General features: G+C 44.5%; 1 protein-coding gene across 1 annotated transcript; it reads left to right on the top strand.

Moving 5' to 3' along the window:
- Positions 1-31,526: 31,526 nt before the first annotated feature.
- LOC141101767 (thioredoxin-like) lies at positions 31,527-55,272 on the top strand. Its single transcript, XM_073591075.1, has 5 exons — positions 31,527-31,678; positions 44,739-44,843; positions 48,510-48,569; positions 48,650-48,715; positions 55,073-55,272. Exons 1-5 carry the CDS (start codon positions 31,541-31,543, stop codon positions 55,136-55,138), a joined length of 435 nt encoding a protein of 144 aa, XP_073447176.1. The 5' UTR covers positions 31,527-31,540; the 3' UTR covers positions 55,139-55,272.
- The last annotated feature ends 16,817 nt before the right edge of the window (positions 55,273-72,089 follow it).

The raw sequence follows: 72,089 nt of genomic DNA, 5'->3' as shown, positions 1-72,089 counted from the left end.
CAGGCAGCGATCAATAGCGTTAGTACTACTATTGTGTGTCTGCAGTAACATTGTTCACTAGTTGTGCCAGAGGGGCAGAGACTGTTCTTGGGGTTGAGATGCAGAACAAAAAAAAACAATTCTACTCACTTCGGAGGCGGTGCTACAAAATGTTCACCACAGTAAGTTAATCTTCACATGGGTCCAGAGGTGCAGCAAAAAGAAACATTTAAGTAAAGCATAACAGGCAGTGATCAATAGCGTTAGTAACGTAGATTACAATGAGCTAAAGTTTTACTCTGCTTTCTTTTTCTCTTTTTTAGAATATTGTCATAGAACAAAGTATTTCCACATCCTAAAGTTTCAAGTTAAAGAGGAAGTAAACTCTGCTTTCTTTTTCTCTTCTTTAGAATATTGTCATAGAACAAAGTATTTTCATTCATTGCACATTTTAAGGTTAGTAAAAAACATTTCGCAATTACCTTTTACATTTTGGGGCTTTCATTTCAGGGTTTTAAGGAAATAGGCTAAACTACAAGTCATCCCTGCATCCTGCCTGAGCACATAGGTCACATTTGAGCCATTTAAGTTGGTTGAATTGTGCTATACGGTTTTATATCAGTTTTCTATTTTAACTGTTCGATTATATTATTACTGTTTGCTTGATCATAAAAAGTCTTTCAGTAAAAATACTTTTTGGTTTACTATGGTTTGTGTCTATCTACTATTGTGTGTCTGCAGTAACATTGTTCACTAGTTGTGCCAGAGGGGCAGAGACTGTTCTTGGGGTTGAGATGCAGAACAAAAAAAAAAACAAATCTACTCAAACGGCTCCTTCGGAGGCGGTGCTACAAAATGTTCACCACAGTAAGTTAATCTTCACATGGGTCCAGAGGTGCAGCAAAAAGAAACATTTTAGTTGCGTTCTCCTTCACCAACTGTAAGCATAATAGGTAGTTATAACAATCTCACATGGGTCCAGAGGTGCAGCAAAAAGAAACATTTTAGTTGCGTTCTCCTTCACCAACTGTAAGCATAATAGGTAGTTATAACAATGGCAGGCAGATGGCACAGTACACATAAGTCTATTAGTGTCACTTTACATTGTGTTGCATCAAGTATTTTAGGGCATGTTGTGTTCTCTAGGCTTTGTCACAAGCTGCCACCTCCTACAATAATTTGAAACACGGCAAAAACTCATGTTTGTGTGTGCGTTTTAAAGCATTCATAGTTCACTTGCTCCTGTGAGAAAATCTTAAAACCAGATATGATATTTGGGCAGTGTTTATTTACACAATGTAAAATGTGAGAAATACAGGCCAAATTAACCCATGTTTGCTATCTTGCTGTATCTCTAGGCTTATATGAAAAAGGCCCAGTTAGCAAAGGCTTCCTAGTCACAACATACATACATACATACAGGTACTCCTCACTTAACGACCAGGTCGTTAAACGAATTGATCGTTAAACGAAGAGCCACAAGTAATCAACATTTTAATCATTCTTAACTACTGAACAGTACTGTATTGTGAAAAAAAGGTCTAAACACAAAACTCCAGCTTAATAATATTGTTTTCAATTGCATAAGTACAGAACACAAATGAAAATACTGTACTGTACTGTACAATACAATGATGTATAGCGTGTCGTTTAGGTGGGAAGAGCTGGTCGTAAGTCCGAGTGGTCGTTAAACGAGGAGTATCTGTACAGTGTAAACAGGGCTGTAGCAAGAAATCACAAGGCCTGTACATCCTACTTGACAGGGCTCTCCCAAAAATATCAATTTATATTGTGCGCTAGTGCAGGGTTAAAGCATGTGGTGAGGAGGCAATATGCCTACTTACCACCTGTCAAATGCTCATTGAAGAGTTTTCAGAATGCTGACTGCTCTTCAGAGAGCAAAGCACATTTAAACAAGTCCTTTTTTTATTATTTTTATAGAATTTAATTTTTTTTTACAATTTTATTTATTTTGTAATTTTTTTTTAACTGCCCTGTTGAGGGGCCTTTGAAATATCAAGGGTCTAAATAGACCCCTGATGTCTCACATTTGAGACAGTGAAAGGGTCAGAGGAAATAGATTCATCAGTTTCTTTCTCTGCAGCCTCAGCTGCACTGGACAGTGAATGAAAAGCTCTAAGGCTTCCTGTTCATTCACAAACCGAAGCATAGTAACCACAGTTTACTATGGTTCAGTGATGAATGGACACAGGAACAATTGGCACTGATTGCTCACTGTGTTCATTCAGAAAAGCAAGGGGCCGGTAAATACAGTATGACATATCCAAGAACCGATCCCCATGCAGCTCAGCCAGAGAGAGAAGGAGGATAAGAATCCAGCACTGCTACAGCAGTTCCACAAGAGTCACACATGTAAGCAGATAGGCCGGAAAGTCACCCCCCCCTTTTGAACTGATGGGGCCTGGGCCCTGTTTAAAGGAGGGCAGGCTGTACTGCCGTATCAGCAGCCCTGAGTGTAAATAAAGGATCTGTCATTCCTACCTCCTGTCTGTAGGACAGATTGACGACCTCCCTCCCACCCCGCATCATGGATCCTAGGAGGCTTCATGGCTGTGTAGACCATAAAGAGGTGCTAACTGATAAGACCTGGAGGAGGCATCCTGCCTCTTGATGACATCGCAAAGATGGTGGTGCAGGATTTAAGAGTGTGGCAGCTTTCAACGGATCACAGCAGGACAGTGTTGGATTGAAGTATACTAATCTCAACCCACCATATCAAGTAAGAAGGTGTTAATATTATAATTAACCCTGGGGAGGGGGGTACTGCAGCACATATCTTTTTTAGTGGGAGGATATAGTTTGACTTCATTAAAAGCAGCTAGAGGGGTCAGTGAGGACTTATTTAAAGCTCTTTTACTGCTTGAGAACATGTAAATAGCTTAATGCTCACAGTCTTGAGCACAGGGCACTTTTACTTTCACAGTTATAAGAAAAATGCTGTATTCTCTGAAAGTGAGGTCTCTGGGGTAATCTGGTAACAAAATATTTGACCCAAAAAAGTATGTTGATTACTGTTTGTATCATTTATAATGTATCATTTATAATGTATGCATGTATTACTCAGCACTCACCAGCATATTGATGCATTTATTATTCATTCTGTTTAAGTTATTCTAACATACAGGTATGTTGGCAGTCCAGTTTAGACAGATTAACGAGTATCATAAACTATGTAAATATTGTGTACCTCTAAAAGGCGTGAATTTATTAGCTGTAAAGTGCAACCTGGAAGCAAGAAAAACATCATTGTCACCATTCTTACAATTTTTTTTATTTTTAGAAAGTTCTTAGAAACAGCATTTGGAAAAAACAACATAATTCAGTAGAGCAAGATGTGCACTGATGATAAGCAAATTGATTAGTCAAAGCTGCTGGAAAATCTGGCGTTGCATAAAAGTTTGCGGATGATGAGTCAAAGTGAAACTTCATCCAATAAACTGACTTTCTTCCTCTTGGCTCCTCTCCCATCCCTCTCCCACAACTGGATAAAAATTGCACATCTTTTAAAACCCCTTTAAACTTTTTGGTGCTGCACCATAGCACTTCCCTGTTTCTAACCTAGATAGGCTGAGATTTATGGGGCTGCCATTATCCTGGATGGCAGCTCAAAAGGTGACACTTTGAGGACATGAATTTCTATGTGGTGGCAGAATCCCCTCTGATGACCAATATGCCTCTGATACCTGAAAGGCGTTTTTAAATTGTAGGGACCAGGCCCAGCTCATGGCAGCTCCTGAACCACATGATTGCTGACTACATTGAAATCGAGAAGGAGTGGGTGCTGATTGTGAGGAGGTAGAGGAAATGGGGCAGGCTTCATATTATTATTTTTTTATTTTGTTATGGTTAGAGCACTGGAGCCACATGGGAGACTGCCCAATGATCTTGTTCAAGGGGTGAGAGGCCAATTCTTGCCTTTTTAGAGAGCTTAGAGCTGGATTCTGGTTAAGAGCTGTTTGCAGGAAGGCACAATGGAGGCGCAGAGTAGTCTATGGGACTGAATCAGCTGCGCTCACAACGGCCAAAATAATATTTCCAGGGTTAATAGTAGATCTTCCTGGAAGTGGCCTTTCTTGCCTTGAACAAGGTAGGAATCACAGACTAAAAGATTACTATATTGTTTAACATATGGGTTTAAACAACCATGTTGTTAAATGTTGTTTACAGGAGAAGTCCTACCTGAGCTTCTCCTAAGAGTCACAGGAGTGCAATTCGTTTTGCACTCCTGTGACCCGTTTTCAACGGAGGGCGGTCTGAAGTCCGCTCTCTGCTGACGTCACTGCCATCAGTCAAGGCAGTACGTCATCCCGACTTCCCAAGTCTGGATCTGTCAGCTGCTTGATTAATGGCAGTCTTAGCGGCTCAGCGAGCCGTTGAGATGCTGAGACGGCCTCTCCCCACCCCACCACAGCTAATAGCTCCAATGAGCATGGAGAAGCAGACCAGGAGCGATGCTGACTGACAGTCAGCATTGCTGTCCTCAAGGAGGAGTGAGAACTGAGCCATCGGCGGTGTTTAGTGGCTCGGTTCTCAGTGCAGAGACACCAGTGGACAGCTGCAGCATCTGTCTGATACTCCATCCATGGAGGTAAGTATGATTAGCAAAAAAAAAACCTAGAGGTCCTTGAGACAGAAGATCTGATCTGTTGGGAAGAGGCCAAGGATCATCTGCTATAAGTTTGAGTAGGTCTGTGAATGAATGAATGAATGAATGAATGCGTGACTTGTATAGCGCTAACTATGCAAACTCAATCGCCTCAGGGCACTTTTTACCGTCTGTGTCATCTGTGGTATAGCGCGTTCCTTTACTCCGTAGGGTCGCAACTGGTTCTTCTGGACCAGTTTGGAACCAGTAGAATAACTATTATCTTTTCTTGCTCTGTTTTGTGGAGCAAATGAGGCAGAATTTGCAGTAGAGAGAAGACATAAATTAGCCTTAAATGAGACCAGGGAATATTCAGAGCATCCATGAACAGAACTAATAGATCCATGGGTCTGGCAAAAAAATAGTTGTTGTGTCTGGAGGTCAGGATGTCCACATCTAAAGTCCCTTTGGTCCAAACGGTGGCTGGGAATTGAGTATCTGTCCTTGAGAGAATCTGAGTTGCGTATTTTAAGGTGACCAGGCTTCTTGTGCCTCCTTGATGATTGATATATGCCACTTTGGTGGCATTGTCTGACTGCACCTGAATTGGGTATCCCTTTAGGAGGGGGTCCAGTGCAGGGGGGACTGCTTTGAGCTCCAAAATGTTGATGGGGAGTTTGCTTTCCTCTCTCGACCATGTTCCCTGAACTGTCAAGTATTGGAAGACCCCTCCCCAGCCCGACAGACTTGCGTCTGTTTAAGAATCTTCCAATTGTAGGGAAGGAAGTATTTTTCCTCTGTTGAAGTTGGAGAGGTGATTCACCAGGATAAGAAAGTTCTTGCTTGGGTAGATAAGAGCATGGGTAAGTCCAGGTAAGGGGCTTGCTTTTTTCATGCTGAAAGAATGTTTTGTTGGAGAGGTCTTAAGTGGAGTTGGGCGAAAGGTACAGCCTTGAAGGATGTACGCATGAGACCCAGAACTCCCATAGCAAGTCACAGAGATTGATTTCTCTTTGATCTCTGCTGTGGAGTATGAGCTCTCTTGTCTGTAAGAAAGCCTTTTGCTTGGTATCTATCCAGGAGAAGATCCAAGTAATCTAGGCAGAGGGAGAGCTGAAGAACAGGGCTGGTGCTACCGCTAGGCAAACTAGGCAGCCGCCTAGGGCGCCCTGCTGCCTAGGGCGCCCGGCCACTGGTTTTCCTACTCTCTTTTCTCTGCAGCAAGCAACTAAGTCTCAGCATCAGCAGGCAGCCACTGACCTGTTCGCACATAGTGTCAGAGGCACAGAGGCCGGCGGATGACTGTGTCTGTGTCCCGACTCCCGAATGAATGGAAGAAAGCAGACATTCATTGATGGGCATTGGTAGGCTGCATTGTTTGGCGCTGGTAGACTGCATTTGATGGGTGCTGGTGAGGCTACATTTGACAGGCGCTGGTGAGGCTGCATTGATGGGTGCTGGTGAGGCTGCATTTGATGGGCGCTGGTGAGGCTGCATTTGATGGGCGCTGGTGAGGCTGCATTGATGGGCGCTCATAGGCTGCATTGATATGTGCTGGTAGGCTGCATTTGATGGGTGCTGGTGAGACTGCATTGATGGGTGCTGGTAGGCTGCATTGATGAGCGCTGGTGAGGCTGCATTGATGGGCGCTGGTGAGGCTGCATTTGATGGGTGCTGGTGAAGCTGCATTTGATGGTTGCTGGTGAGCTGCATTTGATGGGTGCTTCATTAAAAAGGTGGGGATAACATGGGCAGGGAAAAGGGGATGGAGTCAGGGGCTGAGCCAAGGGGGGCAGCAAAATGAGGTTTCACCTAGGGTGTCAAAAATCCTTGCACCAGCCCTGCTGAAGAACAGTGTGTTGTTTTTTTTACTCAGTCAAAGGTCTGGATAAACACAATTGTCTTTTGTACATTTGCTGAGAGTTATGTGGGGGGAATCCTTTAGGAGAAGGTCATCCAGATAGCCTGATTGAACCCAGAGGTCTGGGATGTCTGTGATCCAGAGAGGCAAACTGTAACAGAAATCCCCCCTCACTCTTAGGAGCAACAATGCCCCTTCATTGCAAAAGAGAGCTTTGGGAAGGGCTTGGTGGTCTTTGTGGGCCAAGCCTTGTGCCAAAAGGAAGGGCTGAACTTTGGTTTTGAAATTGAAGCCTGGTTAAAGCATGTAGGTGCTCTGCATTTTAAAGAGCTAACTTCTTTCCCACCTGTTACATCCTTGATAAATTGGTAAATGGCTTAAACAGGCATCCTACTTGGAAAGACAGCTTCCACTGTCCAAACCTTTAGACATAGGATTATATGCATATGAATGGAGATTGGAGCCCTTCTGGAGATTTGTATCATGACGTGTTCCAGGGCATCCACACAGATCAGAAAAATAGAATGCAATTTATGTAATTGCTCTGTAACAGCACAATCCAGAAATACAGGGTTGTGTTGGTTATTCATAGTTCCAATTTGCTGGGGTTTGGCATACAGAAATAAATAGCAGGCAGGTTAAAGGGCGTTTTTTAAGAGCATCTCAGATTTTCTATCTGCAGAATCCATGAAGGAAGGAACATCTTCAACAATAACAGCAAGATTTTTGTTTAGGACAGAGTTTAAAAGATCAACCACATAAATAGCCCACTTTTTTGCAAACTCTTTTATCACTTAATATTGTTCAGAAAACATTTTTGGGAGAATAACAATCCTTTCAGGAGTGACCGAGTCGTCATAGACTGCACATGAATAGTGAATCTTTTGCATGTTTTTGTAGGTCTCTTTGTACCCATGGGGGATGAAGAGACAGAAGAGAGTCAGGTAGCATCATGAAGACTGTAATAATGCCATAGCCTGTCTAAGAAATTGCTACATAGATGCAGAGAATTCTGCTTTTCTAAGGTAGGCCACTTGTTGCATGCCTGAAATAGAGCTAAAATAAGATGCTGAGATCAGAGTTAAAACTTGGTCCTGATCCAGTGCAAGGGACGCATCTTCATTCTGAGATTTTGTTTCAGGTGGGCCTTCAGCTGAGTGTTTGTCTGTTTAGAATTTGTTCCCCCTACCTGGTCTCCACTATAGCTACAAGTGAAAGTATTCCAGTGTAGGGCACTCACGGAGTAGATTGGGAGGTAGGGTAAGTGTGTCCAGAAGGTGTGGACCATCCAGCAATGAATCCTCGGGATGGACCATTGCCCTGGAACTGTATAGCTCCCTGAGGCTAAGACAATGCATTGTGCCAAGGTGAGTGTCTCACACAGGATCTTGTGCCGGAAACAACATTACAGGCCATGCCCACAGCATGGAGCCCTGTTACAGTTCCCAAGGTTTTATCGAAGTTCTGGATATACTGCTTATGTACGCATTAGAAGACATTAAGGTTGGATTGCAGAGTTCTAAGAAAATAATAAAGGCAAAATAATAAACTAGTGAAGCTGATTTCCCTGTAAAGGAGCAGAGGTCCATTACCATCAGACACTAGCACAAAATTGAGGACTCACAAAGTGGGGAAGGGTTACATAACCCATGGTGTATGACTACGTTGCTGGTGTCCTGAACTATAAGATTAAGATAACTTGCTGAGGATTGAAGAGCTAGCTATCAATTTTTGCAGAGCATTATTAAAAAGATTTTTTTTGTTTTACAGATCTGTGCACATAATAAAATATACCCTAGCAATCAGAACTCAAGCATAGTTTTTTTTTTTAAGCAAATGTAAACCCAACCACTAAAATATCATATTAGCCTTAATAGGATAATATCATTTTGAAAGTCTATTTTATTTTAATCACCAGCTTTCATTAAATTAATAGCTGGTGGTAGTGTTATAGAGATCCTTGCTTGTGCACTTTGTGTTATGGGGTGACAACACTCTCTCCCTGCCTTCCACAATCTCCTGCTTGTAAACTACCCTCTCAAATGCTCTTTTGTGCTGGCATAGGCATATTCGACTGTTGTCACTATAAAAAAAAAAAAAAAAAAAAGGTGAATAAAGCAATTGCAGCCAGAAACAATAAGAAGATAGGCACTGTTAAACACATACAGACTGTAGTGCATATAGACAGGGAGAAGCTGCAAAGAGGTTGAAGGACATCAGCTGCATTGAGATGTAAAAATCTTTCTATACCCCACCCCCAAATTCTCTGAGATACACAGAATTTTCCTACTTAAGGGTTTACATCTATTTTAAAGAGACTAACCAGTGCCTGCAAGCCCTACATAATCTGCCCCTATTAACTTTATCAGCAGCACTTCCAATGTTTTTCCTATCGCAGCTAAAATACATTGTCAATATGGCTACTGGGAATCCACCATTTTTTTAGTTTTGGGGTTAGCTAAACCTTATTATTGACCCTTGGTAAGCCCGTTGACCTAAGTTTATAGGCCAGGAAGGGCATTATGGTTGTGTAGCACACAGACTGAATTGGTTCAGCGGTTCGATCCAGGTTCCAATCCCTTAGTGGACCAAGCAGTCAAGCACAGGGTTTTTTCAACCAGCTGCATGAAAGCTCACTCAGTCCTTCTACAGTAATTAGGCAGATAGTATCTTTTTTTGTTGTTTTATTTGTTTTGTAGAACTGGGATAGGGATTGGGAAAAGCTTTGGGATGGCCAGAACTAAACAACTTCAATGAAGACACTATCTTAAAGCAGTTAACTGAAGTAAAACAGAGTTTACTGTACAAAAGGTAGCAGCAGCTTTTAGCACAGGGGGGATTCCTCTAAGGAGCAGCCCTGGCAGCAGGTCTGTAATGGTCCCTCTATCAAGAAAGGGGTGTACAGGCAACAGTCTCTCTCTCTCTCAGGATCTCTCTCTGCCACCTACTCTCTGTGATCCAGGTAGTCTGAAGGCTTTCTTTCAGCTTCAGTTGATATGGAAATAAAGTATCCCAAGCTTTGGGTGTTCCTGCAACTTTAATAGGGCGTACACACGGTCGGACTTTGTTCGGACATTCCGACAACAAAATCCTCAGATTTTTTCCGACGGATGTTGGCTCCAACTTGTTTTGCCTACACACGGTCGCACAAAGTTGTCGGAATTTCCGATCGACAACCACGCGGTCACGTACACCACGTACGACGAGACTAGAAAAGGCCGGTTCAGAACCAAGCGCGGCACCCTTTGGGCTCCTTTTGCTAATCTCGTGTTAGTAAAAGTTTGGTGAGAGACGATTCGCGCTTTTTCAGACTTGTGGCTTTCAGATCGTTTTCTGCCGTTCAGTTTGTGCTTGTGGGTTTGTATCTGCTCTTCAGTGCGTGCAGAAAGTTCCGCGTGACTTTAGGTAGTATTGTATTCTTGTTAGTTCGTTACTGGTTTTCAGGTCGCTCTTCACAGGCCTTGCTGTTCTTCAGTGCGTTCTGTTACTTCGTTCTGAGCAGCCGACCGTTTTCTAGCCATGTTTCGTATGCGTACTCCTCGTAGAGTTCGTGCTGTGCGGGGGCTTGGTGTTGGGGTCCTGACCTTGACACAAGTCCAGTCCATGAACAGGGTGGGGAGGAGTTCATGGACCAAGAATTGGTTGCTTCAGCGTGACCAGTTCTGTCATATGCCTTTGCTCCGTGAGATCCGTGAGAATAATCCTGATGATTTCAGGAACCTTCTCAGGATGACGGACCCCGTGTTTCACAGTTTGTTGGCTTCGCTGATCCCCTATATCAGCAGGCATGATACCTGCATGAGGCAAGCCATCACTGCGGAGCAGAGGTTGGTCGCTACCTTGCGGTATTTGGCCACAGGGAGAAGCCTGCAGGACTTGAAGTTCTCGACAGGCATCTCCCCCCAGGCTCTTCTTTGTGGACATTTACTGCTTGTGTTTGTTTTAGCTGACCCTGACAGAAATGTGTGGAGTCCAGAAAATGTCATGATTGTGTAACCTTATACAAAGCACTGTTGGCTGTTATTTACTAAATGCAAAGACACTTTTCACTACAAGTGCACTTGCAACTGCACTGAAACAGCACTTGTAGTGCAAAGAGGATTTGCCCTTAGGAAATTACCCCCATTTTCTCATAAAACAACAATTACATCACCCCAAAAGTGTTGTAGCGTTGAGACAATAATCCACACATTCTTGATGAACAATCTTTTTAATACCAGCACAATCACATGTGCATTTACCAAAGGTTTTTCTGACAAACCAACATGTTTATTGTATAACAATTTTTGTGGTGTCATTATCCAAAATCAAAATGTGCATTTTATAGAAAACAGGCCTGTGTAAAACCCACAAGAAAGACACAAATCTTGATCTTACAAAGTTCACATTTGGTAGAACTGGAAGGCAATATCAGACATGAGTATTTAGGAACTGTGTTTGATATTGCGTTCAGATGGGGGGAAATCACCCCAGGAAAAGCCAAATTTGGAAGATGCACACAAATTTCACAATGTCAACATGTGCTATCTGCCATCACGGGGGATCAAGGGACGTGTTTTGGGGGAGAAAGCCCTTCCTCACCGCTACTTTGTTATTGAGGAAGGGGTTGCACCCCCAAAACGCCTCCATTGATCTCCCGTGATGGCAGATAGCACATGTTGGCACACGTGTGCATCCTCCAAATTTGGCTTTGGGAAAAATCACAAAAACATTTAGCACATTGTAGCACACAAAAGAAGAAAGTGATTTGGAGGGGCTTTAAACTCGCCCCAAAACATCAATGATGTTTTTATATTTTGGAATAACATCATTGATGTTTTGCTTGATGTTTTCCAATTGTAAATTACACCCCATGATCTCCCCGATCAGGATCTGGGCACTTTCGGATGTGAAAGGATCTTCATCCACAACCTCACGATCACCTAAAAAGAGAGGAACCCCAAAATAAATTAGGTTTGCAAAAAAATGCCACCATCCATCTCTTACGTGAGCCTGTGGTTGCAGACACTCACCTGTTGTGGTGACTAGTTCCACCACGTCTTCTTCCTCCTGCTCATCTTGCGTTGTTGGGATTTCCCCTTCTTCCAGGGGGGGGGGCTCTGGTCTCCTGGGATGAGGGGTGTCCTCCGAGTCTTTTCTCCCCTATGTAAAACAAAAATGGTATAATTAGCACACAGATATTTAATGTCAGAACTATAAAGATGAAACATTGCTTGGAAGTGGGGTACAATGATCTATTTTAGCAGAGTTCCAAGATGTAGCTTTTTTAGTGTCCTTTGTCAAGCTGCAATACTTTACCTGTTTGGTACAAGCTTCACAGATGGAGACCCCCCTATAGTATACACTGGAGCACCTGTGTGGCCCCCTAATAAAAATGGTGTTCTGGGGTCCCACACTAGTGCTCCAGTGTCCAGATGTGAAAACAGCTGCTGAGTGTCCTCTCCTTACACACAATCTAGTTTGCATTTCATTCTAGTAACAAACCCATCTACACAACCCAATTCTTTGAAGCCAAGTATAGGGCGTCAAAATGGTGGCTAAATGCATATGGCCTAAACAATGGTATTTTATCGTCCGAAATAAAAATGTGTGATCCGAACGAATAATGTGCCCATGAACATGAAAGTTGCCATTTTATACTGTACAACAGTTCCTAAAAGCACATGGAGCAGCACGAACGTAATAAACACAAAAAGAATAGGAACACAGCACAAATACTTACTTTTTTGCAGCACTCTCCGGATCTTTCTGTACTGCTCATGTTCTCGTAATTTCAGGTCCGACCACCGCTTCCTGAGCTGATCTTTCAATCGTCATACCCCGAATTTCCGGTGCAGACTTCTGACCACTTTCGCCATTATCTTGGCCTTTCGGACATTGGGGTTGGGGTAAGGCCCATACTTTCCATCATAGTCGGCCTTCTTCAGGATGTCCACCATTTCCAACATCTCCCCAAAGGACATATTTGAGTCCTTTAATCTCCTTCTGGATCGGGACGTTTCAGGCTCCGGCCTTTCCTCCCCCTCCTCCTCGTTGCTACAATTAGCACGATCCTGCTGTCTATCCGCCATGTGCTCTTCCCCCACTGCGCCGAACGAAAAGGGGCGGGGAATAGACTAGAAAGAACGTCAGGGGCGGGCGGAGTTATACGCATGCGCAGTGTGTATAAATCGTAACGCGCGCGTCTTACGTACGATCTGTGAGCGGAGGAAGGAGCATCGGAGACGCCGATCGTGCTAATGAAGGTAGGATCTAAACTTGGGCCTATACTGCTGGAAGCCTATATTGTAACAAGATTAGGGGAGTTTGGCCTGACATTAGGGTTTGTCTTGTGTTGTGTCTTGCAGAGAAAATGGATGGGTTCAACGACCACAATTTCCTGCCCCTGTTCATAGACAAGTACAGGGAGCTGCCCTGTCTGTGGCAGGTCAGACACCCCCACTATAATCACAAACAGAAGAGGCAGGCAGCGCTGGAGAAACTGCTGGAGTTGGTGAAGCCGGTGGTCCCCACAGCAACCATCCCTTATTTAAAAGCTAAAATTGGTGGCCTGAGGAGCACATATCTTAGGGAGCGCAAGAAGGTCACAGATTCCCAGAGGTCCGGAGCTGCAGCAGATGACATTTATGTCCCCAGGCTGTGGTACTACGAGAGACTGCGATTTCTGTCAGACCACACTGAAGTCAGGGAATCCCTCTCTACTCTTCCTTCCACACTTCCTTCCATACCAGCTGAGGCTTCTGATGTCCAACCTGGGACTTCCAGCCAGGAAGAAGTGGAGGAGCCCAGCTGGAGTCAGGTATAGCATTCTTCTACAGATTTCTGGGCAATAAATAAATGATGTTTACTAGATGTTATTATTGATCACTAATTGCTGATTAAAAAAAGTGTTTTACATATCAATAGACACTAGTGGGCACCCAAAATTGGGACAAGAATGCAAAATGCTGGGCTCAGAAGGATAGTCTGTTATATTTGTTAACATTCAATTTGCAGCAGTCAGGAGGTGAAAATTGTGTGTGATTGATGAAAACAATACTAAAACTATGTCCCTTTTTCATACACAGGAAGACCTCAGCTAGGAGGAGGTTGTCGAATGTGGCAGTCAGGAGGAGGCGGGGATTAGTGTCAGCCAGGAGGAGGCGGGGATTAGTGTCAGCCAGGAGGAGGCGGGGCTAAGTGTCAGCCAAGAGAAGCCTGGGACAAGTCGCAGCCTGACTGAGTCTCAGGTCCCTCCCCTCCGCCTGCCACATAAACGAGCCAGGAAGGCCACTCCCAGTCCTGTGCAGGATTCAGCATACAGGCTGATCCAGGAGGCTTCGGCGTCCCTCAGAGCCTTCCCCAGTCCTGCAGAGGCCTTTGCCTGCATGGCTGCCACCAAATTGCAGGGCATGCAGGAGGGCCAACGCAGGATCTCTGAGGACCTGATTTATAAAGTCCTACGTAAGGGGGAGAGTGGGGAACTGACACCCAAGACGGATGTCATTGAGATCGACGATCCTCCTCCTCCTCCTCCTGCTGCCACAACTCCACCACCACAGCCACCGCGTGGAAGGAGGCATGGAAAGAAGACCAGAGAGTGATGGCCCTGGGTTCAGTCTGGTCTGACAGAAGATGCAGTCTCTCGTATGACCACAGCCTGGGGACACAGATGTCATCTGCTGCTTTCCGGATCTCTGGGACTTCTGGACCAGACTGCCCTCCCTTAGATATGGACTCCTCAGGCCACCAATTTTGCTTTTAAATAATTGATGTCTGCCCTGGGGGTCCAAGGCTTCACCAATTTCTGCAGTTTCTCCAGCGTTGCCTCCCTCTTTGTTTTTTTATAGTTGTGACCCCTTAATAAAATTTTTTAAGGTAAATTCTACTCTCCTGTGTGTGTTTTCATCCAAAAAGGACAGTTTGTTGGTGAGGATTCAGGTACATTTCTAACATAAAATGTGAAATTGACAAGAGACAACAACACCAAACAATCTCCTACAGATTAAATAGAACAACATATCAATGGTGTTGTGGGAACTTGTCACAAAAAACACACAAACATTTTCGGGAGTACAAATCAAAATCACCAAAAAAAAAAAAAAAGAAAAGAGAAACACAAAAAAAGATTCTACATTAAAGGCAAAAAAAAAAAAAAAAGATACAAAAATATGTTGTCAGATGTGAGAAATCAAAATATATTGAGGGAATCCCGATAAACAGTAATGAAATAAGTTTGTGAGAAGTGTGTGTGAATATGAGCAGCAAAACTAAGATATTCTTGTCACATTATAAAGAAGAAGAGAGTGCGCTGTATTAAACCATTTTGAACATTGCAGCGTGACGAAAGTGCTGTATCCATTGCGAACGCTAAGTTTACCAGAACGAGCTGTCCCGTGTCGGAATTTCTTCTGAGCATGCATGGCACTTTGTGCGTCGGAACAGGCCACACACGGTCGGAATTGACGCGATCGGATTTTGTTGTCGGAAAATTTTATCTCCTGCTGTCCAACTTTGTGTGTCGGAAAATCCGATGGAAAATGTCCGATGGCGCCCACACACGGTCGGAATTTCCGACAACACGCTCCGATCGGACATTGTCCATCGGAAAATCCGACCGTGTGTACGGGGCATACACCCCCTTGGTAAGTAGGGATGAGCTTTCTGTTCAGGTCGAACATGAGTTCAACTCGAACATTGGCTGTTCACCCGTTCATCAAAAACTGAACATTATGGGCCGTTCGCGCCAAATTCGGCCAAGCACAGCTCCCTTTGGCCAATCACAGCGCCCTCAGCTAAGAGAGCCATAATTGGCCAAAGGCAGGGTGCCTTTTGCCAATCATGGCTCAGGGGGACTAAGTCCACGCCCCACACTATATAAGGCTGCCTGCACGTTGACCTTGTGTAGTGTGTCGTTGGTGTGGACGGAGAGAGAGTGTCATTTAGATTGAGCAGGCAGGCAGGCTGATTATTCAGTTAGCTGCAGTGTATTTAATATATATATATATATATATATATATATATATATACATATATACAGTAGGGACGGAAAGTATTCAGACCCCCTTAAATTTTTCACTCTTTGTTATATTGCAGCCATTTGCTAAAATCATTTAAGTTCATTTTTTTCCTCATTAAAGCGGAGCTCCACTTTAAACAAAAATATTAAAAGCCAGCAGCTACAAATACTGCAGCTGCTGACTTTTAATAAATGGACACTTACCTGTCCAGGGAGCCCGCGATGTCGGCAGCCGAAGCCGATCGATCGCTCGTCTCTCGGCTGCCCCCGCCGCCATCCTCGGTCAGGGAATCGGGAAGTGAAGCGCTGCGGCTTCACTGCCCGGTTCCCTACTGCGCATGCACGAGTCGCGTCTACACTGGTCCCCGTTGTGTTGTGGGAACTGTGTGTTTCCCACAACACAACGGGGGGGGCAGGCATTCGCGGCTAGCTGCGGCTAGCTGCGGCTAGCTATGCCCGGAAGTGGCTGCAGATACCTGTATTATACAGGTATCTGCACCCCCTTCCCCCCTGAAAGGTGCCAATTGAGGCACCGGAGGGGGGGAGGAATCCGATGAGCGGAAGTTCCACTTTAGGGTGGAACTCCGCTTTAATGTACACACAGCACCCCATATTGACAGAAAAACACAGAATTGTTGACATTTTTGCAGGTTTATTAAAAAAGAAAAACTGAAATATCACATGGTCCTAAGTATTCAGACCCTTTGCTGTGACATTCATGTATTTAACTCAGGTGTTGTCCATTTCTTCTGATCATCCTTGAGATGGTTCTACACCTTCATTTGAGTCCAGCTGTGTTTGATTATACTGATTGGACTTGATTAGGAAAGCCACACACCTGTCTATATAAGACCTTACAGCTCACAGTGCATGTCAGAGCAAATGAGAATCATGAGGTCAAAGGAACTGCCTGAAGAGCTCAGAGACAGAATTGTGGCAAGGCACAGATCTGGCCAAGGTTACAAAAAAATTCTGCTGCACTTAAGGTTCCTAAGAGCACAGTGGCCTCCATAATCCTTAAATGGAAGACGTTTGGAATGACCAGAACCCTTCCTAGAGCTGGCCGTCCAGCCAAACTGAGCTATCGGGGGAGAAGAGCCTTGGTGAGAGAGGTAAAGAAGAACCCAGAGATCACTGTGGCTGAGCTCCAGAGATGCAGTCGGGAGATGGGAGAAAGTTGTAGAAATTCAACCATCACTGCAGCCCTCCACCAGTCGGGGCTTTATGGCAGAGTGGCCCAAGGCAAGACACATGAAAGCCCGCATGGAGTTTGCTAAAAAAAACACCTGAAGGACTCCAAGATGTTGAGAAATAAGATTCTCTGGTCTAATGAGACCAAGATAGAACTTTTTGGCCTTAATTCTAAGCGGTATGTGTGGAGAAAACCAGGCACTGCTCATCACCTGTCCAATACAGTCCCAACAGTGAAGCATGGTGGTGGCAGCATCATGCTGTGGGGGAGTGTTTCAGCTGCAGGGACAGGACAACTGGTTGCAATTGAGGGAAAGATGAATGCAGCCAAGTACAGGGATATCCTGGACAAAAACCTTCTCCAGAGTGCTTAGGACCACAGACTGGGCCGAAGGTTTACCTTCCAACAAGATAATGACCCTAAGCACACAGCTAAAATAACGAAGGAGTGGCTTCACAACAACTCTGTGACTGTTCTTGAATGGCCCAACCAGAGCCCTGACTTAAACCCAATTGAGCATCTCTGGAGAGACCTAAAATGGCTGTCCACCAACGTTTACCATCCAACCTGACAGAACTGGAGAGGATCTGCAAGGAGGAATGGCAGAGGATCCCCAAATCCAGGTGTGAAAAACTTGTTGCATCTTTCCCAAAAAGACTCATGGCTGTATTAGATCAAAAGGGTGCTTCTACTAAATACTGAGCAAAGGGTCTGAATACTTAGGACCATGTGATATTTCAGTTTTTCTTTTTTAATAAATCTGCAAAAATGTCTACAATTCTGTGTTTTTCTGTCAATATGGGGTGCTGTGTGTACATTAATGAGGGAAAAAATTAACTTAAATGATTTTAGCAAATGGCTGCAATATAACAAAGAGTGAAAAATTTAAGGGGGTCTACAGTTTAGCTATATCTCACTGCAGGCCGTTCCTGGTGTACTGTTTCTTATATACTTCAGGCAGGCAGGTGATTCAGTTAGCTGCAGTGTATGTAATATATATATATATACAACTCTCGTGTGTATATATAATATATATATATATATATATATATCCACTGTATCCAGTTTAGCTATATCTGACTGTAGGCTGTTCCTGGTGTACTGTTTCTAATATACTTCAGGCGGTGTACACAGTATACAGTGCTGTGCACCCATAGTGCAGTTGCTCATACTTTTCTGGTGGTTAATACAGTACACCCATACTTGTTATTAAACTTCTGTTGGTGTACACAGTACAGTGCAGCCTTAGTGCAGTTGCTACTACTTTCCTGGTGGTTAGGGATGAGCCGAACACCCCCCTGTTCGGTTCGCACCAGAACATGCGAACAGGAAAAAAGTTTGTTCGAACACGCAAACACCGTTAAAGTCTATGGGACACGAGCATGAATAATCAAAAGTGCTAATTTTAAAGGCTTATATGCAAGTTATTGTCATAAAAAGTGTTTGGGGACCTGGGTCCTGCCCCAGGGGACATGGATCAATGCAAAAAAAAGTTTTAAAAACGGCCGTTTTTTCAGGAGCAGTGATTTTAATAATGCTTAAAGTCAAACAATAAAAGTGTAATATCCCTTTAAATTTCGTAGCTGGGGGGTGTCTATAGTATGCCTGTAAAGGGGCGCATGTTTCCTGTGTTTAGAACAGTCTGACAGCAAAATGACATTTCGAAGGAAAAAACCCATTTAAAACTACTCGCGGCTATTGCATTGCCGACAATACACATAGAAGTTCATTGATAAAAACGGCATGGGGAACCCCGAACTAAAAATTTGAAAAAAAAAATGACGTGGGGGTCCCCCTAAATTCCATACCAGGCCCTTCAGGTCTGGTATGGATATTAAAGGGAACCCCGGCCAAAATGAAAAAAAAAAAATAACGTGGGGTTCCCCCTAAATTCCATACCAGACCCTTCAGGTCTGGTATGGATTTTAAGGGGAACCCCGCGCCAAAAAAAAGAGCACGCAACCTGGCAGGCCGCAGGAAAAGAGGGGGGGACGAGAGTGCTCCTGAACCGTACCAGGCCACATGCCCTCAACATTGAGAGGGTGCTTTGGGGTAGCCCCCCAAAACACCTTGTCCCCATGTTGATGAGGACAAGGGCCTCATCCCCACAACCCTGGGCGGTGGTTGTGGGGGTCTGCGGGCGGGGGGCTTATCGGAATCTGGAAGCCCCCTTTAACAAGGGGACCCCCAGATCCCGGCCCCCCCTGTGTGAAATGGTAAGGGGGTACTTACCCCTACCATTTCACTAAAAAACTGTCAAAAATGTTAAAAATGACAAGAGACAGTTTTTGACAATTCCTTTATTTAAATGCTTCTTCTTTCTTCTATCTTCCTTCATCTTCTTCTTCTTCTGGTTCTTCTGGTTCTTCCTCCGGCGTTCTCGTCCAGCATCTCCTCCGTGGCGTCTTCTATCTTCTTCTCCTCGGGCCGCTCCGCACCCATGGCATGGGGGAGGCTCCCGCTCTTCTCTTCATCTTCTTCTTCATCTTCTTCTCTTCTTCTTTTCTTCTCTTCTCCTTCTCTTCTTAATTTCTTCTCTGGGCCGCTCCGCACCCATGCTGGCATGGCGGGAGGCTCCCGCTGTGTGACGGCGTCTCCTCGTCTGACAGTTCTTAAATAACGGGGGGCGGGGCACCCGGTGACCCCGCCCCCCTCTGATGCACGGGACATGACGGGACTTCCCTGTGGCATTCCCCGTGACGTCACAGGGAAGTCCCGTCAAGTCCCCGTGCGTCAGAGCCCCGCCCCCCGTTATTTAAGAACCGTCAGACGAGGAGACGCCGTCACACAGCGGGAGCCTCCCTCCATGCCAGCATGGATGCGGAGCGGCCCGGAGAAGAAAATGAAGAAGAGAAGAAGAGAAGGAAAGAAGAAGAGAAGAAGATGAAGAGAAGAGCGGGAGCCTCCCCCCATGCCATGGGTGCGGAGCGGCCCGAGGAGAAGAAGATAGAAGACGCCGCGGAGGAGATGCTGGATGAGAACGCCGGAGGAAGAACCAGAAGAGCCAGAAGAACCAGAAGAAGAAGGTGAAGGAAGATAGAAGAAAGAAGCATTTAAATAAAAGAATTGTCAAAAACTGTCTCTTGTAATTTTTAACATTTTTGACAGTTTTTTAGTGAAATGGTAGGGGTAAGTACCCCCTTACCATTTCACACAGGGGGGAGGGCCAGGATCTGGGGGTCCCCTTGTTAAAGGGGTCTTCCAGATTCCGATAAGCCCCCCACCCGCAGACCCCCACAACCACCGGCCAGGGTTGTGGGGATGAGGCCCTTGTCCTCATCAACATGGGGACAAGGTGTTTTGGGGGGCTACCCCAAAGCACCCTCCCAAGGTTGAGGGCATGTGGCCTTGTATGGTTCAGGATGGGGGGGCGCACTCTCGTCCCCCCTCTTTTCCTGCGGCCTGCCAGGTTGCGTGCTCGGATAAGGGTCTGGTATGGATTATTGGGGGGACCCCACGCCGTTTTTTTTTTTTTTTTTTTGGCGCGGGGTTCCCCTTAAAATCCATACCAGACCTGAAGGGTCTGGTATGGAATTTAGGGGGAACCCCACGTCATTTTTTTTTTAAATTTTGGCCGGGGTTCCCCTTAATATCCATACCAGACCTGAAGGGCCTGGTATGGAATTTAGGGGGACCCCCACATCATTTTTTTTTAAATTTTGGTTCGGGGTTCCCCTGTGGGGAATTCCCATGCCGTTTTTATCAATGAACTTCTATGTGTATTGTCGGCAATGCAATAGCCGCGAGTAGTTTTAAATGGGTTTTTTCCTTCAAAATGTCATTTTGCTGTCAGACTGTTCTAAACACAGGAAACATGTGCCCCTTTACAGGCATACTATAGACACCCCCCAGCTACGAAATTTAAAGGGATATTACACTTTTATTGTTTGACTTTAAGCATTATTAAAATCACTGCTCCTGAAAAAACGGCCGTTTTTAAAACTTTTTTTTGCATTGATCCATGTCCCCTGGGGCAGGACCCAGGTCCCCAAACACTTTTTATGACAATAACTTGCATATAAGCCTTTAAAATTAGCACTTTTGATTTCTCCCATAGACTTTTAAAGGGTGTTCCGTGGCATTCAAATTTGCCGCGAACACCCCAAATTGTTCGCTGTTCGGCGAACTTGCGAACAGCCAATGTTCGAGTCGAACATGAGTTCGACTCGAACTCGAAGCTCATCCCTACTGGTGGTGTACACAATACATACAGTGCACCCATAGTTGTTATTAAACTTCTGTTGGTGTACACAGTACCGTGCACCCCTAGTGCAGTTGCTACTACATTCCCGGTGGTGTACACAATACATACAGTGCACCCATAGTTGTCATTATACTTCTGTTGGTGTACACAGTACTGTGCACCCATAGTGCAGTTGTGACTACTTTCCTTGTGGTGTACACAATACATACAGTGTACCCATAGTTGTTATTATACTTCTGTTGGTGTACACAGTACCGTGCACCCATAGTGCAGTTGCGACTACTTTCCTGGTGGTGTACACAATACATACAGTGCACCCATAGTTGTTATTATACTTCTGTTGGTGTACACAGTATCGTGCACCCATAGTGCAGTTACGACTACTTTCCTGGTGGTGTACACAATACATACAGTGTACCCATAGTTGTTATTATACTTCTGTTGGTGTACACAGTACCGTGCACCTATAGTGCTGTTGCGACTACTTTCCTGGTGGTGTACACAATGCAAACAGTGCACCCATAGTCTCCTAAATTATTCGACCACAGTGTCGGGTACATGCCGCAGGAGGATGCGTAGCGATTTGAAGGCTCCGATGATGGTAGCCAGGTTGAGGAAGGGAGTAACGTCAGCCTAGAGAGAGGGGGTGCCCAAGAAGGTCAAGAAACTGGCAGTCATGTTCCCCCAGCAGCAGCATACTGCCAAGTTTGCTCTGGTGACGAGGAGGGAGGGGATGATGAGGACACTGACTCAACTTGGGTGCCTGATAGAAGAGAGGAGGAGGAGGAGGCACATCTCCAACAAGGTAGGATGCCCTCCAGGGGGCAGCTTAAGGGCAGCCACCCTGTTGCATCACACCACAGAGCTAGACAGGTGCAGGGCGCTGCTGACTCTCCGCATATTTTGAAAAGTTCTTTGGTGTGGGCCTTTTTTGACACATGTGCAGCAGATCGCACCATTGCTGTTTGCAACATATGTCTGAAGCGTATCAAGTGTAGCCAAAACAGCAGCCGCTTGGGCACCACATGCTTGACCAGACATATGACGACCTCCCATGCAGTCCGTTGGCAACAGCACTTAAAAGACCCACATCAAAGAACAAGGCAAACCCCACTATACCTCCAGACCTCTCAGAAACCTGCACTGAGAGGAATAAAGGTATAGAAATAGGTGTTCCAAGTACTTGCAGCCAATCTGCTAGCGGTACACCAACATTGGATTTTAGCAGGCAAATTTCCCTACCCCAGTTGCTAAACCGTCAAAAGAATTCGGGTCCAGCCATCTACATGCTCAGTGTCTGAATGCTAGCTTGGCCAAATTGCTAGCATTGTAACTGCTGCCTTTTCAGCTGGTAGACTCTGCCCCCTTTCGGGAATTTGTTGAATGTGCGGTACCTCAGTGGCAGGTTCCCAAACGCCATTTCTTTTCATGGAAGGCGATTCCGGCTCTCTACCAGCATGTGGAAGGCAATGCCTTGGCCTCGTTGACAAGGCAGTCAGCAGTAAGGTGCATATTACTGCTGACTCATGGTCCAGCAGGCATGGACAGGGACGTTACCTTTCTTTCACGGCGCACTGGGTAACTCTGCTGGCAGCTGGGAAGGATGCAGGACAGGGTTCAGTGTTGTTGGAGCTTGTTCCGCCACCAGGCCTCCAAAATGCTAGTGGTGATTCTGCCACAGCTCTCTCCTCTACCCCTCCTCTTCTTCTTCCTCTATGGCCTCTTCCTCTGCAGATTTCTCTTCTGAACCAGCAGTGCTCTGTAGGCGTTCAAGGGGCTACGCAATCACTCAGGCAAAAAGATGCCATGCGGTGCTTAAGTTGGTCTGCTTAGGGGACAGGAGCCACACTGGGACAGAGATTCTGTCAGCTCTGCAGGGGCAGCCTCAGAGGTGGTTGATGCCACGCCAGCTTCAACCAGGAATGGTTGTATGCAACAATGGCACCAACCTCCTCTCCACCCTCCACCCTCTTTTCCTCCTTTCCTCCCGGTCTCCCCTTTCCTTCTCCCCTCCCCCCCACTTATTATATCGTGTACATGTATCCTCCATATGGCACTTCTTCTTTGCTAATGACCCACCTGTATGTTAGGATTGGTGACTGTTCTGGTGTTATTTACTTCCAGAAATTGATATATATATATCAAATACTATGTAGCTCTTGCGTTATGTTTATTTTAACATTTTTTTCACACCATTGCTGTTCAGAAGACTCGCTCTCCCCTCCCTCCCTCTTTCCTTCCCTCTTTCCCTCAGTGGCTCTGGTTTTTGTGGTATCCCTTGTCTTTTCTCCCCCCAATGGACATGTGTTTACCCTGGCAGGTTTTACCTGCTTGCACTGCACAGTCTTGGATCTTACCGATCCTTTTGACGTCAGCACACGCTTGCGCAGTAGCATGGTTCTCGTGCACCTGCGCAGTGCGGGTAAACAGACCTGGTCACGTCAGATGCCGCCAACGGCGATGTGCGTCTGACTTCTGGGTTGGGGAGCTCATTTAGCGGCCCCATTTGGGACCGCTCTCTGAGCCTGATCGGACGCTTCATGCTGGGCTGTCTCCTTTGGATTATCTTTTCTCTCAAGGTTGGTAAGCCTGATGGCTGTGGATGCCATCATTCTCTGCTATGCCTGTCTCATCTTGTATTCCGTACTCTGCATGCCTGCTGGGAATTGTTAGGGATGGAGGGACGAGCCCTTACCATACCCTATATCTTTTCTCTTCCTTTCTCTGTGTACTAATTGCTTTCCTCAATCCACGTGCTATTCCTTCTCTGTTGTTCACACACTTTGGTCAGTCTTTGGGGACTTATCTCTTTTCACCCCCTCATCTCCTCCTCCTCACTGTTCCTCCCTATTTTTCTCTTTGAGCCACCCCTCTTGGCCACTGACCTTCTGAGATTTGATCCCATACCTTTGTATATTACAGATTTGGTTGTCATCTGAGGGTTCCACCTATTGTACCTGGTGCTGCTCTACTTCATTCCCAAACTTTATCACTCATCTCTCGTTTTGTTCTGGGACCACCCTCAATTTTCTACCATTCTATATATGATATCCTGATACAGACAGCCCATGCATTACTACTGATTGGCTAACTATGTGGTGAGTGCTTACATCCCTGCTTACTTGTTCTAATACCGTACGTTTTTTATCACTGGACGTCTAGGGTGAGTTTGGGATATTTCTTTTTCTTTCCTTTCTTCCTTTCCCCCTCCCTGTCCCCAGAGGCGGCTCTCTAATTAGGCAAATTAGGCGGTCGCCTAAGGCCTCGCACTCACAGGGGCCTCGTGGCCGCCTAATTTGCCTGTTCTCAATCACTGAAGTTGACGCCGGCGGCTCCGCCTACCCCCACTGGGACTCTGTGGTTTAGGAGCTGACGGACAAATCAGATACTGCCCGCAGCCTGAGGAATAGCGGCCTCATCACGGAGCGTCCCAGTCCGTAGGGCCTCATGTGTAAGTTTTGCCTAAGGCCTCACAAAGCCTAGAGCCGCCTCTGCCTGTCCCCCCTGTCCCTGCTCCCACCCTTTCCCTTCCCCCCTCCCCCCCCTTTACCTTCCATTCCCCTCCCCCCCTCTCTCCTTCCCCCCCTTTTATTCCCCCCTTTCCCCCTCTTCTCCTCCTTTATCCCTCCTTCCCATCCCATTTCTCCCCCTCCCCTTTTTGCCCTTTTCCTACTCTACCTTCACTCTCCCTCCTTTTTTCCCCCTTTTTATTCTCATCTTAATTCTCTCCATCACCCTACCTTCCTTGCCTAGATTTCTATTCATTTCACCCGGGTGAGCACTCCCCTTACCCCCTTTTTTACCTTACTTATTTTTGGTTATTATCTACTTAACCAGAACCTGTCCACAATCCCCTGTGTCCGCCGTGGGGGGATTTGTATGGGGTCCCACTTTCCCATTGAATCCGTCTGAGCTGGTGAGCCAGTCTTCTATTTTGTTACTATTATTGTATTGTGTTTATTATCCTCCTTGCTGTGTATTTTTTATCCTTGTCTAAACTAAAGTTTATCAATTTTAGACCTATCCCTCCTGAAAAAGCGGTTCTAACCGCGAAAACGGTTGAGGAAATAATCTTAGATACCCCTCTGTACAAGAAACCTTACGGTTCTATCCGCTAACGTTTATGTCAAGTGTATTGTATTTAATCTGTTTTAGTATGTTCTGTATGTACTATTTTGCAAATGTGGTTTGTAATTATTAAAGTTTATACTCTTTTTATATATTTCCTCTTATTCTCATGTTATTAACAAGTGCCGAGATAGTCCCAATTTCTAATTCATAGGGTGCATGCGTGGCTAGGCAAGTGGCAGCAGCTGCCTCCACGCCTCCACTTCTATATTTCTCCAAGGGACACTTGACCCATGTTCCCTGTTTGGCTCACGTCCTGAATTTGGTGGTGCAGCGGTTCCCGGGCTTACAGGATCTCCTGAGGCAGGCAAGGAAAGTCTGTGGTCATTTCCGCCGGTCATATAATGCCAGTGCTCGGCTGGCTGACATTCAAAGAGAATGCAACCTGCGCAAGAAACACCTCATTTGTGACATGCCCACCAGGTGGAACTCAACGTTGGTAATGCTGCAGTGGCTGCACACACAGCAGAGGGCCATCAATGAGTACCTGTGTGACTATGGCATAATGCCAATGCTCTGTCCATTATGGAATAATGGACAGAGCACGTGAGGCAGAAGATCGGGAGGAAGAGGAGGACTTCCTTACTTCTCAAAGCCCCCTTTATCCAGATACTAGTATTCCTGCAGGCCTGCCGATCACACCGGAAGAAGAAGAAGAGGAGGATTGTCTCAGCATGGAGGTGGAGGATAACATTCAGCATCAGCAGCAGTCTTCAAGGAATCATTTGCAGTCCCCAGAAACCCATGGAGTAGTATGTGGCTGGGAGGAGGTGGTTGAGAATCATGTGATCCTTAGTGACCCAGAGGACTCAGGATCGAATGCCTCTGCAAACCTACGCTGCATGGCCTCCCTGATCCTGCAAAGCCTGCAAAAGGACCCTAGGATTTGTGGTATCAAGGAGAGGGATCATTACTGGCTGGCAACCCTTCTTGATCCAAGGGTAAGGTTACAGAACGTATCCAGCCATCGCAGAGGGAGCAGAGGATGAAACATCCTCGGCAGGTCTTGCAGAAAGGATTGTGCAATGCGTTTCCAGAGCCTGGGAAGTTACAATTCCCTTGTGCTGGACAACGTGTTGCTAAGGCTTCGTTCAGTCACAGAAAGAGCCGTGGAGAAGGTGGCCGCCTGACCGATGCCTTCAGGCAATTCTTCAGTCCTCAGCACCCAGGTCTGATCCGTTCCAGCAACCATCGCCAGCATCTGAATTTGATGGTGCAGGAATATCTAGGGGCAAGATCAGACTTGGAGACCTTTCCACCAGAATGTCCACTGGGTTACTGGGCCTTGAGGATGGACCACTGGCCAGAGCTTGCTCAATATGCAATTGAGCTACTGGCCTGTCCTGCATCCAGTGTTCTTTCTGAACGCACATTCAGTGCTGCCGGAGGCTTTGTAACCGATCACAGAGTACACTTGTCCACAGACTCTGTTGATCGGCTCACATTCATAAAAATGAATCAGTCTTGGATCACCAGCTACCAAGCACCTGATGCTGATGTAACCGATTGATTTTTCTATGAATGTGGGATCCCTTGAAGACTGCATATGCTGAGTGACTATCCTATTATGCTGAGTGACTATCCTATTCCTCCTCAATTTTCACGACGATAGCCTCTAAGAATATTTTCGGTTCAGGGCACCACCACCACTATCTAAGGCCCATTTTTTCTGCCCCTGTTTAACAGGGGCACGTAATTACAATTTTTGATCAAATATTTAACAGCAGGGCTCGTTCCTGTGCTCAACAAGTGTATCTGTGAGGGGCTGCAGTGTTGTGGCACCACCACCACTGCCTAAGGCCCAATTTTTCTGCCCCTGTTTAACAGGGGCGCGTAATTACAATGTTTGATCTAATATTTCACAGCGGGGTCTGTTCCTGCGCTCAACAAAAGTATCTGTGAGGCTTTACAGTGTTGTGCCACCACCACCGCCTAAGGCCCAGTTTTTCTGCCCCTGTTTAACAGAGGCATTTTATTTACAATTCTTGATATAATATTTCAGAGCAGGGCCCATTCCAGTGCCCACCAAGAGTAACTGTGAGGGCTTACAGTGTTCTGGTACCACCAACACCTAAGGCCCAATTTTCCACAGAGTGTATTGGGCAGGCGGTATAGTATATACAGGCAGTCCCCTATTTTCAAACATCCGACTTACAAACGACTCCTACTTACAAACGGAGGGAGACAACAGGAAATGAGAGGAAATCTACCCCTAGGAAGGGAAATTCTCTCCTGTAAGAGTCAATATGGGAAAAAAAAGTGTCTCCCCACTGATGCTTTATCACCAATCCTTGTTTCCCTAATAACATAACATTTTCAAAATCCAATTGTCATTGGGACAGAAAGTGAGGTGAAATCATCTGAACAGGGGCACAGACAGTAAAACAAATGTTACAGAGGTGATGATAATCCTTCCTTATGTTATCCAAAAAGCTTAAAAATAGATTTTTTGGCTGGAGCTACACTTGCAAAATGTACCTGTTCCAAATTACAAACGGATCCAACTTAAGAACAAACCTACAGTCCCTATCTTGTTTGTAACCTGGGGACCGCCTGTATACTGCTGCTGTTCAGAGTATGTAGGGATTGGGAGCTCCACGCCTTTTTTTTTTTTTTTATTTGGGTGCGGGGTTCACCTTAATATCCATGCCAGACCCAAAGGGCCTGGTAATGGGCTGGGGGGGCAATATTACATTACAGCCGCAAGCCGTTTTAAATGACTTTTATTCCTTTAGAAATGTCATTTTGTTCTCGGACTGTTCTAAACACAGGAAAAATGCATTGATTCATGTCCCCTGGGACAGGACCCGGGTCCCCAAACACTTTTTATGACAATAACTTGCATATTAACCTTTAAAATTAGCACTTTTGATTTTTCACGTTCGAGTCCCATAGACTTTAACGGGGTTCACGTGTTCGCACACATTTTTGGTCTGTTCGCATCTTCTGCCACGAACCGAACCCGGGGGGTGTTCGGCTTATCCCTATTGGTAAGCTAGAATAATCCAGAACTTCTTAAGGCTCCTCCTAAGCCTTGGAAGTTTAACATCACTTCCAGGCTGGGTCAAAAGGACCTTGCAGCTTTCTGCTCTCACCCTTATATACCACTCTCGGTCCCCTGCTGGTCACTCTTCTCGACCAGGTATTGGCCAAAGCTTTATCCAGGGCCAGCTCAGACTCTGCCTTCTGCTGCTCACTATGTTTCCAGAAAGTTCTGGAAAAACAGGAGGATACAGGCAAGCCTGCAACTGCAGAGACTAAACAAATCACTACTTCATAATGGCATCTCAAACACATCTCGCTTGCTTGAACCAGGAACCACCGACAGAGTACTACTACTATAGACTGGAAAGAGGTCTTAGAAAATTAATCAATTCTTCCTCATGCAGCTGTAGCACTACCCCTGCAGTGGTTTCAGAAGACTGGGTTCCCCACTCCTGTTCAGCCAGGCAATTAGCATTTTTCAGTTTTCACCCAGACAAAATGAACAGTCTTTGATCTTTGTTTTTATGTTTATTAGGGGTAATAGCTTGGATGATGAATAGGACTTATGGGATGCCCAACCTGATAGCAACAAAGATCAGGGACAACTTCCTTCCTATGTACAACTCCGACTGATTCCTCTCCTTTACTATGTACAACTCTGATTGATTCTTCCTCTTCTCTCTGTACAGCTCTGATTGATTCCACTCCCTGACAGCCTCTAAGTGGGAAATTGCAACAGCCCCTTAAGGACTAGGAACTCTCAGTTCATTAGAAATTAGCACAACATGTTTGTAGGCTGCATCCTGGAGTTTCTCCACTGATCCCAGCTTTACCAGGTGCAGGAAATGCCAGCCCACCTGGCAGCTTCTCCACCAGCCCACCTGGCTGCTTCTTCACCAGTCTACCCGGCTGCTTCTTCACCAGTCTACTCAACTGACTACTCCAGAGATCTCCCAGAGTAAGGTAGGGAATATTTAGGCACACCGCTATCTTCCAGAGAGACCTGCTACGTGTGGCAGTCTCTCCCTTTGTAAGTCTCTGAACCATGCTCTAGTACTCTCACTGTCCACCTTGCTCCTGCTGCCTCTCAAGTAAAGCTCCTACAAAACTGCTTTTGTCAGGATCTTTCCACGCCAGCCCTGAGCTCCAGCCCGAGGCAGAGCATCCCCCCCAGACTAGGGGGATCGCCTCAAGGGCCACCAACAGTCCCCTCAGCACTCCATCTCCATCTTCCACTCGACTCCCTCGCAGCATGACTCATCCATACTTAAGGGCAGCCCTGACCACCCTGCCAGGCCAACTGCCTGGGGATTAGTCAAGCCCCCTTGAGTATGCAGAACAACTCTAGCAGCCCCCGCCCTCCAGCTTCCTGAATGTTCTCCAACATTCCAGAACCAGGGGGAGGCACCAGAGACTTGTCTGCATGAGTTATCCAGCCCTGACCTAATGTAATTCCATGACCCAATTAAAGCATGAGTCAACATCAATTTTCCTACATTACCACTAGTAGCACACTAGAGAGTGCTACACAGCATTTTTGTATGGCATTGAGTATATGAAAGCATGGTTCCTCAGTATGTGACCCCAGCAGTCAAACAGAGAGTTGGAAGCGTGATGATCTGGGGCTCATTTGCTGGCTCCAGAGTGCACAACTTACACAAAGTGACTGGCATCCTGAACTAAATGCCTACCACAGCATTTTCCAACCTACAGATAATGGCCTAAAAGTTGCCTTCAACGATATATTCAGAGGGTGAAAGCCCACAAGCCTTGTTCGTAATTTAAAACACCTTTAATAAAGAAAAGATATCACATTCACATGAACTAGTAATCAGTGGAATATATAACTTTTGTACCAGTCCAAGCTTGGCTCTATTGTCTAATGGAATGGTAAGTAATAGAATTGGCAGCAACACAGACAGCCATAGCTTAAAATGATTGAGAAACCATCCAACACCACAGTGTACATGGAGATTGAGGTTATGTTCACACTGATTCGACACGAAAGTGGTACGACTTCTGATCTAACTGTGCCCTGCAACTTCATGTCCGACTTCCAATGTGACTTCAATCCGACCATACCAGGCCCTTTGAGTTTGGTATGGATTTTGAGGGGGAACCCCACGTCAAAAAAAAAAAGTGTGAGCCCCCCAAAATCCACACCAGACCTTTATCCAAGCATGTAGCCCCACAGTTCAGGAAAGGGGGGCGGGTGAGCGAGTGCCCCCCTCCATGACTATACCAGGCCACATGACCTCAACATGGGGGGTTGGGTGCTTTGGTGCAGGGGGCTCTGCGCATCCCACCTCAAAGCACCTTGTCCCCATGCACCTTCCTGACAACCCTGGGCGGTGGTTGTGGGGGTCTGCGGGCAGGGGGCTTATCGGAATCTGGAAGCCCCCTTTAACAAGGGGGCCCTCAGATCCCGCCCCCCATGTGGACGAGTATGGGGTACATTGTATCCCTACCCATTCACCAAAAAAAGAAGTGTAGTGTTACAAAAACAAGAGACAGTTTTCGAAAAAGCCCTCCCTCCGGTTCTAGTTGTAGTTGTACGTCGGCTCCTTCAAGCGGGATAGCAGGCATGCGCGCGTGTCCACTGCACTGCAGGGGTGCCGATGCGCATGGCCGGCGGTCTCGATCACCGCTGGCCACACGCGATTGCAGGCACGAGAGCCAGAACAGGGACGTGTGTGTGTAAACACAAATCCCTGTTCAGTGAGGAGAAGAAAGTCAGATCGTGAGTTCCTACTAGCTAGGAACAATGATCTGTCATCTCCTCTAGTCAGTCCCATCCCTCTACAGTTAGAACACACACTAGAGAACACAGTTAACCCCTTGATCGCCCCCTAGTGTTAACCCCTTCCCTGCCAGTGACATTTACACAGTAATCAGTGCATTTTTATAGCACTGTTTGCTGTATAATTGTCAATGGTCCCAAAAATGTGTCAAAAATGTCCGATCTGTCCGCCATAATGTTGCAGTCCCAATAGAAATCGCAGATCACCGTCATTACTAGTAAATAAAAAATAATAATAATAAAAATGCCATAAATCTTTCCCCTATTTTGTAGACGCTATAACTGTTGTGCAAACCAATCAATATACGCTTATTGCAGTTTTTATTACCAAAAAATATGTAGAAGAATACATATTGGCCTAAACTGAGGAAAAAATTTGCCTTTTTTTAAAAAAAATTGGGGATGTTTATTATAGCAAAAAGTACAAAATATTGTGTTTTTTCAAAATTGCCGCTCTTTTTTTCTTTATAGCACAAAAAATAAAAACTGCAAAGATGATCAAATACCACCAAAAGAAAGCTCTATTTGTGAGAAAAAAAGGATGTCAATTTTGTTTGGGTACAGCATCACACGACCGCGCAATTGTCAGTTTAAGCGACGCCGTGCCGTATCGCAAAAAATGGCCTGGTCAGTGAGCAGCCAAATCTTCCTGGGCTGAAGTGGTTAAATGGTATCGCAAAATTATTTTTACCTCTATGTGTTCAAGGCATAATCCACACATATATTCAGGGCACACCCAAATAATATTGAGCAAAGAGATAATTAAAAAGGTATGTGGTTTAGCTACATGTCAGTAATTAGTGTATGTGTATATATAGGGAATTCTGAATCAATTTATTGCAGTCTGATATCAGCCAGTAAACTGAGCGTGGAGACAGATCAAAGGAAGAGCTACACAAAGATAATGGAAAAAATCAGTGATCAGGTACTTTTTCTTTTTTTTAAAAGGTGCTATTTAGATTTTCCATATAAAACCCTACTAAGTAAATGAGTTAATTGGCATTTTCCTGTATTCAGGAGTAAGAAACTATAGCCAATCTAGGGATTATCTCTGTTATCTGTAATGCTAGGAAATCTGGATAAGATTTATTTTTATTATTTGGTGGCGCATAGGCAAATATTTAGTAAAAACTATTTCAGAGATGTTAATAATTTAATATTGACTAGACTGAGGAATGACTAATGGAGTGGGGTAAGAAAATCCCCCAGGGATGAACCACTCTACATAAGTCCAGGAAGCAGGCACAGAGATAACAAGTAATAGTTTTTTCACTTAGTATAACTAAACCCCAAATTTTGGATTGTCCCCAGAACAGTAACAAAAGGTAAATCTTCCAATTGTGACACTAGTTCTGATTACCCTGGAGACAGCCAGGGATTCGCTGACTTTGGAGGGATTTCCTCACTTCCTGTTTTGGTAATGGGACAGGAAGTAAAATGCAATTTCCCCATTGAGACACAGATGAAACACAAAAAATTGGACATCTCATTTATCCAAAATGAGACAAAGGGTTTTTTGCCTTTGATTCTACTTTAACATAGACAGACAGTTATGGGAGGAGAACACCAGTCAAGATTGGCATAGAATCTGAATATTTGGTCTTTTCACCATTACCTTGCAAACCAGTTGGACCCCTATACTCACCTATTCAGCGTACTACACTTATAAGTCTCTATTTTTGCCATTCTGATTATACACACAAATGTCACATAATCTTCACTGTCTGTCCCCCCCCCCTTTTAGTAGCATTTGCTTAAAGAAATTCTAAAGGCTTAAGGTTTTTCACCTTCATGCATGCTCTGTATGAAGGTAAAAATCCTTCAGTATGCAGCTTCCCACTATACTTACCTGAGCCCAATCTCAATTCAGCAATTTGCACAAGAGCAGAGTCTCTCTTCGCTCTCTCTCTCTCTCTCTCTCTCTCTCCTCATTGGCTTAGCCAATGACTTCCAATGCTGTCAATCACAGCCAGTGAGGAGGGAGTGGGGGGTGGGGCCGAGCCCCGCTCTGTGTGTCTTATGGACTTACAAAGCGAGCATGCACGAGTGCCACCATAGCAAGTGGCTTGCTATAAGTGCACTCAGCAGGGGGGAGGAACCAGGAGCATGAGCGTGGGACCCAATAAGAGGAGGATCGGGGCTGCTCTGTGCACAACCATTGCACAGAGCAGTATAACATGTTTGTTTACTTCAACTTTTTTATTATCTTTAGTATCACTTTAATTTCACAATTAATACTAAAAATTATTTTGACGTGTAAAGGAGCTTGGGGGGGGGGGTTGCCCCAGGTGTCAAGCTAGGTATGCCACTGGCTCTATCCAGAATAAAAAAAGGAGGAGATGATATGTGAGTTCAGGTGAGAGGTCAGTAACTGTCATCACCGAAATCCTGATTTTAAGTAAAACTAAAGGCAAAACTTCTTTTTTGTTTTGGATAGAATGCTTGTCAGCTTTTATTGCTGTCTGTGACCCTGTTAAGGAGATTCACCCTCTCTATTTGTTCTGTTTACTATTGTAGCGCACCCACCCCACATAGGAGCCGCTGGTGAAACCTTGCAAAACCATGCACACTGAATTTCACAGGCTCCCAGAGTCAGAAAACAGTCCAGTGCTTGTTTTGTATTTTTATTGGGGGGGATAAAACTTGGATGGGGAGTAGGGGTATTATGGGATGCCCACTTGACTTAGAACAACTCTTCACGGACAACTTTCCTATGTACAGTCTATAAACATTCCACTGCTTCCCCAGCACGCTTGCTTGCAGAAATCCTAGCTGGAGCAGTGATAGTTAATCTGATAAAAAAGGAAACAGTCAGATTTTGAACCAAAGGCCCTTTACAGGCAGGGACCCCGGGTTGTGCAGCAAAGTACAGTGTCCAGCTTACATCCCTGTGGCTAAGAGTTGCCCACCCCCTGCCAGCCCACTTGCTGGGGATTGGCTGGGGCCCTCCTCATAAACTCCAAGAAGCTCCTCCTAATCTCCTACTCATTCTTCTAGAAGCTTCTCCAAGGTTCAAGCAAGTAGGGGGAGGAATCAGAGGTGCTGCCTGATGAGTCATCCAGCCTCCCTGACTCATCCCTGACCCAGATTCAACCCAGGATGGCTCTCAGTCAGCCTAAATTTACCAACACTACAGCTTACAAACTATGTACACCTAGAACACTAGGCTAGAGGGTGCTACACCCCCCCCCCCCCCAAAAGGCCAGCCTATCCCCATGGCTGGGAAAAAATGAAAAAATAGCTCCTGCGCCCAGGAGCAAGGTCATCCTTTAAAAATACAGTTTTGGGAGGGATAAAGGGAAACAAATTGAACCAGGGTATGTACAAATAAGTTAGCATGTCAAAGATAGGCATTTCTTCAAATCACATACTGTATGTACATTACAAAATCAGCAATATATACACCCTAGCTACAGGTCCCTGCAGATAACTCTGCCAAAATATAAGGCACAGAGAATTGAGCTGGAGCACCTACCCCTAAAGGGAAGCCCTTCCAACAAGCTTGAAAATGTTGAGTCCATTACACAGCAGGGTGAACAGCCATCCACAACGAAACCTGCAAACAGAACAAGAAAAGAACACATTCCTATCACTGACTTGCTATCTAATCTGTACAGTCTGTCAGCAGGGGGTTATGATCCTGCATGACAGAGACAATAAAGAAATAAACACAGAAATGTCTCTCTTTTTTTGCCAAGAGTCTCTGGTAGGAGGAGCCCTTCCAAATTTAGCAAACGGCACTAGGCCTCGTTCAAAGTTCTTCAGTTGGGAATGGGACATCAATCTGGAACAGATGAGGATTTTGGGCCGGCCTAGCCCATGAACAACAAAGGACACAGGCAGCAATCTTCACAGCTCTCCATGCTAAGTTTTACCTGCAAGCTGAACTCTCCCATCAGTCCTTCACAGGTAATAATGAGGATTTGGCAGTCTCTTCAGGTTGCCATCAGCTCCTCTAACAGTGACAGAGTGGCTCTTGGTGGGCTGTCCTGCTTTTACAACCACCACCACCCTGTCTCTGTAAATAGCTCTTCCCAGCCACCATTCTTGTCAAATGTCCAAGCTTGATTGCAATGCTGTCCCCGCAAAGACTTGGGGACATGCATGTACTCCCACACCATCTCATTCTCCCACTCTCCCTGGGAGTTTTCAATGATGTCCATGATTTTGGAAGGGACATGGGGTAGTCCAGACCCCACTCTAGAGAGGTTCTTCACTTACCTCCCGCTGGGATCTGGAAAACCAAAGCAGTTCTCTTGGCTTTCCCTTCCAGGAAGGACACAGGCTTTGGGCAATCTCACAACCCACTGCCTGTATTCAGCTGCTCTGGTCTGGGTGGTAGAGGGTCTGTTGAAAAATTTCTGCCTCACACTGACTGGGATCTGCACGGCTCTTCCAGTCCCTTTGGATTACCCTGGCTCATCCTTCACTTCGGACAGCACCCTCTCCTGCTTTCGAGTTGGTCCCCACTCCCATTCCTCCTCGGAGCTGCTGTAAAGTGACCAGCCTGCAAACTCATCATCCTTGGGCCCAAAGTCTGCCTGCAGTCTGGATGACCCCCAGTCTATACACCCACCACTACCACTCCCCACTGGCTCACCTGAAGATGGATGGTCTTCCAGCACTGGCTCCTTCCAGATGGGGCTGGCAGGGTGTACGGGCGTGGCCAGCATCTCAGGGACAGCATCTGGCTCCCGTTGGGCAGTGGTGGCAGGTACAAGCTCCCTGATCTGGCTGCAGGCCAAGGCAGATTTCTGACTTTCTTCCCCAATGTTGTTTGTCTTCGCAGGGGAGTCACCAGCCTCAGACTCAACCCCGCCTTTAGCAGATGATTCAAGGCCTACACTGGCCTCCGGGGATTTCTGTGGCTGTTTCCTGTAGAGGCCTGACTGCAGGTCCATGCTGTAGTTGAGTGGTCCCTGTTCACTAGGTGTGAGTCAGGTGAGTGGCTTGTTGCAGTGCCCGTACTGGATCCAGGCACTGACCACCACGGTCAGTCTTCTGCATCCAGGAAACAGTAAACACAGCCTCTCCATCCCCTTGATCACCCCCAGTGCGAATCCCCCTCGATACTCCAGCCTGACACCAGTGTCCACCAGTGTCAGCTCCTGCAGATCGGGCAACCAGGTCAGCGCTGGGTACACACATGCACCTTCCGCCATCTTGCTCCTCTCTCTTACTGTTAGCAGGACACGCTGGGACTCCTCCGGGGCGTGGCTCCACCCCCAAGCTTCCAGACTAGCTGGCATCCGCAGCTCTGATAACTGTACTGAAGTTTACAGGCACACTGATGACACTGGCACTTGCAGAATTTATCAGAACATGCCACCCAGTACTGATTGTGCCCGAGCAGATAGATCAGTTGGCAGCAAGCATTTACTGTGGTTGCCAGGAGCAACAGCAAAGTTTGTAACACACATCATACTGTAGTTAGCAGGTTTAGGACAGTCCTTAACATCAGCTGTGGTTGGGCAACTGATAGACCCCTCTTGCAGACACCCTGCTCACCATGGAAACAGCACACATTTTGTTGTACACTTTAACCCCTTCAGATCCGCGCTATAGCGGAATGACGGCTACAGCGCGGATCTACTTTGCCGGGAGGCCGTTATAGTGTTGTATGACCGCGCAATTGTCATTCAAAGAGTGACAGCTATAAAAGCTGAAAATTGGTCTGGGCAGGATGGGGGTTTAGGTGCCCAGTAAGCAAGTGGTTAATGTTGTCAGCAGGACATTTCAGCATACAGTCACTTTTTCCAGCTTCAAGCAGACCACTGAACATTTTGTAATCCATGGGCGCAATCGCCCACCGTGGTTGCCACAGGTGACGGCACATTACACATTTCTTAATGAATAGCAGGTTATTGGTACAAGTGTCCATCTCAGCCGTGGTTGGGGCAACTGGGTATGCAGGGTTGCAGTAGTTTTGGCAGCAGCTCCTGCTGGTTGCTATGGGCAACAGCAGTTGACTTTAAGTACACAGTCACAAATAGGCAGAGCACATAAGTCCTTCTCCCTGGCTTTAACCCTCCGTGGTCTTGGAGCAAAGCACATTTCCCCGGCTCGATGAATCTTCGGTTGCTAGGAGCAATGGCTGTGCAGGTTATCCTGGGTTATATGCTGGACAACGCCCCCAAGTGTAACGCACCCAATGTAGGAGCCGTTGGTGTAATAGCATCCCCCACCCTGCACAGCCTAGCATACCGAATTTCACAGGCTACCAGAGTCAGAAAACAATCCAGTGCTTGTTTTGTATTTTTATTAAGAAAATAAAACTTGGATGGGGAGTAGAGGTATTATGGGATGCCCATTTGATTAGAACAACTATTCAGGGATAACTTTCCTATGTACAGTCTATATACACTCCACTGCTTCCTACAGCACACTTGCTTGCATAAATGCTAGCTGGCACACTGATCGTTAACCTGACAAAAAAGGCAACACTCAGATTTTGAAGAAAAAGCCCTTTACAGGCAGGGACCCAGGGCCCCTTGGGTTGTGTAGCAAAGTACAGTGTCCAGCTTACATCCCTGTGGCTATTGATCCCATCACCACTTCTTCAGGTACTGCCACCCTGCCTGGCTGCAGTTGTCCCTTTCACTAGCCCACCTGGCTTCTTCTCCACCACAGTCCTTCCAGACTGCACACTCACCAGCCTACCTGGTTGACTTCTCCTGGAAATCTCCTGGACATGCCGACTCTCTCCTGAGTCCTCACACCTGGTCCCATGCATCCAAGAAAGAAGTCCTCCTTGTGTTATAGAGAGTCCCTCCATCACCTGAGCCCCAGGCCCAAGGTCACCCCCCCAGACTAGAGGGCACCATCAAGGGCCACTGACAGCCTCCTTAGCACTCCATCCTCATCTTCCACCCAACTGCCCCTTGCTGGCATGACCCAGAGTATTTAAGAGGTGACCACCGCCTGCCAGCCAACCTGCTGGGGATTGGCTGGGGCCCTACTCAATACTCCAAGCAGCTCCTCCTAACCTCCCACCCATTCTTTTGGAAGCTTCTCCAAGGTTCTAGCAAGTAGGGGGAGGTACCAGACGTGCTGCCTGATGAGTCATCCAGCCTCCCTGAGTCACTCATCCCTGACCCAGATTCAACCCAGCCAGGCTAAATTTACCTACACTACAGCTTACAAACTATGTACACCTAGTACACTATGCTAGAGGGTGCTACACCATTATCATTGAAAGTGAAAGTAAAAGAAAATCCCAGATTTTGGGTTGTCCCCAGAAAAATAATAGAAGAGAAATCTTCCACTGAGAACCCTATTTCTGGTGACCTGAGGGTCTCCAAGGAATTCCCTCAATTTGCAGGGATTTCCTCTCACTTCCTGTTTGGCTATGGGACAGGAAGTGAAGGAAAATCTCTGCAATGGGACACAAATGATGAAAAAAAAAAAAGGACAAGGGTTATAACCCTCCCTTGCTCTATCCAAAGTAAAACAAAATGATCTGCTTATAGTTCTACTATAACCACTTAGAGATCGCCCACCGCCTATATTATATACTCCGGCAGGGCGTCTCTATATCACGAAACAACGTACCTGTAAAGTCCATAAATCTATCATCTATTTTGTAGACGCTATAACTTTTGCGCAAACCAATCAATATACGCTTATTGTGATTTTTGTTACCAAAAATATGTAGAAGAATACATATTGGCCTAAACTGTTTTTTTATATTTTTTTTGGCATATGTTTTATAGCAGAAATTAAAGAATATTATTTATTTTTTTCAAAATTGCCAGTCTTTTTTTGTTTATAGCGAAAAAAAACAAAACAAAACGGAGAGGTAAAAAAAAATACCACCAAAAGAAAGCTCCATTTGTGGGGAAAAAAAGGACATCAATTTTATTTAGGTACAGCGTCGCATGACCCGCAATTGTCAGTTAAAGTTATGCAGTGCCGTATCGCAAAAAATGGACTGGTCATTAAGGGGGTAAATCCTTCCGGGGCTGAAATGGTTAAAGCATAAACTTAAATCTATATTTTAGTATGTTTGGCACCATGTCTAACTAATACCTCCCAACTTTATGTGAGGAGAAAAAAGAACACCTTTTAGTATAAACTTTGAAGGCAAAGGATATTAACCTGCAATGCTCCAAGTTACATGCTCCAATGCTCCAAGTCCGTGAAAAATTGATACTCAAAAAATAATTGATTAAACCCACAAGAGTTTTTTTCTCCCCTACATTTTCCTTATGCTGGCTTTCCAAACTAACAAATACAAAAATGTAGTGGTGGATATGTAGTTTACTGCAGTATAATGCCCCGTACACACGGTCGGATTTTCCGATGGAAAATGTCCGATCGGAGCGTGTTGTCGGAAATTCCGACCGTGTGTGGGCTCCATCGGACATTTTCCATCGGATTTTCCGACACACAAAGTTGGAGAGCAGGAGATAAAATTTTCCGACAACAAAATCCATTGTCGGAAATTCCGATTGTGTGTACACAAATCCGACAGACAAAGTGCCAGAGATGAAAGCTATTGGCCACTGCCCCGTTTATAGTCCCGACGTACATGTATTACGTCACCGCGTTTAGAACGATCGGATTTTCCGACAACTTTGTGTGACCGTGTGTATGCAAGACAAGTTTGAGCCAACATCCGTCGGAAAAAATCCTAGGATTTTGTTGTCGGAATGTCCGAACAAAGTCCGACCGTGTGTACGGGGCATAACACTTCTGGTAGCAAAACAGTACATTTCATATCAGACCAAAAAGAGGGACAAATGAAGTAGCATACTGCAAATAAAATCCAGCTGAAAGAATAGATGGCCAGTAACAAGTGAATCCCCCATTTTAAGCACCCCAAACTTAAAAAAGGGCCTACCAAAAAAAACAAAAAACATACGAAATAAATTGAAACCCAAAAATACCCAACTCTCAGAAAAAAGGTAGCCAGTGGTTTTACTGTCCAAGGAGCTAGCAATCAGAATTATCCCTTTTGCTGCAAGTGGTGTAAGTCTTACAGCATCAGCAGCATCATTTACAACCACACATAGCTGTTATTGCTGTCAGGATTGAGTGTGTATTTTTTCAGCTGATGGTTGGCTTACTTGTGCAGTGATGTGCATTCCCTGGTTGTCGTGGACAGAGAAGAAGTTAATAAAGCACTATATGTTGAGTGTAGTAGACCTCCGATGTCTCATTAAAGAGAACCTGTAACTTCCATCGTGCTGCCTAAATAAGCTCAATTAAAAAAACACCAAATACATATTTTTAAAGTATGCACAGGTGCACCTACATACAAAAATGATTAAGCTACACATGGTAGGTATTGCCACACACGATGGAGTGAGAGTAATATTTATAATTCTAGGGGTATTCATTCATGGTTAACTCTAAACTAATGACCAATAAGGGCTTAAAATATTGCCTATGGACAATTTTGGATACCATAGTTTGTTACCGTTTCACAGGTGTTCACAATTTTAAGGTTTGTCACATTTGGTATCTATTTACTCAACTCAACCTCCTCTTTTAACCACTTCCCGCCCGGGCTGTAGATGTCTATAGACGTTCTCAGGTGCATGAGCTGCCTGCGTGCCCCCTGCGGGGCGCGCTCTGTGATCACCGAGTCAATTAGATCCGATCCCGGCCACTTACCACGTGATCAGCTGTCTGCCAATGACAGCTGATCATGTAATGTAAACAGAAGATCGGTAATCGTCTTTTTTTCTCCTCGCGCTATCAGCCGATCACCGGCTTCTGTGAAAGGGACATCGACCTCGAACAGGGAAAGCCACCGCAGCCTCATCTGTGCCCTCCTCATGTCCCGTCACCACACCTTGTGAGCCCTCTCCCTTAGGTTTTAGACTCACCAGAAGGATTATGGAATTGCGCCTGTAATAAATCCGCTCCTGGATCTGGGACTGTCTTTAATCTAGGTAGCACTCATGACAAAAGAATGGTACACATAGCGTGATACCGTCTCAAAGATATATTTATTTAAAACCATTACCCCCTTATAGATGTACACTTACAAACGAAATGAAAGTAAAAACATGTAACAAATGCAGTGCTGCTGGTGTGTCTGTATCTCACTGCTCTACGGATCTCTCAAAGAGCGGTGTTACCCGGGTAGAGACTTCACCTGCTAGCACCAACGATAGCCGGGTTGTCACGCCCTGACCAGTTTCGTCATCACTTTGTCAGTGTCCACACAGCGTGGCGTCTTACATTTATAAGGTGTGAGAACACGGCATTAACCCTGCCCTCACCCCACAGATAATCTCATTCAGGCTATCTCACTGAACAGACTTATCTATTAGTAATAAGAGGGCACGTTGTTGTGACAACATAAGCTATACAGAGATACATTGTGGCACAACAAACCCACAATTATCTCCTTTGTTAACCAGACCTTATCTATATAATGTAACAGCTTGTGTTTAATTTTAGTTGATCTGAGCTACTCGATTGCAAACCTGATCTGAGTTGTCTGATCTTACAGTGTTATGGGTCACAACACACAATGATTAAAACTTATCCTATTAAATTGAAAATTAATTGATTTCTTAATCACACACGTGCCCCAATCATATACAACAGATTACATTAATGTTAGCTAATTCCTGATTACATAAACATCAATATCAAACTTTATTTAACAATATTAAAATCAAAACTTCAAATGCATAAAACGATAAAAACGTTTAAAACCATCACAACCTATCAATAATCACCAATAAAACAGTTCAAGTCTAGTTCGTTATTTATTCATTTAATCTCTCTATGCTGTTTGTCAGCTTTTCCCTGCAACAGAGTCCAATTCACTGATGCTATGCTATAATGTGTTCCCCCCCCCCTTTTAATAGTGAGGCTTACCAAAAGCCCCTTTTGGCCTTCTAAGCTTGCTGGCCAAAGGCCATGCAGTGCATTATGGTTTAAATAAATTAATTCTCTAGGGTGAATTTGTATATAAAATTGCCTAGACCATGCATCTTAGGACCTCAAGATTCACCTCAAACCCATGGAGCAACATATCTGAACCTCATCCCGATGGCAGACTAAATGCAGCACATTTAAACATGTATTGGCAACACTTGTTACTGTAACATTCCATAAATAGAAATTAGTGAGTTTCATTTTGGTGAAGAATCCTGAAAAAATTGACTTTAAATGGTTGAGTAGTATGTTGTATAACAAGAAGCTGTTTCCATTTCTTACATTGTCTGGAGGAAATCAAAACCATCTAGAATGAGTAGACATGTAGAATCAATTTGTGTTCTGTGATGCCAGATTTTACCACTAGGTGATGCTGTGGGGGAACTTGTATTGTTCTACTGATGAAAATAAGAAGTGGAAGAAGAAACTTCATAAGCCAATTTAAAACTACTGGGGGTTAAACCAGTGTGCTTCCTAAATTAATCAAACTATAATTTGTTTTTATTACATATATACAGTGGGGACGGAAAGTATTCAGACCCCCTTAAATTTTTCACTCTTTGTTATATTGCAGCCATTTGCTAAAATCATTTAATTCTTTTTTTTTCCTCATTAATGTACACACTGCACCCCATATTGATAGAAAAACACAGAATTGTTGACATTTTTGCAGATTTATTAAAAAAGAAAAACTGAAATATCACATGGTCCTAAGTATTCAGACCCTTTGCTCAGTATTTAGTAGAAGCACCATTTTGATCTAATACAGCCATGAGTCTTTTGGGGAAAGATGCAACAAGTTTTTCACACCTGGATTTGGGGATCCTCTGCCATTCCTCCCTGCAGATCCTCTCCAGTTCTGTCAGGTTGGATGGTAAACGTTGGTGGACAGCCATTTTTAGGTCTCTCCAGAGATGCTCAATTGGGTCAATAAGTCAGGGCTCTGGCTGGGCCATTCAAGAACAGTCACGGAGTTGTTGTGAAGCCACTCCTTCGTTATTTTAGCTGTGTGTTTAGGGTCATTGTCTTGTTGGAAGGTAAACCTTCGGCCCAGTCTGAGGTCCTGAGCACTCTGGAGAAGTTTTTTGTCCAGGATATCCCTGTACTTGGCCACATTCATCTTTTCCTCGATTGCAACCAGTCTTCCTGTCCCTGCAGCTGAAAAACACCCCCACAGCATGATGCTGCCACCACCATGCTTCACTGTTGGGACTGTATTGGACAGGTGATGAGCAGTGCCTTGTTTTCTCCACACATACCGCTTAGAATTAAGGCCAAAAAGTTCTATCTTTGTCTCATCAGACTAGAGAATCTTATTTCTCACCATCTTGGGGTCCTTCAGGTGTTTTTTAGCAAACTCCATGCGGGCTTTCATGTGTCTTGCACTGAGGAGAGGCTTCCGTCGGGCCACTCTGCCATAAAGCCCCAACTGGTGGAGGGCTGCAGTGATGGTTGACTTTCTACAACTTTCTCCCATCTCCTGACTGCATCTCTGGAGCTCAGCCACTGTGATCTTTGGGTTCTTCTTTACCTCTCTCACCAAGGCTCTTCTCCCCCGATAGCTCAGTTTGGCCAGATGGCCAGCTCTGGGAAGGGTTCTGGTCATCCCAAACATCTTCCATTTAAGGATTATGGAGGCCACTGTTCTCCTAGGAACCTTAAGTGCAACAGAATTTTTTTGTAACCTTGCCCAGATCTGCGCCTTACCACAATTCTGTCTCTGAGCTCTTCAGGCAGTTCCTTTGACCTCATGATTCTCATTTGCTTTGACATGCACTGTGAGCTGTAAGGTCTTATATAGACAGGTGTGTGGCTTTCCTAATCAAGTCCAATCAGTATAATCAAACACAGCTGGACTCAAATGAAGGTGTAGAACCATCTCAAGGATGAACAGAAGAAATGGACAGCACCTGAGTTAAAGGGGTTGTAAAGGTAAATTTTTTTTTTTTTAAAAATAACAAACATGTTATACTTACCTTCACTGTGCAGCTCGTTCTGCACAGAGTGGCCCCGAACCTGGTCTTCTGGGGTCCCTCGGCAGCTGTTTCAGCTCCTCCCCACAAGCATTAACCACCTTAATGCGAGCTCCCTCGCATGGTGGTGAGTGCTTGCGGGCGCGCTCCCGTGATACAGCCGGCGGCTGTAGCCGCTCACTGTATCACTCGGCCCCGCCCCCCGGCGCGCCGCATCATCGGATGTGATTGACAGCAGCGCGAGCCAATGGCTGCGCTGCTTTCAATCCATCCACTGCAGCCAATCAGCGACCAGGCTGAGCTGCAATGAAGATGACGAGAACGAGCAGCGAAGATTCGAGGCGTCAGGTAAGTAAAACGGGGGGGGCTGGGGGCGGCGGTATTGTCAAAAGTTTTTTCACCTTAATGCATAGAATGCATTAAGGTGAAAAAATTTTTACCTTTACAACCCCTTTAAATATATGAGTGTCACAGCAAAGGGTCTAAATACTTAGGACCATGTGATATTTCAGTTTTTCTTTTTCAATAAATCTGCAAAAATGTCAACAATTCTGTGTTTTTTTTTTGTTTGTTTTTTTGTCAATATGGGGTGCTGTGTGTACATTAATGAGGAAAAAAATGAACTTAAATTATTTTAGCAAATAGCTGCAATATAACAAAAAGTGAAAAATTTAAGGGGGTCTGAATACTTTCGGTCCCCATTGTATATATATATATATATATATATATATATATATATATGATTAATTATTGGTTTACTTTTTTGCAAACTATTAACTGTAACTTTCGTTTCATTTTCAGTATAGGTTAGTGACATTCAATACACCTTTTGCACCTCCAACATGCTCAAAAATGAGCATGTTAGAAGGTGCAAAAAGGCTTTTTTTTTTTTTTTATTGGAGATTTTTAGGCTTTACCTTGCTGCTGCCCATTTGCACTTTAATAAAGAGCTATATGGATGCGGATATACTAGATATATACTATAGGTCCTTTTTGCAGACACCTTTGGAAATATTGAACACTTTTCGCATCTATCTGCAATTCACAATTATTTACAACTATTTTAGTATATTTCCAAATACGTGATACCGTAACTACATTTTCTCTTTTCAGCAAAGGCTACAACAGATAGTGAATGATGCTGGTAATAAACTTATAGTGGTTATGTTCATGAACAAAAACTGCCCTCATTGCAGAAGAGCATTGCCTTGGATGGAAGTAAGTACTTCAAAAATGTATTTTATTTAACAATAAGAGTTAACTATGATTAACAGCAGACCCTCATCTGCAGACTTCACAATGTTTGTTCAGTGTTATTAAACCCTTGTGAAAAAAAAATCCTTGCAGCAGCATACTTTTTCTATCCCTTATTTCTCTGTGGCCATCTTTTCTGCAAAATCATTTCTTGAAAGTCATGTCCAATGTATTTTCTGCTATAGGGTGGCAACATTACCTTGCAGGACCTTACTGCAGCCCCAATGTAGCCACCCTGGTGTTTGCACTCCCAGCCTCCAACTTGCTGTGTCAATGCTGAGTGCACAGACATGCATAGGCGGTATCAAAGGCCCCCATTACAAACCACTCCACTGCTCCTCCTGCAAATGTTATTATTGACAGTGACTTCATTCCTGGTAATCTCCTGAGCTATCTGACTGTTCAATGAAGTGACTTAAGCTAAGCTCCTTAACTGGAAGTTCAGGAAAGCAACACAGAGAGGGACCGAGCACTGAGAACTTGAAAAAGCAAATAGTATGTCTTTAGGGCTGGGGTCTCAACTGTTGTGAAACTACAAGTCCCATGAGGCATTGCAAGGCTGACAGTTACAAGCATGACTACCTCAGGCAGAGGCAAGATGGGACTTGTAGTTCTGCAACAGCTGAGGGGCCACCAGTTTTAGGGCATATTTATTAGGGGTATGGAGCAAAAGGGAAAAATTATCTTTGCGATGAGGGCTTAATACTAAGTGTCACATAGTTATATTCACCTAGTAAGTTAAAAGCAATAAAGATACAAGTAACATAATATTATTTGATTAAAACTTAATGCTTTAATCATATATATTATACATGCATATTTAAATGTACAGAGACTGAGCAGATGGAATAATTTTAAAAGAGCAGGTTACTCTAAAGCTGGACACACACATCATAATATGACTGAGCTACTTACTCTATGTGAGAGAGAAAGACTAATGCCCTGTACACACGACCGGTTTTGCCGTCGGAATAAACTCTGAAGGTTTTTAGAACGGAGTTCCGACGGAATTCCGCTCAAGCTGTCTTGCATACACATGGTCACACCAAATTCTGACCGTCCAGAACAAGGTGACGTACAACGGGACTAGAAAACGGAAGTTCAATAGCGAGTAGCCAATAGCTTCCGTCTCCTTGCTTCAGTGCATGCGTCGTTTTTGGTGCGTCGGAACAGCATACAGACAAGCATTTTTTCCGATAGTAATTTGTTCCGCCTGAAAAATATAGAACATGTTCTCTATCTAAATCCGTCTGAATTTTTCACAGAAAAAGTCCGATGGGGCATACACACGGTCGGAATATATGATGAAAAGCTCCCATTGGACTCTTTCTGACGGAAATTCCACTCGTGTTTACGCGGCATAAGAGCCCCTTCACACCAGTGGGTCCACAATATGGTCCATATAACATGCATGCACTGGTATGCCTTGTGTATGATAGTGCTACACTATATTACCAAAAGTATTGGGACACCTGCCTTTACATACACATGAACTTTAATGGCATCCCAGTCTTAGTCCGTAGGGCTCAGTATTGAGTTGGTCCACCCTTTGCAGCTATAACAGCTTCAACTCTTCTGGGAAGGCTGTCCACAAGGTTTAGGAGTGTGTCTATGGGAATGTTTGACTATTCTTCCAGAAGCGCATATATTTCCAAGTGACTTCAATATTTTACAAGTGACATTTGAAGAAGGAAAAAAGGGGAAAACTATCCACTGGGACAGAGACATTAAAAAGGCCTGACAAGGATTCTAATTATTCCCTACTATATCAAAAATATTAACATACAGCAACCCCTGCTGGGCACTGTGGTTTCTTCTGCTGGCTTCTATGTTCCTACACAACACAGAAGTGTTAGACAGCAATCGTATCTGTAGATCAGCTGTCAGCTAGGATAGTCCCCAAGGTAGTGTTTGGCAGGCTGGGGATATAACTTAGCTAAATGGTGCCACAGGCACAAAGTTTTTGTTATATGGTGCCATCAAGGACCTGCAACCATTTTGGCCCAGACTGTTATGTTTTAGTTTTGTTTTTTGTTATTTAAACGTTTATGTTTAATAAAAGGCAGATTTGGCCATTTTAACTCCACTTCTGAGTAGTGTTGTTGTTTTGGAGGGGTTACGGGGAGGTGGAGTGTGGCGAGTATTATTTGAAGTATTTAGGTGAGCTCTGAACTACCCTGGTCAAGTAAAGTAGGGCCATCTTGAATGGGCTAACTAAAGATAAAAGACTGTGTTGACTTAATAAATAACAAATATTTCTAGGCATAAAGAGTATGTAAACCCAACATTGCATATTCCTCATGTGTGCCTGCTGTACCATGTACTTGTATGAGAAAGTATCCTGTTGTCTTTGTATTGCTTCCTTTGTGTGAAATCCCTGGTGTTTCTGCCAGTCCCTCTGCTTTCCTACTAAAAACTGACCACACTAATCAGGAGAACACACCGTGGTCAGTTCTTTAGCTGTGCTGGGAACTCAGTGTGCTGATCATCACCTATAAAAAAGAGTTTATAATGTTTGTTTGTTCTTTTTATATCTATACACAAATGTTTTGCTTTTAATTTCTATTTTTTTTTGGGTTGTTTTACAAAGTGAGGGTTTACAAATACTTTAAGATCGTCTGTGCTTGTGAAATGGAAAAATATGAAGATTCTATAAATATTAATAAGTAATGCATTAAAAAACTACGTCTCACCAATGCAGAATTAAATTAATATGACAGCCATAAAATGAATTTTCTACCTCTGGCATGCTTGGCGATGTCTAAGGTACAATAGGTATTTATGTATATATACTGTATCTGTGCTAATTTTGTGTATGTGCATGCATGCATGTTTAGTAGGGAAAGGGGTTTTTTAATTTTATAATTTTATATTTACATTTTTTTTTACTTTTTTTTTTTACTTTGGTACTGCTAATAGGGGGCTAATAAGCACCTATACATTAGCACTTATGCAGTGATAGGCACACTTTATGGAGACATCAGACTTCTGTTAGATTCCCGATGTCTCATTTGCCTCCAGCCAGTACAGATCTGGGATACAAGCCCCAATCTGCAGCTTACCTGGCCACCTTGGAAGAGTGAGCCCCTTCAAGTTGACCCTGTGATGATAATTGGGAATGGGAGTTTAATAATGTCCTCCCACTCTGCTATCCTGAACACCCCCTGGATCGATCAAGGGATCCCATCAACAAGAAGAGCAACGTAAGGCTTAGGACAGGGAAGGGTCAGCACACTGACCACATGGGGAGCAGCACAAGGCAAGAGAAGTGCCACTAGGGTTTTGAAGTGATTAGGTGACTGTACTGTCATTGGATCACTTCTACATGAAGTTCAAAGGGCTGCACGATTTGCAGAAAACAAACTCAGAGGTTACAGCAATGACAATGAAAAGATTGCTCATGCAGGAAACTTGGTTGGTAACGAGTGGTTACCGATCAAGTCTTCAGATCTCCCGAGGCTCTAGCTACCTCCCGGAGTTCAGTACTGTTGCTGCTGACTTTAATTACGACTTTAATGCAGGCTTAAAGTTGAAGGTTGCAGAATGTTGCAGTGAGTGTTTCTAAATATACTATTTGTAAAGTATATTTGTCACAGATGTCACATACAAGATTTCCTTTTTATTTAATAGAAACTGGCCTTGGAAAAAACCCTTGTCATTTTTGTAAGAATTGATGTTGGAGAAAACCCAGTAAGTGCTATATAAAATATTTTTTATTTCTCAGCAGGCTTGTTATTTTTTTCTAATACTATTTTATATTTCATTATTAGGGTGTTGTGAGGGAATATGATATCCGTGCAGTGCCAGAATGTTTTTTCATCAAGACTGGAGCTATGGTATGTGATAATACCAATTTATATATTCCTAACACAAGTTTCTCTTTATGTCATTTTTGTTATCCATGTGTCAGGGGGTTATTTGCGAGCCAGAATTTCGATGTGTGTACGCCCCCCCCCCCCGTTCAACCAAAGCCGATCAATAGATTGGTTTCTCAGGAACATTCCTGTTGAAAAACCTTTATCGACCAACGGCTGCTTCCACTGATCAGTGTATTCTGACAGCCCCCACTCTCTGAATGTAACAGCATAGCAGGGGGATTCTTGCATCCATATCACTTGTATGGATGCATGAATCTGTCAGTCTTTCATTTATTCAGCCCTCCAATTGAAGAAAAAAAAACGAACAGTGTGTACCCAACTTTAGAGTGTGTGATAATCTAATAAAATGAAAATTAATGGCTCATGCACATCCGTACAATATAAACAGACTGCCATATTTTAGTGCCCAGGAGCCCCTGGTGCTATGTCACGCCACCCATAGATATAAATGCATGAAGGCTTGTATAAAGTGGCGCATGCACTCAAACTTAATGCCTTGAGCGCAAGCAGTGTGCACTCTGGACACAATATCTGTGCACATGCACCACTTTAAGGAAGTAACAATGCATAGCCATCTTCACCTATTCATGTCTATAGGTGTCTGTATGTCACAGCAGGGGCTTCCGGGCACTAAAATACACCTGTACAATATAAACAGTTGTGTTGTGGTGTGCTGCTTTGACTTGTGCATCTGTGCAATGCATTGGGGTATCATTCACAATAAAGGGCACCACAACACACTGCACATAAAGCAGGCACGTTGCCATACGCCTAGTGGAATGCATTGCCAAAACTCACTAAGTGTGAAGTGGCCCTCCAACTTTTGGCCAGCTATTCTTGTGACACACATCTTAGCTAATCTGAACAATCGCTCTATTTCTTGCTGGTTTACCATCACTGTTTGCTGCTTCATGGATTATCTCTATGCTCTTTGGAGATAGATGATAATGCTAATTAACCCTTCAGCAATTAGGTTTGAGGATTAAAGTGACATATGAAGCTAAAAACTGGATCAGGAAATAAGTGTGTCATCTCTCCAGCTATACAGTGTGTACAAGGAGCATAAATCACGACTAGGTGACCAGAATTAAAACTTCTTTGGCAGGTAAAAAAAAGGAAACATGGAGCATGACTCGTGCTAAGAGATTGGAAGCACACTCAAATAGCTCCTGGAAGAAGGCAAGGTTCACAACCTTTCTTTACCATCTAACTTCCCCAAATGGGCAAATACCAATTTTTGTAAATATTTTGTTAAATCTTTTCATGTGACAACACTGAAGAAATGACACTTTGCTACAATGTAAAGTAATAAGTGTACAGCTTGTATAACAGTGTATATTTGTTGTCCCCTCAAAATAACTCAACACACAGCCATTAATGTCTAAATCACTGGCAACAAACATGAGTACACCCCTAAGTGAAAATTTCCAAATTGGGTCCAATTAGCCATTTTCCCTCCCATTCTCATGTGACTCGTTAGTGTTACAAGGTCTCAGGTGTGAATGGGGAGGAGGTGTGTTAAATTTGGTGTTATCGCTCTCACTCTCTCATACTGGTCACTGGAAGTTCAACATGGCACTTCTTGGGAAAGAACTCTCTGAGGATCTGAAAAAAAGAATTGTTGCACTACATAAAGATGGCCTAGGCTATAAGAAGATTGCCAAGACCCTGAAACTGAGCTGCAGCACGGTGGCCAAGACCATACATCGGTTTAACAGGACAGGTTCCACTCAGAACAGGCCTCGCCATGGTTGACCAAAGAAGTTGAGTGCACGTGCTCAGCGTCATATCCAGAGGTTGTCTTTGGGAAATAGACGTATGAGTGCTGCCAGCATTGCTGCAGAAGTTGAAGAGGTGGGGGGTCAGCCTGTCAGTGCTCAGACCATACGCCGCACACTGCATAAAATTGGTCTGCATGGCTGTCGTCCCAGAAGGAAGCCTCTTATAAAGATGATGCACAAGAAAGCCTGCAAACAGTTTGCTGAAGACAAGCAGACTAAGGACATGGATTACTGGAACCATGTCCTGCGGTCTGATGAGACCAAGATAAACTTATTTGGTTCAGATGGTGTCATGCGTGTGTGACGTCAAACAGATGAGGAGTTCAAAGACAAGTGTGTCTTGCCTACAGTCAAGCATGGTGGTGGGAGTGTCATGGTCTGGGGCTGCATGAGTGCTGCCGGCACTGGGGAGCTACAGTTTATTGAGGGAACCATGATTGCTAACATGTACTGTGACATACTGAAGCAGAGCATGATCCCCCTCCCTTCGGGCACTGGGCTGCAGGGCAGTATTCCAACATGATAACAACCCCAAACACACCTCAAAGACGACCACTGCCTTGCTAAAGAAGCTGAGGGTAAAGGTGATGGACTGGCCAAGAATGTCTCCTGACCTAAACCCTATTAAGCATCTGTGGGGCATCCTCAAACAGAAGGTAAAGGAGCGCAAGGTCTCCAACATCCACCAGCTCCGTGATGTCGTCATGGAGGAGTGCAAGAGGACTCCAGTGGCAACCTGTGAAGCTCTGGTGAACTCCATCCCCAAGCGGGTTAAGGCAGTGCTGGAAAATAATGGTGGCAACACAAAATATTGACACTTTTGGCCCAATTTGGACATTTTAACTTAGGAGTGTACTTACTTTTGCTGCCAGCGGTTTAGACATTAATGGCTGTGTGTTGAGTTATTTTCAGGGGGCAGCAAATTTACACTGTTATATAAGCTGTACACTCACTATTTATATTGTAGCAAAGTGTAATTTCTTCAGTGGAAGTAGACAATAGGGTTAATTTACTAAAACTGGAGAGTGCAATATTTGGTGCAGCTCTGCACAGAAACCAGTCAGCTTCAAGGTTTTATTGCCAAAGCTTAATTGAAGAAGCTGAAGTTAGAAACTGACTGACTATCATGCATGGCTTCACCAGTTTTTGCACTCTCCAGTTTTAGTAAATCAGCCCCAAAGTCTCAAGCTTGGTGGCCAGTGGGAGTAAAAAAAATATATAGCACCTGTGGTCAGGAGAAGGAACAGTGCCCCATCATTGGTGTCAATGGGAGGAATAGTGCCCCATCGCTGGTGTCAGTGAGAGGAATATTGCACCATTGTTGGTATCAGTGGGCGGTATAGTGCCCCATCATTGTGCTGGTTGGAGGAATAGTGCACCATCAATAGTGTCAGTGGAAGGAATAGTGACCCATCATTGGTGTCAGTGGAAGGAAAAATGCCCCATCACTGGAGTCAGTGGAAGGAATAGGGCTTCATTATTGATGTCAGTGGAAGGAATAGGGTTTCATCATTAGTGTAAGTGGGAGGAATGAGCCCCATTTTTGGTATCTGTGTTAGGAATAGTGCCTTGTATCAGTGTGAGGAACAGTGCTCCAAGGGCAGGGAATCACTCCTGTTGAGATATTGTGTTCTGATGGCGGGGAGCCTTTCCAATGATAAGGAATACTGGCTATAGCACCAGTGGCACTATTTGTTCAGAAAAAAACCCTGACTTCTTTACAACCAGGGTGCCTATACATGGATCAAAATTCGGCTGAATTTTGATCCATGTATGGCGGGTTTAGGGACATAGATGATTCTCTTCCACATGATATACTATGGTTCTTATAAAGCTTTTCACAGATAATGCTCTTGGCTGAGTAGTTACCACATGAAAGCAAGGAAACCTCACATGAGTAGGTCAGAAATCACAGTGTTACAACCAGAAGCTCACTGTTCTTCACCCTAGAAGGGTTGAAAAGGTCCTGGATAGGACATCAATTTCCATTTAGAAGCCCCAGGACCCGCCTTGCTTCTTTTCCAAAAGGGTTATTCACAAACCTGCCCTTTTGGAGATACTCCGTCATCTTGTGTCATTTTCTCTCCTGGACAGAGGCCTCTGCACATATTCCTAACCCAAGGCCTGTTACCCGGAATAAATTATGTTAAGTCTAGTTTCTTTTTAACACTCTATTGCATTAACTCAGGCACATACAACAATACATCCCCTTCATAGCACACAGTCACAGTGCAGAACAATATTAATACACAGTACCATTGCAATATAGAACTAGTATTAACATCGCAGTACCATTTTCCCAGTTGTTTACAATCAGTACACACGCTGGATGTCCCTCAATCCTAAGTCCCAGGGCCATCCTCAACCAAGCCACAGACCTGCTAAGCGAAGGTGCACAGACTCACTACATCACCAGAGAAGGGGTGTCAAAAAAGGGCACTACACCTGCAAACAGGGTTATACAGCAAGATTAAATTCTGCAAAGTATATGCAAAGACAGACCATGATAGAATTAAGGTATTCTGTTTTTTACCCCTTTCTAATAAATTGGATAATTGAGACGGGGAAGTCATTTTTATAAAGTGTATTGTCAATCTAACAAAAAGTGGTGGGTCTTCGTTATTTCAATTATTTTTGCCATAGATAATGTCACAAGCTGAAAGTCTGATCCCTCTAAGGGGTGGACTGGCTAACCATAAATTAGTTTCACAGCTGGGGCTAGGCAGTAACATTGACCACAGAAGAGTCACAGAGAGTTGCAAGGAGTCTTGGAGAAGCTGGGTACCCATTGGCACCGAAAAGGCAAGTCCAGTGTGTCCAGCCGTACAGCGATGATGAGAGCTCTTAGCAGTGCTCAGGTGTAGAATCTAAGAAGGTGTCTTATTTTCATCAGAACTCCTAAATTTGGAATTGGGTTCTGCTGCAGGCAACACCCAGGTTGCAACCCTCTGACTTACTCAAGCAGGCAGCGACTGGGAATAGAGAGCAGATATTGTAGCTAGGAGATACTGGGATCACAAGTCTGTAGGGTAGACAGTCCAAACTGGTAGGAGTGCATACAGTAGCACCAGGGCCGTTTGAAGGAATTTGGGGGCCCCAAGCAAAATGGACATGGAGGCCCCCCCAACCCCCCCCACACGCACACAAAGCCCCCCTTATTACTTCCCCCACCATGTTCTTTTTAACCCCCCTCCTTACCGCGTACCGCGCAGCAGGAGATTCAGTTTTCTGTTCCCGGCCGGCCAGACTGAAAGGAAGTGAGCACTCAGTGTGTACACTTCCTGTCAGTCCAGCTGCGAACAGGAAACTGAATCTCCTGAGTCCTGTACCGCGCGGACTGCAGGAGGAAGGTAGAGGAGTTTGGCCATGCTACAGGCTGCAGCTTATAGGAAGCAGCGGCCGGCGGCGCGGCTGGGGCCCCAAGCCAGCTCGGGGCCCCAAGCAATTGCTTGTTTTGCCTGTCCTGTCGCGACAGGCCTGAGTAGCGCAGATGAATGAAATGGACTGAGAGTCACAGGTGCTAGTAACGAGAGGCTGGCTGGCACACACATGGAATGACACTGGTGCAAAGGGGAAGGTAACTGACTGGAGTACACAGGAAGATACAATGATGAATGCAGACTGGTTGCTGGTAGGGGTGCACAGAGTCACTGAGACACAGGCATATGTTACAGAATAGAGTGCACAGGGATCATTAATCTGGATGAAGGCTGGAGTGCATGAAAATCACTGGAGAGACAGGCAAAGTGAGAAGGCACTGGGGATCACAAAAGAGCTCACTAGGAATGCCGGGGGTTTGGCTGCCCCTTTAGACAGTGCCTCCACTGTGAATGGCTGCAGAGGCGGAGGAAGATGGAAGACATGGGCGCACGTGGAAGGTAAGAAACTGGTGCTGGAGCAAGGAACAGGTGAGTGTGACAGATGAAAGTGGTGGGTCCAAAGGATCCTTCTACCAAATTAAAGTTCATGCAGTAGCATCTCCAATCCAGGGCATCAAAGAGAAGGATACTGCCATGGCAAGGAGCCACTCGCTTGCTAGCAGTTCAGATGTAAGAATACAATTCCTAATGCTTTTGTTTAAAAAGACTGCTAAACACAAATGCAGTTCTGTTAATATTTGTTTGCATTTTCACAATAAAACAAAAATACAGAAATCTGATAAATGATATATTAAAATTGAAATATGAAGATATTTAACATGAAGTTCATCCAAGCAGAAAGATAGACAAAATACAGCTCAGTTTTTACATGAAATATTCGAGCAGATGTCTCTCTAGTTGACATTCACAGAGCTCTGGACATCTATAGCACTCATATTGCTATATTAACATGAGAATGTCTGCTGTAAAATACTGAAAATACTTTATATCATGCATGATGAGGACAGATGGGGGACTGCACCCAGCATCCCCCTCACCTGCACTAACATTGTGAAATAGGTCTGTTTGAGCACATTTTATTAAAATATATCTATGTTTTTCTTTTTACTTGAGAACCACATCTAAACAGTACTTAAAAAAAATATTGCTTTCAGAGGGAGCGCATAGCAGGAGCCGACCAAAAGACGGTAGAAAACAAAATCCAAGAGCTCTCTGGCTGAGAATGATTCAAAGAAGTGTTTACGATTCTATACATATAATTACATTAGAAAAAAAAAAACAATCAATCTTTTATTCATGTTTGTGATGTAAAAAGCAAATTCAAAAAATAAAACATTGTCTTCCTTGTTTAAAATTTCAAGAAATGAAAATCTATCTTATCTGTATAAAACTGAAGACTTAGTACTTGTTTACAGAGTTATCTGAAAATGATGACAATAAAAAAATAATTAAAAAAAAGTGTTGTTCCTCTGGTTTTTACCGAATAAACTTGTTTTTTGCAAAGCAGGATTTATTTAAAAACAAATTTGTATTTGTTAGTATAAAACATTGGTGCTTTTCGTGAAGCTGGGAATTAAATCAAATTCTCACAAAAGAGGTCCTTTATTTTTCTGCATTTTACAATTCTGCTAGGGCAGTAGTTGACATATAGACAGGTACTGCTGTGCATGCATTGAACATATTTGTTCTAACCACATAATAAGTACTAATACAGGATATCACTGAAAAAGAATAATGAACACAAATGTTAAAGATTATACTTTTCCATACTCAAACATCATATATATTGCAGAAACAGCCAGGGGCAACAATTCCTTATACATTTGCAACATTTGCAGTATTTCAAATATCTCTCCAGATATCTCTCCAACATACCATCCATAATAATACACTATGTAGAAATCTTAAAACATGTATGGCAATATGTGTAGCCCAAGACATTATCAAACAAGGCCGGGGTTGTATAGACTTTGGTGAACCCTTGGATGTACAAAGGTGATCCAACTGTTCTATAGTTTTTGCATCAGCAGTACATTCACATGGGCCTAAGCCACAGCTACGTGCCACTACTCCCTTCTCTTGTAGCAATGTGTCACTGCATAGTCATTGATTTTTGTACATTTTTTGGTACATATTCCCTGACTTTTTACCTTTGTTGTACTCAGCTCTGATGGTAAGTAATTGTTTTTTGACAACTTTCTTCAACAGTCAGGTGAAAAAAGAAAATACGCTGGCTACACAGTACCAGAATAAACTTTGTGGAGGCCCCTAGGCAGTCTAAACCCTGGGGCACCCCCCACAGACTTGTGAAGGTTTCTTGTGCATGCACTCTAGTGGGATAACATTGAACTAAGTTGTGTGCATATCAGCCACTAGATGGGGATGACCATCACCACTGTACATTACACATATGTAGGTTGCACCAAAATTATTTATAAACTGACAGCTGAAAAAAGATGAGCTTTTAAGAGACAAACTGTAATGTGAACTTGATGTCTATGGTTTATGTATTTTAAGTTGTTATTGGGTACATTACATTAATACAGTATTTTCTTAATAGAGTCTTTAAAGGAGTTGTAAAGGCAGAAGGTTTTTTTTACTTTTAATGCATTCTATGCACTAAGATAAAAAGCCTTCTGTGTTCAGCAGCCCCCCTAATACCTACCTGAGCCCCATCTCTATACAGTGATGTCCACGAGTGTCTAAGCAATCCAAGACTCTTTCTCCTGACTGGCTGAGACACAGCAGCGGCGCCATTGGCAACCGCTGTAGTCAATTAAAGTCAGTCAGCCAATCAGAAGAGAGAGGGGGTGGGGCCGGGTCGCAAATCCGTGTCTAAATGGACACAGGGAGCTGCAGATTGGCTCAGTTGCCCCCAGAGCAAGCTGCTTGCTCTGGGGGCACTCAACAGGAGGGAGGGGCCAGAAGCATCAAAGAGGGACTCGAGAAGATGTTTATCTGGGCTGCTTTGTGCAAATCCAATGCAACAGAGCAGGTAAGTGCAACATGTTTGTTAATTTTATTGCAAAAAAAAAAAACAAGACTTTACAACCACTTTAATGTAAAGTTTTCGTTTCTTTGTATTGATTTTTTTTTTATATTTGTAAATAAATTAAGAAAGCTTCATTGTAATTTTCAAGATTAAGAGGCATGGAGGAGCTCAGCTATGATGATAGATTAGAGGAACTGAATCTATTCCCTCTTGAGAAGAGGAGATCAAGGGGTAATATGATCAACATGTATAAATATATAAGTGGTCCATGTAGTGAACTTGGTGTTGATTTATTCACTTTAAGGTCATCACAGAGGACAAGGGGGCACGTCTAGAGAAAAAAAGGATTTCATCTCCAAATACAGAAAAGGTTTTTTCACAGTAAGAGCTGTGAAAATGTGGAATAGACTCCCTCCAGAGGTGGTTCTGGCAAGCTCAGTAGATTGCTTTAAAAAAAGCCTGGATTCTTTCTTAAATGTACATAATATAACTGGGTACTAACATTTATAGGTTAAGTTGATCCAGGGAAATTCCAATTGCCTCTCGGGGGAATTTTTTCTCCTGCTGTAGCAAATTGGATCATGCTTTGCTAGGGATGGTCGCCTTCCTCTGGATCAACTGTGGGTGAAGGATTGTGTATATATAGGATTGTATGATTTTTTTTTTTTTTCAATTGGTTGAACTAGATGGACTTGTGTCTTTTTTCAACCTGACTAACTATGTCGCTATGATTAAATCAATGTTATTTTGATCTATTGTTGCAGGGCACTTAAACAGCATGGGGCTCATATGTTGGTGCCTACTCTGTCTATTTGGTAATCCGGCACTGACGCTGCATGAAAATTGTTGAATTGTTTTCAACATATTTGATCAGGTAAACATTAATGCCCCGTACACACGGTCGGATTTTCCGATGGAAAATGTCCGATCGGAGCGTGTTGTCGGAAATTCCGACCGTGTGTGGGCTCCATCGGACATTTTCCATCGGATTTTCCGACACACAAAGTTGGAGAGCAGGAGATAAAATTTTCCGACAACAAAATCCGTTGTCGGAAATTCCGATCGTGTGTACACAAATCCGACGGACAAAGTGCCACGCATGTTCAGAATAAATAAAGAGATGAAAGCTATTGGCCACTGCCCCGTTCATAGTCCCGACGTACGTGTTTTATGTCACCGCGTTTAGAACGATCGGATTTTCCGACAACTTTGTGCGACCGTGTGTAGACAAAACAAGTTTGAGCCAACATCCGTCGGAAAAAATCCTAGGATTTTGTTGTCGGAATGTCCGAACAAAGTCCGACCGTGTGTACGCCCTATAAGTCTACAGATAACGATGATATACTTGAACAAATGATACATAAAACTGACAGAGTGTGTTCCACGTGACAAATCAGCATTTTCCTTTAACCACTTGCTGTCCACGCTATAGCCGAATGATGGCCACAGCGCGGACCTGAATTTCCACGAGGCCGTCATGTGCACGCTCCCTGCGCGCGATCACAGAGTCACTGAGATTCGGGTGATCACCGATCCGAGTAAGGGGCTGGTCCCTGCCCCTTACTATGTGATCAGCTGTCAGCCAATGACAACTGATCACATGATGTAAACAAAATCTCGGTAATCATTTTTTTTTCTCCTCACGCCAACAGCGTGAGGAGAAAAAAAAAGCCAATCACCGGCTCATTTGCAAGGGACATCGGTCCCAAAGAGGGAGAGGCAATTATGCCTCATCTGTGAACACCAGTACCCCCTGCCAGTACCACCTGCCATTGCCACCTGCCACTGCCCACAGTGCCCACCAGTGCCACCTATCAATGCCCATGAGTGCCACCTATCAATGCCCACAATTGCCACTTATCAATGCCCACCAGTGGTTCCAATCAGTGCCACCTAGCAGTGCTGCCTATCAGTGTAACCGATCAGTGCCCATTATTGCCACCCATCATTGCCCATAACTGCCACCAATCAGTGCCCATCACTGCCACCTATCGGTGCCCATCAGTGCAGCCTCATCAGCGTACATCAATGAAGGAGAAAAATTACCTGTTTTCAAATTTTATAACAAAATATAAAAAAAATATATTTTTTTAAAATTCGGTATTTTTACATTTTTTTAACAAAAAATAAAAACCACAGAGGTGATCAAATACCACCAAAAGAAATCTCTATTTGTTGGGAAAAAAATGATAAAAATTTCATTTGGGTACAGTATTGTATGACCGCACAATTGTCATTCAAAGTGCGACATCGCTGAAAGCTAAAAATTGGTCTGGACAAGAGGGGGTTTAAGTGACCAGTAAGCAAGTGGTTAATTTAAATGATCAGAATGAACACACCAAATGTATGTGTCATTTGTTGTTATATCATTTACAGTATATCTATAGGCCCTGTTTGAAAATACTGACAATTTCTATGGGGTGCATTTACTTTTTCGCATGACTGTTCATAAGGATAATTGTATCTCTTTGTTGCAGTATGAGAAAGGTCCCCTACAATGTAACTTTATTTGTCAAATACATTTAATTAAAAAAAGACCGGTCCCTGCTGTACATATTTCCAGGGTTGTTGAGCTGGTTCAGCGGTCCAGGAATAGGGATGAGCTTCGTGTTCGAGTCGAACCCATGTTCGACTCGAACATCGGCTGTTCGCCCGTTCGCCGAATTGCGAACGATATGGGCCGTTCACGCCAAATTCGTGTGGCGCGTCACGGCCCATAATTCACTGCGGCATGGCAGTGCATTGCTTGCTGATGATTGGCCAAGCATGCACTATGACCCGCATGCTTGGCCAATCACAGCGCCGCCTGAACAGAGAGCCATAATTGGCCAAAGCCAAGGAGGCTTTGGCCAATTATGGCTCAGGGGATTTAGTACACGCCCCACACTATATAAGGCCGCCTGCACGGCGGCCCTGTGTAGTGTGTGTTCCGGCGTTCATTGAGAGAGAGAGAGAGACAGACACTGTCATTTGATTTGAGTTAGATAGATTAGGCAGAACAGTCAGTCAGTTAGCTGCACTTACAGTGTATTGTGTATATATATGCATCCCAGGTGTTGCATATATATATATACACTGTATTCAGTTTAGCTAGATCCGTTCCTGTTATCTTCTAGACTATTTACATTTAGTGCAGTGCGTCCTGCTCACAGTGTTCAGCTAGATCCGTTCCTGTTATCTTCCTACTGACAGGCAGGCTTGTCTGGTTACAGTATATAAAGCTACCTGAAGAAAATTACTGGTGTTCTATTTGATCCTATTAGTACCATGGTCAGGCAGCTAGACTATTTACATTTAGTACAGTGCGTCCTGCTCACAGTGTTCAGCTAGATCCGTTCCTGTTATCTTCCTACTGACAGGCAGGCTTGTCTGGTTACAGTATATAAAGCTACCTGAAGAAAATTACTGGTGTTCTATTTGATCCTATTAGTACCACAGTCAGGCAGCTAGACTATTTACATTTAGTACAGTGCGTCCTGCTCACAGTGTTCAGCTAGATCCGTTCCTGTTATCTTCCTACTGACAGGTAGGCTTGTCTGGTTACAGTATATAAAGCTACCTGAAGAAAATTACTGGTGTTCTATTTGATCCTATTAGTACCACGGTCAGGCAGCTAGACTATTTACATTTAGTACAGTGCGTCCTGCTCACAGTGTTCAGCTAGATCCGTTCCTGTTATCTTCCTACTGACAGGCAGGCTTGTCTGGTTACAGTATATAAAGCTACCTGAAGAAAATTACTGGTGTTCTATTTGATCCTATTAGTACCACAGTCAGGCAGCTAGACTATTTACATTTAGTACAGTGCGTCCTGCTCACAGTGTTCAGCTAGATCCGTTCCTGTTATCTTCCTACTGACAGGCAGGCTTGTCTGGTTACAGTATATAAAGCTACCTGAAGAAAATTACTGGTGTTCTATTTGATCCTATTAGTACCACGGTCAGGCAGCTAGACTATTTACATTTAGTACAGTGCGTCCTGCTCACAGTGTTCAGCTAGATCCGTTCCTGTTATCTTCCTACTGACAGGCAGGCTTGTCTGGTTACAGTATATAAAGCTACCTGAAGAAAATTACTGGTGTTCTATTTGATCCTATTAGTACCACGGTCAGGCAGCTAGACTATTTACATTTAGTACAGTGCGTCCTGCTCACAGTGTTCAGCTAGATCCATTCCTGTTATCTTCCTACTGACAGGCAGGCTTGTCTGGTTACAGTATATAAAGCTACCTGAAGAAAATTACTGGTGTTCTATTTGATCCTATTAGTACCACGGTCAGGCAGCTAGACTATTTACATTTAGTACAGTGCGTCCTGCTCACAGTGTTCAGCTAGATCCGTTCCTGTTATCTCCCTACTGACAGGCAGGCTTGTCTGGTTATAGTATATAAAGCTACCTGAAGAAAATTACTGGTGTTCTATTTGATCCTATTAGTACCACGGTCAGGCAGCTAGACTATTTACATTTAGTACAGTGCGTCCTGCTCACAGTGTTCAGCTAGATCCGTTCCTGTTATCTTCCTACTGACAGGCAGGCTTGTCTGGTTACAGTATATAAAGCTACCTGAAGAAAATTACTGGTGTTCTATTTGATCCTATTAGTACCACGGTCGGGCAGCTAGACTATTTACATTTAGTACAGTGCATCCTGCTCACAGTGTTCAGCTAGATCCGTTCCTGTTATCTTCCTACTGACAGGCAGGCTTGTCTGGTTACAGTATATAAAGCTACCTGAAGAAAATTACTGGTGTTCTATCCCAGCTTAGTGCAGCTACAGGCCATTAGTATGTCTGGAAGGCCAAGAAGGAGAGGCAGACAGTCACAAGCCAATAAGAGAGGGCAAGCAGGCTCTGTGTCTAGTGCTGGTCGTGGAGACGGTGCATCCTCATCAGCACGTGGCCATGGGACACGCTGGGCCTTTTTTTCGGCAGCTGGCCGTGTTGAGCCGCAACATGCGGAAGACTTGGTCGAGTGGATGACCAAGCCGTCCTCATCCTCCTCATCCTCTCTCACCCATGCCCAGGGTGCTTTGTCTGGCAAAGCAGCGGCCTCTTCCCTCAGCTCAATGTCATCAGTGACTCCTTCCCTAGCTCCACCATGTCCTCATGAGGATTCCCTCGAACTGTTTGACCACAGTGTTGGGTACATGCTCCAGGAGGATGCCCAGCGTTTGGAAGGCTCTGATGATGATACTGAGCTCGATGAAGGCAGTAACATGAGCACGGACAGAGGGGGTGCCCAAGAAGGACAGCAATCTGGCAGTCATGCTCCCCCTGCTGCAGCATACTGCCAGGTTTGCTCCAGTGATGAGGAGGGAGGGGATGATGAGGTCACTGACTCAACGTGGGTGCCTGATAGGAGAGAGGAGGAGGAGGAGGAGGAGGAGGCGGCACATCACCAACGAGGCAGGATGCCCTCCAGGGGCCAGCCTAAGGGCAGCACATTGACTGCATCACACCCCAAAGCTCCACATGTGCAGGGCGCTGCAGTCTCTGCGCGTTATTCAAAAAGTTCTTTGGTGTGGGCCTTTTTTGAGACGAGTGCATCAGATCGCACCGCTGCTATTTGCAACATATGTCTCAAGCGTATCTCACGTGGCCAAAACATCTCCCACTTGGGTACCACATGCTTGACCAGACATATGTTGACCTGCCATGCAGTTCGTTGGCAAGCGTATCTAAAAGACCCACACCAAAGAACAAAGAGGATCTCTCCTTGCTCCTCATCAGCTGAGATTTCCAACCCCACTAGACCTCCAGTCCTCTCTGAGACCTGCAGTGAGAGGAATGAAGGTGTAGAATTAGGTGTGTCACAGCCAAGTACTTGTGGGCAATCTGCTTTTGGTACACCGACGTCAGATTGTACCAGGCAAATTTCCCTGCCCCAGCTGCTGCACCGCCGAAAGAAGTTTGCTCCCAGCCATCCACATGCCCAGCGGTTGAATGCTAGCTTGGCAAAATTGCTAGCACTTCAACTGCTGCCTTTTCAGTTGGTAGACTCTGCCCCCTTCCGTGAGTTTGTGGAATGTGCGGTTCCTCAGTGGCAGGTACCCAAACGCCACTTTTTCTCACGGAAGGCGATTCCGGCTCTCTACCGGCATGTGGAAGGCAATGTCCATGCCTCGCTGGACAGGGCGGTCAGCGGTAAGGTGCATATTACCGCTGACTCATGGTCCAGCAGGCATGGACAGGGACGTTACCTAAGTTTCACGGCACATTGGGTGACTCTGCTGGCAGCTGGGAAGGATGCAGGACAAGGTGCAGTAGTGTTGGAGGTTGTTCCGCCACCACGCCTCCAAAATGCTGATTGTGACACACCCCTCTCCTCCACCCCCTCCTCTTCTTCTTCCTCCATGGCCTCTTCCTCGGAACCAGCGGTGCTCCGTAGTCGTTCAAGGGGCTACGCAAGTACGCAGGCCAAAAGATGCCATGCGGTGCTTGAGCTGGTGTGCTTGGGGGACAGGAGCCACACTGGGGCAGAGGTTCTGTCAGCTCTGCAGGGGCAGGTTCAGAGGTGGTTGACGCCACGCCAACTTAAGGCAGGAATGGTGGTTTGCGACAATGGCACCAACCTCCTCTCTGCCCTCCGACAGGGACAAATGACCCATGTGCCCTGTTTGGCTCACGTCCTTAACTTGGTGGTGCAGCGGTTCTTGGGCAGGTACCCGGGCTTACAGGATGTCCTGAGGCAGGCCAGGAAAGTCTGTGTGCATTTCCGCCGGTCATATAATGCCAGTGCTCGGCTGACGGACCTCCAAAAGGAGTTTAACCTGCCCAAGAACCGCCTAATCTGTGACATGCCCACCAGGTGGAACTCAACGTTGGCCATGCTGCAGTGGCTGCACACGCAGCAGAGGGCCATCAATGAGTACCTGTGCGACTATGGCACCAGGACAGGGTCAGGGGAGCTTGTTTTTTTTTCCCCACGCCAGTGGGCCATGATCAGGGATGCATGCACTGTCCTGTCACCATTCGAGGAGGCCACGAGGATGGTGAGCAGTGACAGTGCATGCATCAGTGACACTGTCCCCCTTGTCCACCTGTTGGAGCACACGCTGCGTGGAATAATGGACAGGGCACTTGAGGCAGAACAGAGGCAGGAAGAGGAGGACTTCCTTAGCTCTCAAGGCCCCCTTTATCCAGACAGTGTTCCTGCGTGCCCGCCGATCACACAGGAAGAGGACGAGGAGGAGGAGGAGGAAGATTGTGTCAGTATGGAGGTGGAGCCTGGCACTCAGCATCAGCAGCAGTCTTTAAGGGATCAGTCCCAAGAAACACATGGACTTGTACGTGGCTGGGAGGAGGTGGCTGCGGACGTTGTCGTCCTTAGTGACCCAGAGGACTCCGGACCGAATGCCTCAGCAAACCTACGCTGCATGGCCTCCCTGATCCTGCAAAGCCTGCGTAAGGATCCTCGTTTTCGTGGTATCAAGGAGAAGGACCAATACTGGCTGGCAACCCTCCTTGATCCACGTTACAAGGGTAAGGTTGCGGACCTTATCTTGCCATCGCAGAGGGAGCAGAGGATGAAACATCTTCGGGAGGCCTTGCAGAAAGGTCTGTGCAATGCGTTCCCAGAGACTGGGAGGTTACAAACTCCTGTTTCTGGACAACGTGTTGCTGAGGCTTCGGTCAGTCAAAGAAGAAGCGGTGGAGAAGGTGGCCGTCTGACCGATGCGTTCAGACAATTTTTTGGTCCGCAGCCCCAAGGTATGATCGGTTCCAGCAACCATCGCCAGCGTCTGTTTTACATGGTGCAGGAATACCTAGGGGCAAGATCAGACTTGGACACCTTTCCCACCGAAAATCCTCTGGGTTACTGGGTCTTGAGGATGGATCACTGGCCAGAGCTTGCACAGTATGCAATTGAGCTACTGGCCTGTCCTGCATCCAGCGTTCTTTCGGAACGCACATTCAGTGCTGCTGGAGGCGTGGTAACCGATCACAGGGTGCGTCTGTCCACCGACTCGGTCGATCGGCTGACCTTCATAAAAATGAATGAGTCTTGTATCACCACCAGCTACCAAGCACCTGATGCTGATGTAACCGAATAATTTTTTTTGAAATCTCAGATCCCTTCAAAGACTGCCTATGCTTATGCTGAGTGACTATCCCTGAGTAATTATCCTATTCCTCCTCAATCATCACGCTGATAGCTTGTAAGAACATTTTTGGTTCTGGGCGCCACCACCAGTGCCTAAGGCACAATTTTTCAGCCCCTGTTTAACAGGGGCGTGTTAATTACAATTTTTGATGTAATACTTTGCAGCAGGGCTCGTTCCTGCATTCCAACTAGAGTGTCTGTGAGGGGTTGCAGTGTTGTGGCACCAGCACCAGTGCCTAAGGCCCAATTTTTCTGCCCCTGTCTAACAGGGGCGTGTAATTACAATTTTTGATGCAATACTTTGCAGCAGGGCTCGTTCCTGCGTTCCAACTAGAGTGTCTGTGAGGGGTTGCAGTGTTGTGGCACCAGCACCAGTGCCTAAGGCCCAATTTTTCTGCCCCTGTCTAACAGGGGCGTGTAATTACAATTTTTGATGCAATACTTTGCAGCAGGGCTCATTCCTGCGTTCCAACTAGAGTGTCTGTGAGGGGTTGCAGTGTTGTGGCACCAGCACCAGTGCCTAAGGCCCAATTTTTCTGCCCCTGTCTAACAGGGGCGTGTAATTACAATTTTTGATGCAATACTTTGCAGCAGGGCTCGTTCCTGCGTTCCAACTAGAGTGTCTGTAAGGGGTTGCAGTGTTGTGGCACCAGCACCAGTGCCTAAGGCCTAATTTTTCAGCTCCTGTTCAACAGGGGCATGTAATTACAATTCTTGATCTAATATTTCACAGCAGGGCCCTGTGAGGGCTTACAGTGTTGTGGCCACAGCAACACCTAAGGCCCAAATTTCTGCTGAGTATATAGGGCAGGACCCTACTTTCAAACATCTAACTTACAAACGACTCCTACTTGCAAACGGAAGGAGACAACAGGAAGTGAGATGAAATCTACCCCTAGGAAGGGAAATTCTCTCCTGTAAGAGTTAATATGGGAAAACAATTTCTCCTTTCCACTGATGCTTTCCAATCCTTGTTCCACAAAAAACCCAAATTTTCAAAAAACATTTTTCATTGGGACAAAAAGTGAGGTGAAATCTTCTGAAGAGGAGGAAAGACAGCAAAACAAATGTCACAGGGGTGATAACCCTTCCCTATGTTTTCCAAAAAGCTTGAAAAAGATTTTTTGGCTGGAGCTAAACGCTTTAAAAATTTACCCGTTCAAAATTACAAAGAGATTCTACTTAACAACAAACCTACAGTCCCTGTCTTGTTTGCACCGCCTGTATACTGCTGTTCAGAGTATATAGGGCCTTTCCTTATTTTAATTTGGGTGCGGGGTTCCCCTTAATATCCATACAAGACCCAAAGGGCCTGGTAATGGACTGGGGGGTACCCATGCCGTTTGTCTCACTGATTTTCATCCATATTGCCATGACCCGACATGACATTAAACCCGCAAGCAGTTTTAAATGAGATTTTTTCCTTTAAAAATGACATTTGGTGCAGGGACTGTTCTAAACACGGGAAACACGAGCCACTTTACAGGCATACTATAGACACACCCCAGGTACGATATTTAAAGGAATATTTCACTTTTTTTTTTTTTTTACTTTAAGCATCATTAAAATCACTGCTCCCGAAAAAACGGCCGTTTTTAAAAGTTTTTTTTGCATTGATACATGTCCCCTGGGGTAGGACCCGGGTCCCCAAAAACCTTTTTAGGACAATACCATGCAAATTAGCCTTTAAAATGAGCACTTTTGATTTCGAACGTTCGAGTCCCATAGACGTCAATGGGGTTCTAACGTTCGTGCGAACTTTCGGTCCGTTCGCAGGTTCTGGTGCGAACCGAACCGGGGGGTGTTCGGCTCATCCCTATCCAGGAATTTGAAATCCTGGCTCTTCTCCTTGTTCTCCATGCAGCGTTTCCAGAATGGACCAGATTGTTTTATGCCCTGTATACACGATCGGACATTGATCGGACATTCCGACAACAAAATCCAGGATGGGAGGAGCCTATAGAAAAATCTGATTTTTTCTGACAGATTTTGGGCCAAACTTGTCTTGCATACACACGGTCGCACAAAGTTGTCGGAAAATCCGATCGTTCTGACCGCGATGACGTAAAACACGTACGTCGGGACTATAAACGGGGCAGTAGCCAACAGCTTTGGTCTCTTAATTTATTCTGAGCATGCGTGGCACTTTGTGCATCAGATTTGTGTACACAAGATTAGAATTTAACAATCGGATTTTGTTGTCAAAAATTTTATATCCTGCTCTCAAACTTTGTGTGTCGGAAATTCCGACGGAGCCCACACACGATCGGAATTTCTGACAACACAGTCCAATCGCACTTTTTCCATCGGAAAATCCGACCATGTGTACAGGGCATTACTGTAATAGTGTTGGCCAATCAGATTTAATCTGACATCATAGCAGGTACAGCAAGGATTGGCGGGGGTCTGGTGTTAGTTCACCTTTACATTTTTTTTTTGCAATGGTGAACTTTACTGTAGCTTGCAAAGATGGCCCTGACATTTAATATCACATTGATATACTGACAGAACTGTTTGCCACACATTGCCATACCCAAGAGCAAACCATCTGTAGCAGTCACATAGGTACAGAACTCCAGCGCGTAAATATTAAGCCCTCTTTCCAGATGCTACTCTCTCTCACTCCCAACAAAAGAAATGGTTGTGACATAGCCACCACAACCTGTACAGTGACCATCTCATAAGAGACCAAAATGGCATAGAACCATTGGTTCTATGCCATTTTGGTCTCTTATGAGATGGTCGCTGTACAGGTTGTAATGCCTATGTCACAACCATTTCTTTTGATGGAATTTGTGAACCATTGGGACCAAACTATAGTGAATTGGCTTAAACTTACTTGAATCCCCTCTATTTTTAATGGTTTTGCAACTTCTCTCTAACTCCCTGATCTACTAGTATTCATGTCAGAAAATACTTAGCCTCACCCAAAAGGCCTTTTGCATCCCATTCACAGTCCACATCAGACCGCAACAAAATTCAGGGTGACTACTGGTTTTTTTTGGGTGTTGAACTACCTCTCCCGGGTTAAAGGGGATTACCTCACCCTTGTTAAGGGCTCTTGGTGGTGGTTGAGTACATCCACATGGCGGTGGGGTGTTTGCAACCATGTCCCGTTTCTATAGGCTCCTCCCATCCTGGCATTTATATGGGCACAAACTCAACCTATTACATCACTACAGGAAGGCTTTATCACAAAGAATACCTAACACACAAATACATAATTACATATTCCCACAATATTTTGGGACAGAGCCACCTTGTAGCAGACTGGCTAACTGCACCTACTTACACAGCTGCCTACAAAACAAACGATTAATATTTACATCTCCAGTGGACACCGAGTCCTCACTTCTCTGTCTTCAAGAGCTAGGGTCACTAGCAGAATCTTCAGCATCTGACACTTCTGAGTGTGGCAGATGCCTGTATCCTTATGCACTGTGATTCCTTCACAATAATTCACTATAGTGAGGTAGGGGTCAGAGGGTGGAACCACAGCATGCAGGAGACCGGGCATCTGAAACCCCCGGAAGTGGCAGATACTGAAGATTCTGCTCTTCAAGACATGGAAGTGAGTACCCTCCAGCTGCCATAGATGTATGTAATAAGAGTCTTCTTTTGCGGGCAACCTTTTGTAGAATCTTTAAACACACTTATAAATACTACTATATGTCACCCTTTTTACATTACAGTATTGTGTGGGGAGGTACATGAACTTTCTTGACCAACAAAACAGGAAACGTTGGCATCTTTACTCAATGACCATTGCCTGCTCCTGTTGCTAGTCTGCTTGCCAGCTTCTGAGTTCAGGATGGTGAATGGAAAGATTTATGAACATAAGTCTCAGTTCTGAGCACTTGGCAGTTAATTGGCACTGAGGCGTGAGTGAGATTGAAGACTTTTGTGTCCCCCTGATCTACTTCTAATGTACACAGGAGGTGCATCAGGAGTCTACTTAGACCTCTTAGGTTACCTGTTTTTGCGCTATAGTAGCATACCATTTTTATGTGGTGTAACACTTACTCCTTCTACAGGAGAACAACTGTTGGGCTTCATAAAACGCAGACTATTGTCTGATATTTAATTATAATTAATTATATATATATCCACGGGGAGAAATTAATCCTTTCGTTTTATTCATATATGTAGCAATATACATTAGCGAATGTTGCATCCAATCCAGTTATTTTTATGTAAGATTGTTGTCTATGTCCATACACAAATCTAACTATGTATTGTGAATACATGTCTAGTGAATAGATATTAACTTAATTCCATATTTAGCCTGTATTTGTATCAATTGATTTGTGTTTTTTTTAAATAATCTGACTGGTCTAAAAAAATGTACTCAGTATAATTAATCCTTCAGGCAATTCCTGATGCAAACGCATAACAATGTACTGGGGGACAGACTGACCTGGGGGGGGGGGGGTTTATACTGGGGGACAGACTGTCCTGGGGGGAAAGATTGTACTGGAGGATAGACTGACCTTGTTTGATTCAACAAGCCCCATCCACCATTAACACAATTTGGTCACACACACTGTTCACCGAATTAATCTTCTGCTTGGTGCACCCAAAGGTGCTCTATGTCTTTTACAATCGTAGCAATGCCCCTGGCCCAAAAAAAACCATGTCCACTCTTCACTGTGGAGCATTACGCACGCCACATTTTTTTTTTTTAATCACGCAATGGGGCCCAACTTATGATCTTGTACACAGGCCCACTGATTTCATAAAACACCCTTGCACCAGTCCTGTGGAAGATTGTCATTGCTGAATCCTAAATCACAGCTCAAGCCACTGGGTCCAGGCAGAAAGCTGGTGGAGGCAAAATCATAGATCATAGGTAGTGACAGGCCGCTGGCCATAACTTTTGCCCACTGCTTAAAGGGTTAGTGTCACCTATTGTTAGGATACAGTTTGAGCATTTATATCCAGTAGTGTGGGACCCACTCCAGTCCGAGCACTCCAACACCAGAACTTCAGGCCCTAACAGTCACCGACTCACTGGCTAGTGGGAGGAGTGTGGAGAGACTAATGGATTTTTAGTTCCCAGTACTATCCCTTAGTTGGGACCACACTGGCTTTAAGGCTTAGGGGCAGAGACATTTGGTCCTCCAGTTATTTGCAGCGTTATACAATATTAGTATCTGTTATTGTACACTTCTCTGTTATTGCCCTTTTATTTTTGTTTTTCATCAATTTGCTGTGTGTGCTGCCCAAATAAATATTCCCTTCAGCCTTGGTGTGTCAGAGGATGTGGCTTTGCTAGGAAGGGGTATCGTCATCAGTAGAGATGAGCCGAACACCCCACGGTTCGGTTCGCATCCAGAACATGCGAACAGGCAAAAATTTGTTCGAATATGCGAACACCGTTAAAGTCTATGGGACACGAACATGAATAATCAAAAGTGCTAATTTTAAAGGCTTATATGCAAGTTATTGTCATAAAAAGTGTTTGGGGACCTGGGCCCTGCAGGAGCAGTGATTTTAATAATACTTAAAGTGGAACAATAAAAGTGTAATATTCCTTTAAATTTCGTACCTGGGGGGTGTCCATAGTATGCCTGTAAAGTGGCGCATGTTTCCCGTGTTTAGAACAGTCTGAGAGCAAAATGACATTTCTAAAGGAAAAAAAGTCATTTAAAACTACTCGCGGCTATAATTATTATTAGAATCACTGCTCCTGAAAAAACGGCCATTTTTAAAACTTTTTTTGCATTGATACATGGCCCCTGGGGCAGGACCCAGGTCCCCAAACACTTTTTATGACAATAACTTGCAAATAAGCCTTTAAAATTAGCACTTTTGATTATTCATGTTCGTGTCCCATAGACTTTAACGCTGTTCGCGTGTTCAAACAAATTTTTTGCCTGTTCACATGTTCTGGATGCGAACCAAACCGGGGGGTGTTCGGCTCATCCCTACTGATGACAATACCCCTTCCTAGCAAAGCCACATCCTCGGACACACCAAGGCTGAGGGGAATATTTATTTGGCCAGCACTCACGGCAAATTGATGAAAAACAAAAGGGCAATAACAGAAAACAAGTGTACAATAACAGATACTAATATTGTATAACGCTGCAAATAACTGGAGGACCAAATGTCTCTGCCCCTAAGCCTTAAAGCCAGTGTGGTTCTAACTAAGGGATGGTACTGGGAACTAAAAATCTATTAGTTTCTCCACACTCTTGTAAAAAGTGTACTAAAGCGCTGATATGAACTAGTAAATAAATAAATAAGTGACAAATACTAGAAGATGACCAAATAATATAGCTGCAGTTATTGTGTATGTGAACTGATATCACACAAAAAGTGTTGTATATATTCAAAATGTATAATGCGCTAATATTAACCTCCCAATATAATACAGTGTGATCTCTTAATGATTAATAAGTGAATCATGTGCAAAATAATCAAATAGAGCCTATTATAAATAACATAACATCCTTCACCATAACAAAATCCTATAACTGAATATCAATGTGATAATAAATTATTGAACACAATTAAAAAGAGAAAAATAGGGGGGCAGGAGGCGGAGCCTAGCAGAGCAGACATGCATTGTTAGAGCTCCACACCGCTGAGGAGAGAAGAGAAGGACAAAGCGGAGCCTGCAGGCTCAAAAGGTATCCATTTGAACCTTTTTGCCCCAGGGAACAAACTGTGAAAGTTTGGGCAGGAAATATGGTACTGGGAGGAAACCGTGGCAGAAATAAAAATCACCTCACAAAGAGCTCACAGGCACTCACTGCAGCTGAAGCAGCTCCAGTCACCTCACAAGATACAGCATCAGGGCGCTCTCACAGACAGAAAATGTCACAGCAAGACTCTCCATTTGAGTCAGATACAGAACAAATCCTCTCACAAACTTCTCCACAAGACTCCTCAGCATCCCCAATAATATTATTACAATTTGAAAAGATGCTTCATAAGGCTTTAAAACAAACCTCAGACCAAATAACAAAAAGCCTAACCAAAGAAATAAGAGAGCTGGGAAACCGCACCGCAGCCTTAGAAATAAAAATGGATGAAATTGAAATTACAACCCAAGAAAATATAACAGAATTGGA

This window comes from Aquarana catesbeiana, linkage group LG01 (genome assembly GCF_042186555.1).
Source record: "Aquarana catesbeiana isolate 2022-GZ linkage group LG01, ASM4218655v1, whole genome shotgun sequence".
NCBI lineage: Eukaryota > Metazoa > Chordata > Amphibia > Anura > Ranidae > Aquarana > Aquarana catesbeiana.
The sequence above is the reverse complement of the archived record's forward strand: the minus strand, read 5'-3'. Positions and strand labels throughout refer to the sequence as shown.

Coding starts and splice junctions, on each gene's coding strand:
- LOC141101767 (XM_073591075.1), top strand. CDS start 31,541: ATGTCAGTAATTAGTGTATGTGTATATATAGGGAATTCTGAATCAATT. Junction 48,570..48,649: donor TTGATGTTGGAGAAAACCCA/GTAAGTGCTATA, acceptor TTTCATTATTAG/GGTGTTGTGAGGGAATATGA. Junction 48,716..55,072: donor TCATCAAGACTGGAGCTATG/GTATGTGATAAT, acceptor TATTGCTTTCAG/AGGGAGCGCATAGCAGGAGC.